Below are 72,089 nucleotides of genomic sequence, written 5' to 3'. Positions count from 1 at the left end.
AATAAATAAAATATTATATAAAAAAGAAAATAGAAATTTTGTTTTGAATAAAGCCTTTTGCCACTAATCTTTCTTTTCAGCAGTCAGTCATTACCTCTCTTTCACTGAGCTCTTTGTCATAAAAATTAAACATGTGTATGCATGTACACATAAGCACACTTGAACATACAGGCATTTGTGAAAATGTATTATCACGCATATTCTCTGACACCATGAAAGCTACCTTTCCAGTGTGTTCTGGTTGCTTGGTTTGTTTCCTGTTCGGTGGAAACAGAGACATCAAACCCTCCAGATGTCATCCGGATCCACTAAAGGCCAGGAAAGCTCTGTTTTTCTCTAGGGAGCGGCACAGGCATGTCAATTCAATATTTCTTGTGTCTTCTTTAATTATCAGGCTAAATCAAAAGCATCACATTGTCATAGTAGGTTTGCGAGTTCGGAGGGAAAGCTGAGCATTGATTTTCATATTTGTGTCTCTAGTCCAACGTGTTAAGCTATTCTGCATCACATGCTGCTATGCCCAAGTGGCAAGAGGTCAGGACAGAAGTCGCTTTGTGACACTCATTTGGGGCTCATTAGATAGTGAGAGAAGTAGCAGACACTCTGAAGCTTGTTCTGCACTTTGGTCCTCAGGCCGGATTCACTCACTATGTATCCCAGCATGGACAGTGCCAGCAAGTGGAGCTAATACTATGGGTTTCCTAGTTGAGTTTTTAAGAACTGGACGGTCTGGGTGCTACCTGGTACTATCTCACCATAAGCAGCAGGTAAAGCCAGAGTGGATGTTATTTGTTATTCATATCTGTAAGGACTTTTCAGTTTTCAGAGGCAGCTCAGCCACCCTAATGAGACTTCAGTTTCTTCAGTAGCCAATGAGACTTCATTTTATTCAGTAGTCTACACATGAGACCAGTGGAGGAAGGCAGGTGCCTTTTTGTACAAAGCTCACTGTGACCATATGTCTACCCTTTTTATGTTTTCATCAGCACAGGCACAATATTTATGTTGTTTGCAGAGTTTAACTGCAAGTATAACACTTTATACACAGTAGCTGAAGACAGCACGCTTATTCCTTAGAGGAATGCGCAAACTGTGTATTAACCTAAACTTATGTAATGCATGAAATTGATAAGAGGAACAAGTTACTTGTTGCACAAGTTTTAAGCTCCTGCAAGATATCTTTAACCACTGGACACAGGTATCTTGATATTGGAAAACCTATGCAAACACTTCCACTGGATGCATTCTTGCTATAGTAATGTTCATAACAGCAATAATTACTTTAGTATGTATCATCTGCTGGTACCTTCATCATGTTCCTACTTGTTACATGCTTGGTATCATTTTACCTAAACATTATTATTTCTGATTATCTGAAGAAGCCACTAAGGATTGTTGAGATTAGGAATTTTCACTAAGTGCATATGGATGGTTAGGTAAATTGCTAAACTGAGATTATAGTCAACTCCCTCTTTTCTAGATTTTGAGGCAAGGTATACTGTTGATATTTCTATAAGCCAAGGTAACTGGTTTGCCTACATCATTGTTTCTGTTTGTATCCACAAATCCTTGAAGAGTAGCTTGAAAGCTATAACAGAAGTAATAAGAAATTTCAGAAGGGCTTATTCAGTCAGGACAGAACCTTTACTTGAAAGGGAAAAAGCCAAGACGTGATGGATGAAGTTTTGTGGGTAAAGCTGTCATCAAGAACATTAATTCTCTGGGAATGTCTCTGTAATGTAGGTAGTTCTGGAGTCTCTTGTTTTTCTGGGGCAGAGAGGATAAGGAGAGAACTTCCTGATGTTGTATCAGCTTTCTCAATTAATAGGCTAATGTCTTGAAAATTCTTTAGGTTTCTTATTTGTGCCTTGATGATATTCTGTTTAAGATATGGTTGGGAGCAGATCTTTAGAGAAGCTCATAAGGAAGCACATACTTCAGTTTGAGTAACTTAAACCTGGGTTGTGGGAGGTCAAGTTTCTGTCAGAGTGACTAGATAACCACCTGCCTACTTCTTCTACTCATCCCCACCAAATTGGATAGCTGGGAAATATGGTTAAAGTCAAAGAATAGGGCCAATTCTCAAATCTTGGAAACAGAAGTGACTTCTGTTAGGACCCCTGAAGCATCCAAGAGACCCTCTGTGATAGGTTGAATCAACTTGGCTGCCCAACTGGACAAACTCGGGCTTTGCAGTTCTTGCATTCCTTGACTCCTTTATTTACTCATTCACTTATCTATTTTATATGGTAAATATGTGGTGGGGAAAGGAAAATCAAACAGTCCATGAGTAGGGCAAGAGGTTGTGGAGAGAGCAGAGAACTAGTTTGTGTGGGGACATAAGATATCGGGGAAGGTTATGTTCATTTGTTTGTAAGTAGTCTGAGGACCAGGAGTGAGTAATGATACTGCCCAGGGATGTGCTTGGATTCACAGATAGCCATGTTGGATGAGACAAACCAGGCTTTTTTTCTTTGAAAGAGAATGAAAGAGACACTCCTAGTTGTTTAACTCTGGAGGTGGCATGCATATTACTGTAAATATATTTCAAGACAAATGTCAACAACACAAAAAGTTATGTGGTAAGACAGCAAATTATTCATCATTTATGTAACTCAGGAAATAAGAAGAGCCAGGATAATTGAGAATAGACTCTACTCAAGAGAAAGAAAAAGTAGAAGAATATAAGAAACAGAGAGGGGGTAAAATAAAAAGTAGTTAAAAAGTAAGGTAGTAGAAGAATAATCCAGTAAAAGGAGCAAGCAGTTCATGGCTTCTATGATGTAGCTTTCTGTACTAAGAGAAGAAGCAGATGTCTCTTAAAAAGGATACTCCATGTGGCTTTGATTGAAAGAGCCTGACAGTCCAGCCCATAGATTAAGCCACAAATTCAGTTAGGGGTTCTGTGGCAACAGTGACATCTCCAGCCTTGGTCAGCAGTGTAGAGAAGTTCATGTTGCCCAAACCATTTCTCAAAGCTCTGTGGCCAGGTACTTTTCTCAGAGGGAAATGATTAAGACAGAGTTACTTGGGGAGCCTGATCACAGTTATTGGCTCCTGGAATCAGTCTACCACAGCTCCTCATGGGAGTATAAGGCAGTTGTGGACCAGGGAGGCCTAGGCACAGACACTGAAAAGCTCAGGTGGCAGGAAGCTCAGGCCGAGAAGGGCTCAGGGGTTAACGGCCTTGCCCTCTTTGGCAAGGAGCTGGATAACTTCAGTGGACACTGATAGCTAAGGGACAGAGGTCATCTGGTTGCTTCAACCCTGTGGCAAACCATACCTCTCAAGAAATGAGTACTGCAAAGTTCAGATCCAGTCAATGGTTCCCTCAGCCTTCCATGACAGCACAGCAAAGAATCAACAGAGTTCAGAGGAAGTCCACAGAACAGGAGAAAGACTTTTGCCAACTGTGAGTCTGACAGAATACTGGCATCTAGAGTCTGGCATCTAGAATTAAATAGTTAAAGATTTTAGAATGCAAATTTAAAAACTATAATCTCCCAAATATCCAATTCATAAATGGACAAATGAATTGAATAGGCAGTTCTAAAGAGGAGAAATAAAATAGCCAATCAGTAGAAGCAAGCCCAGGTAGCATCTATGATGGTCTGAAGGAGAATGGCATCCATTGACTCATATATGTGAATCTTTAGTCACAGGGGAGTGGAAGTATGTGGAAAGAATTAGGAGATGTGGCCTTGTTCGAGGAGGTATGTTACGGGGAGTAGGCTTCGAAGCTTCAAAGGCCCATGCCAGACTCAGCCTCCTTTCCTCTCTGCCAACTGACTGTGGATCAGGATGTAAGCTCTGAGCTCCACGCCTTCATATCTCCTGCCGTGCAACCACAAATAGGACTATCCTATGACTCAACTGTACTATGTTTAGGTCTATACGCCAAGGTATTTAAGCCAGCATACAACATGGACACCTCATGGACACTTCTCGCATCAGTGTTTATTGCTACATTATTCACAACAGTGAATAGCATAGAGCCAGCCTAGGTGCTTATAAATTAACAAAAAGAAAAATTAGTACATTTACTCAATTTTAGCTTATAATCCATAGAGAAGAATTAAACCATGTCATCTTCAGGAAAATGGGTAGATTGGAGAACAAAGCCAAGTTTAGAAGGACAAATCATCACGTTATCTCTTATGTGAAATTTAGGTTTAATTATGTGTGTTGGGAGAAGAAAGAGTATAGAGCTGAGGAGGGAGGGGGAGGAAGAGTAGGCAGTGATGGTTCCCTTGAAGGAAATAATTCTGACGCTGGAGATGTTGGAAATATGTTAACTGTAAATAAACTAATATGTGCACATGCTGAATTCCTTTAGATCAATATGGTAGCATTTGTCTAGTTCTATGCCAAAGTGACAGACATATTCTTCATTTACCTTAATCAGCTAGTTCATGGATTTCTTTGGAAAAAACAAGTAATTTACAAGAAAGAGCTTCAATCATCATAGTTTTTTTTCAAGACATGCTGTCCATTTTTTGGACTGTATTTTCCTTAAAATTCATTCATACAATGAAAAAAAATAGGCCTTTAAAGGATAGAATGCATCATGCGTTTTGTCTCATATGTGAGGACACATACCATAAAAGTAGAAAGGTGATCTATTTAGGAGAAGGAAGGAAGCCAGCAGAAGTGGGCAGAAACTGGGCATGTAGCAGGTTGGCCAAATATGAGCTAAGCATGATGAGATACATATACAAAAATGTCATAATGAAGCCCATTATTTTGTATAACACCTGAAAACAATTGATTTTTTAAATGAAAAAAGCAATGAAAGACATACTGCATGAGGTAAAATAGTAAAATACTTTAAATAGTGTTTAAAATTTACCATGAGTATAATACATATTTACTGTAGAATGTAGTAAAAGGAGACATGTTTTCGAGATGAGCCTCCTTTTAGAGAATGTGGCCTTGCCTGAGGAGAGAGAGGGTCTCGGGCTCAGAGCTGAGCTTCACTTTTGGCCTGTATGAAAGTCTGACTCTGGGCTGATTTTATCACAGCTCTGAGTGTCAGTTTCATCCTGTGAAAACTCAAGAGGTTGGCCTCCAAGGCTGCACCTACCCAGGACAGTCTCTGAGTCATTGAATCTAAGTATAAATTAATGCCGCGCTGAGAGCATAAGCGATTTCTAATTGCTGATGTGTGACAATTTAAAATAAGAAGCCAAAATGGTCTCTGCCATTAGCTCTGACACCAGTCTCCCTCTAAGACAAAGGTCAGCCGCTTCAATTTCCTCCATCCTGCTTGCTCCATCCCCCAACAGGGAGAGCATTCCTGAAGCCTGCCCTTTCTTCATGAATCTCTTGTCCAGATTAATAAGTGTCTGATTTCTCTGAAGGAAATGGCTCTTATATTGAAGGTACATTAATTCTCCCAGGTCATTGTGGTACCACTTGCTTAATTCTATTACAAAGTGACAGACATAGATTCTATTGTCCCTGCCGACTTTATAGCTTCAGCCCAAACAGCAAGAAAGTCATTTAAAAGAACATACACTCTTCAGGTGATGGCTCCTTCAAATGGTATCATGCCATTATTTACACAGAAATTTTATTTTCCTTTTCCACATCATCTAGCAAAATGAAACATGTCCCAAACTGAGAGACATTGTGGGCTCTTCCAAAGCCATTCTCCTAGGGAATTATCCACTCCCTGAGGATTCAGGAAGCTACTCTCCACCTAGCTTATGGACACAGGAGATTATATTCTTTCATATTCTTCAGTGTTGAAAGAGAAATTCACAAGTTCACAAGCTGTGGTTCAGCTTTGACACTTAAAAACAAAAACAAAAACAAAACAAAACAAAACAAAAACATGTTGTAACCATAACCAGGAACATAGCAACAAGGAACTGTCCATGCTCCTCTATGACAATGCTCTGTTAAAGAGTTAGAGGGGGATGGATGAGAAGTCACTGGGTTTGGTTATCTTAGGTTGTCACTAATGGCCACAACAAATAATAACCAAAGAAACCAAACACATCTAGAAAAAAGGTCTGCATTTCCACTTTTTTTGGATGAGGAGATAAGAGGATATAAAAATTATTTTTCTCTCATGTGTATTTGTAATAGCTGGTACTAACAGATTCTTTTCTTTTTTTCTTTCTTTCTTTCTTTCTTTCTTTCTTTCTTTCTTTCTTTCTTTCTTTCTTTCTTTCTTAATCTTGAACTAGAAATCAAATTACGTATACTTTAGCATTCAGTTGGTTAAAGAAGCAACGACAAGGTAAATAAAAAATGTCCTGAGACAAGGGAAAATGAAAAATGCACACACTAAGACCAGAAGGACTATCGACAACAGAATAAAGAATGAAGCTTATTGTGGCAAGTGTGTATGTGAAGAAGTTGAGGAATTTCAAACTGACCTCCTATCTTTACTTCTCAAAGGAACTAAAAAAACATCATTTGATTAAATATAAAATTTACAGTAGAAAGGAAACAATAATATCAGAGCAGAAACAGATAAAAATAAAGAAGAACAACAACAGAAAAGAAAGTCAAGAAAATCTTTATTTTTGTTTTTAAAGATCAATCAAGTTGACAAACCTTTGCCAGGTTAAGAAAGAAAAAGTGACACAGATTTAGGCAACACAATTTTAAAATGTAAGAGATGTTAAAACCATTTTAACTATAGATGATCAATAGAGACTGAAAAGAAAAATACACTAATACATCAGATGACCTATTTTATAGAAACAACCAAAGCTCTGAAACATGAGTAAGAAAAAAAAGGGGGGGGGAATGATTCATTATAAAAAACAAAACAAAACAAAACAACAACAACAAAAAAAAACACAAAACTCTCAAGAAACTCCACTTTCAGTGTAAAATTTTGTGAAACACTTAAAAATTACCACCAATCCTTCTCAAATACTTTCCCAAATAGAATAACTCCAAAGCCATTTTACAAAGGCAGTATTACACACATACTAAAATCAAATTGATGCAACAACTCTCAACAAAATACAGAAAAATCAAATTCAACACCACAGAAAAAGCCTGTCCCTCCATGCCTAGTGGGATTGATCCTGGAATGCTTGGTTGGTTTTACACATAAGTAAATGAGAGCGGTGAATGACTAAAACTTTCAGGAAACCTACAGTCTTCTAATGACAGGAAAAAAACTGAATTCAAGACTTAGAAAAACACAGGTGACTTGAAAAGAGTGGGGCTGACTCTTAGGATCACAAGTTAAAGTGAGGCTAGGCAGAGAATTCGCATACACATGTCTCTAGAGAAGATACATAAATGACAATAGCATTGAAAGATGACCGATGTTACTAGTGAAGGGAATACAAATCAAAGGAACTATGACATGCCAGTGCCTACCTGTTAGAATGTTTTAAAGAAAACACACACACACACACACACACACACACACCCCACGCCCCCCCCCCCCCACTGAAAATAGAAGTGTTGGTAAGGCTGTGGGGAAATCTTATACACAGTTGGCAGGAAGGTTGTACTGGTTACTGTTATTTTTTTGCTTTGATAAACCACCTTGACTAAAAGTAACTCATGGAAGAGCTTATTTGCTTACAGCTGGGGAGGGAGAGTCATTGACAGGGGAGGCACTGACGAAGGCGGCCAGAGGAGGAAGCTGAGGGATAACATCTCAGCCATATGAAGGAATTAGAAACAGTGAACTAAATGTGGGCTGAGACTGTAAACACCCCCCCCCCCCCCACAGCTCTCCTGCAATACCTTACTTCCTCAGCAAGGCCACAGTTCCTATTGGTCCCCTAGCCTTCTGGAACTGTACCACCAACTAGGGACCAAGGGCTCAAATATCTGACCCTATGTGGGGTATTTCTTATTCAAAACACCACAAAGGTGAAGTGATATGGTCATTGTTGATAATAGCCTGAAATCCCTCAAACAGCTGAAATTAGAAGTACTCTATGATCCAGTGAATTCACTTCCGACCTCTTAACCAAAGGAATTGGAAATGGGAACTTTGAAGAGATGTTTTCATCCTCGTATTCACAATCAGAAGGTGGAAGCACCTTAAATATCTACGCTATGATAGACTGATGGAGAAAATGTCATATATACTTCCAGTGGAGAATTAATCAACCTTGGCCAAGTCAGTTGTCCCTAGAGGACATTCTGCTAAGGGAAATGAGCCAGTCACAAAAAGATCAATCCTGTATGATCCCAAGCACATGAAGTTCATAGAGTGGTCCAGTTCAGAGAAGAAAATGTGGAATGACGGTGGCCAGACACTGTGGGAGGAAGTGGGGGTCATTTAAGAATTACAAGGTTTCAGTTTTGCCAGAGAAAAGAACAAAATACATGAGCACGGACTTAAGTCAGCAATCGTAAGCTCCTTGATGAAGGCAATTTCCCAGAGCACCCAACCCAGAGCCCTGCTCATGTGTCTTTAATTAGCATTTGTTGAAGTAGACTGTACTGAGGCCAGTGTGGAAAAAGAAAGTTACAAGTTACATATGAAACAACAAACAGTGGGGCTATTGCCATTGTTAACCAAGTATCAAAGCTTTCACCGTCTCTTCTTGTTATTTTTTATTTCAAAATAAATTATATGATAGGAATTTAAAAGTTTATACAAGAGGTAACTTTTGAGCAGGTTCTTTCACATGCCACATGTGCCTCTACCTTGCTGATTTTATTCTAAGACTCTCCCAACGTTCATACTTGTCCAAACTTGGCATTGTTGCTAGGATCCACAAGAAAAAGGGCACATATGTTTTTTTGTCTCTCCCTCCCCCATTCTCCTTTTATTCCTGGCAGACATGTTTCTGGTCACCCTTCCCCTGAGCTTAGCCATTGCAACCTTTCACAACACATCCTCCCATGTAGCCACATAGGTGAGATGCTCTTGGCATACAAAATGAGCCTGCTTCCCATTCTTGAGATACAGTATAACTGTTAGATTTCTGAATTGATGCTTAAGAATCTGACAACCAAATTGACAGACATGCCAGTGCAGGACATAGTACACTGAGACAGAACTTGAATGAGAGAGCTGCCCATCCAGTAGCATCTGGTCTATGTACTCGGCACTCTGCCAATGGAAATATGTCATGAAGTTCTTTATTTTCCCAGCATCTTCACAGAATAATAGTTATATTGGACATACGCCTACAATGTGTATTCATCATTTGTGATAACCTATTTATATAATTATATAAGTCTATTTATTTAAAAATATAAAGACTATCTATGATCAGCTCTGTCTTGGCTTGTGCTGTCTTCCAGTATCATGCTGTACTTAGTCTAAAGCCATGGCTGTGGAGTCAGAGCTTCTCAGTGGCTCTCTGTACCCTGGGCCCCTTCTCTCAGAATATTTGTGCAACAGTTCTCTGTTTATATGCTACAGGTCAATTATATCGCACTTCTGACCTGAGGGTTTAGGAATTGTCTGTTTCTTTCACTACAAGGAGGGGCTCTCATATTTTTGCATCTTGGTATTGTTTCTGTTGTGTCTATAACAATAGCACTTTTCTGAGCTGTTTTAGTATCAAGATCTTAAGCATTCATTGAGCTGGGTATATGGGTATACACCTGTCTGTGTTAAAGGAATCACAAACATGTCATTCCAAACTATGCTCCTTAGGTCAACTGACTAGCAAGAGAACCAGGTATGAGTAGACAGCATGTACCTTCCCTCTGTTTCTTAAATGCAGAGGGTGAAATGCCAAGGGGAGGTTTGCTGATGATCCATTAATAGTGGGAGTGTGAGGAAAATCATCACGTATGCACTGTTTATCTGAGCCTCATCTCCCTCGTCATTCCTTAGCCTTGTGCTGTCTTAGTAAGAGTGTCCCACATTTTCACACACTACAACTTCATTTTCCGGTTCTAATTCCATATGAAAATGTCCAACTCTAACTGCGCAACTGTAGCTGTTCATTTCCTTATAAAGGCCACAGTGACACAGAAAACCTAAACAAATGTAGGTTCTTTCCTTCTTTTGTCCTTGTTCTCTGACCAGGCCAAAATCCTGTAAAGAATAGAAGTAAGAGTTGGCTTCATCTAAATGGTGGATGGGATTTCCCCTCTCTCTGGGTTTTAACCCAAACCAGTGTTTAACAGTTAGCGTCTTTGTTCATACTGGGGCCAATCCTCAGTGACTATATGCTTTATTATTGAGGTGGGTAAATCGTTTCCAGGACTGAATTTCTCTTCATTTGTATGTATAAGTGTTTGATTGTGACTCAAGTGAAGAATCTTATAGGGAAATGAAATGTGATATATTTTAAGAGGTAAGAGTCTCCAGGACTCTAAACACGTCAAACATTTCCCTACTCTAACATAAGGACGTCACACAGCTGGAGGCAGTGAAGAATGCCTGAAGGAGTGTCCGAAACTTTTACATGGCCCTAGAGGCACAGGAAGGGAAAATATATATATACAGAAAACCAACTCAATTTATAGCCTATTAAATTGTATTTCTTTTTTCTTTATGATTATTATTACTACAATTTATTCACTTTGTATGCCGGCTGTAGCCCCCACCCAAATTGTCTTTCTAAATTGTAATCCATGTACATGTTCTTTTCTGGAGAAAGAAACAAAAATGACTTGCTGTTTTTTTTTTTTTTCAAGGCTCAAGGTCAGAAAAAGATACACGAATCTCTCTCAGGAAGTACACACCATCCCTATTATAGCTTCCCAAGACTATTCCTATGCCCCTACCCTGACAAGAGTGTCTTTAATTTATTACCCCAATCATAGCTTTTCATCTTCTGTGCAATCTAAAATGAAATAACCACCTTAGCTGAAGTATAGAAGAAAAATGTTTCAGAATGCATAAGCACTGTGTGCTGTCTCTGAACATGGTCCCTCTTGCCTGCTAGGCTGAGTGCAGGACTCTGCTCTCTCTCTCTGGAGCCCTGTCTCATACTAAGGCATTCCCAGCAAGTACTTCTGTGATTTTGACACAGCAAAGCCTCATTTAGTAGTATGCTGTGTGAGCTTTCTTAAACCTTATAAGCTGCAATGAAGCCTTCTGTCTTTCCTCTCTTGCTGGGCTGAAATGGTGCTCTTGAACCATTAGTTCTGTGTTCTTCCAATGAAGAATATATATTCCGTCTGACTCAGTCATTTTAAAAATTTATTCTTCTCTCATACATTACATCCTGACTGCAGTTCTTTTTCCCTCTTTCCCTCCCAGTCCAAAACCCATTCCCTTATCTACCCCTCCTCCATTTCTCTTCAGAAAAGGAAAAAGGACAGGCTTCCCATGGATATCAACCAAACATGGCATATCAAGTTGAAATAAGACCAGACACCTCTCCTTGGATGAGGCAACCGGACAGGAGGAAAAGGTCCCAAAAGCAGGAGAAGGAGTCAGAGCCAGCCACTGCTCTCACTGTTAGGAGTCTCACAAAGAGACGAAGCTACACAACCATAACATCTGCAGAGGATCCAGGTCAGACCCATGCAGGCTTCCTGATGAATGAATCTCCTCAGGAAGCAGAAATAGAACGCATATCAAGGATATACTGTCGGTGGGTGAAGATTGGAAGTGCAGGGAGGATGGAGAGAGAGAGAGAGTGTGTGTGTACTGGGAAAGACAACTGAAATGGGGGGTGGACATCTGGGGGATGAGCTCCAAACCTAGCACAATGGAAACTCTCAGGAGTCTGTGAAGTGACCTTAATCATTTTTGAAGGAAGTTGTGTAATTTGGGGGTGTGCCATACTAGGCTGAGAATGGAGGAAATAATTCAGCCTTGACTACACCATGCCAACACAAGCCGTCATGAGGTTAGAGCTGTGCATTTTGAGTCTGAATATTCTGGATCAGTGTCTTTTGTACCAATTTCTGACCACAGAATTCATGTGGATTTATGGGGGGTGATGTGTGACAGAGCTCAGCTTGCCATATGAATTTGATTTTATTAAGCTCAAAAGCCTAATCAGCTCCAGGGTCTGATGTCATGCTGCTTTGACAGTTTGAACATTCTCCAAAACTGGATTCTGAAGCTCACGTTTCTCAGTGGTCAAATCTCTGCCCTTTGGGTGGTATTCAGAAGAATGGTGTAGATGATACTCATTCCGTATTCTACTGTACTGAAGGCCTGTGGTGCTTTGGTCTCAACTTCAACTTTCAGTGAAAAAATGACTTTTACTTAAAGGCAAGCCTTTTCCAGGCTATCTTACTATGTTAGCCTGGACCTCTCAGAGTAACTCTAACTTTCCCAATAGAATTCATTCACCCCAGGTAGGGCACCAATGATGTAACAAAGAAACAGTTCCTTTCAAGTTCAGCTTGGTGAACAACTGTGAGCTTGTTGGGGTTACTCACAGCAGCATGATGAAGGATTACTCACAGGTGCATGGGTGATTCAAAGTCAATTGCATCACCAAAAATACCCACTATGGTATGGCTGATGACCCAGGAAAGCTATGTAATTAGAGTTTTCTGTTCAACCTGTAGACAGTATGTATGGCCAGTGTTTCTTTTTCCCACCAATTATCAACTGTTTTCATAATCATGGGGAGGGATCTTGTGGATCTTCTGGTGCCTTGTAAGTTTCATTTACTAACTTAAATGTATGGCCCTTGCAGTTCCTTCCTTATCATAGTAAATATTTATTGTCATCTTGACAGCTTCTAGAACCACCGAGGAGACAAACCTCTGGGCACATTTCTGAGGGGGTTTCTACACTGGTTTCACTGAAGTGAAAATATCTACCCTAAATTTGGGCAGCACCATTTATTTCATGAGTTGGGACTTTGGTGCTCTCTTTTCTACCTGTCTGTGGATGCAGTGTGCCAAGCTGCATCAGACTCCTCCTGCCATGGCATCACTGCATGTCGGACTGCACCCCTTGAGCTGTGAACCAAAATAAATCCTCCTTCTTTAAGCTGCTGCTGTCAGGTACTTTGTCCCAACAAAGAAGAAATTAAACAACACACATTGGGAGAAAATGTTTTGCTTCAGGAGTTATAGTTCACAGAACAGTGATCCCATCAGAATCTGGGAAACAAAGAACTTTTGACCCCCTACAGGTCCCAGCAAAACCATATTAGATGCTGACTACTCCATCCTGTCCAGGAAAGGCCTGTCTTTTTAGGAACTCAAAGAAGAATAGAGTCTCTAGGTTTTATTTTAAGCTCCTTCTTGACGTTAGCATTATCGACAACAATTAATCCTTTGTAAAGCAAATTAGTTCTTCTTTTTGTACTTTTTATCACTTTTCCTGTATTCACACACTTAGAGATATGAAATCACCCTTTCAAACCTGGTTTGTCACAATCTCACCACAAGCTGTCAACCTGCACATGAATCTCTTGAAAGCCTGTAGCTGTTTTTGTGGATGTGTACAGCATTGTATCCAAGAATTATTGGGGTGTTGGGTGATGTATGAAGGTAATCAGCAATTCAGAATGATCACCTTACTTACTGTAAGTATACATTTGTAGACATATCTTAGGTGTTCAAGAAACGTTGATGTTCTTTATTTTCTTCAAGCAAACTGAAATCAGTTTCCATAAACAACAGCCATAGCCACTTTCTACCAGATCATAAATGTCAGACAGTAGGAAGTCTGTCAGTTACTACTGGGACTCCAACCTAGTCCTGTGAGTTAATGCAGTCTGCTCTGACTTGATGCATTAGATTAGTCTGCAGCACTTTCTCGGCCTTGCTACTCTGGGCACGGCAGTGGTGCAGCTGCTCTGTGGGTTATGGAAAGTGTTATATCTGGCCTCTACCCATTAAGTGTCAAGAGCATTTCTCCACCAACTGTTATAAGCAAAACATCTCAGATCCCATAGTTAGCTACATAATTTGTGAAGTCTAGCAAAATAAAATGATCGAGCCCTCTAAAATGAACTTCTTACTCACAGAACGTAATGGAATACTCGACAGGTCTGTAACAAAATAGCTAACCTCAAATAACAAAACTAAGAAAACTGGAATCAAATCTTAGAACAAATACAGATACCTTACTCACGTGATATCTTGTTTATAGCGCTTTTCTGGTCTGTGTTTCTGTGAATTTGTCGGTACGATCAGCAACTTTAGGTTGATATCCATTGCCTTCAAGTGACACAATTTTTAGAAAAAATCCTATTAGAGAAAGTAAGCTAGTAACTCAGTTATAACTCTAAGAAATGCCTTATGGTTCAAAAGTAGCTAACGCCTTGCAGGGCATTTTATAGGCTATGGTACCTTGGGATATGCTGCTGGCAAAGTATTTTAAATATACAACTTGATATGTCTAAAACTGCTCATTCATTTTTGTGATCAATTTTCTAAAGAGAATTTATTTAACCCATCTTACAAACTGGCTTCCTGTCTGAATTCAAATGTCATTTTAAGCGTTGCCTTTGGCACTTCCTGTGAGTTAAGGTGGTCATGTTAGCAAGTGAATACCGTTTCAGGATTTGTGTATCTGTGATTCAAAAAGTGTAGTTACGTGTTCTGTCACGTTGTCTTCAGGAAGCAAGAAAGTTAACTTTAAAATTGCTTCCTCCCATCATCCAACACAAGAAATGGTGCAGTATTTTCTCAGGTATGTCTACCCATACACATTTCGCTCTAGTTCTAACTGTACGACTGTTTTGAATTTTTATTTTTTTATTTTTTGTAGTATCCAGAATGTGTGTATGCGTGTGTTTGGAAGGTGTGTGTATGTGTGTGTGTGTGTTTGGGAGGGGGGAGAGTGATGAAGACTGACAATAAACCGAGGAAGGCCATGTTACCTTAAAACTCATTTTTAAAAGTTCCACATGTACTACTGAGTACCCACCGTGTGCTAGAAATTGTCTATTTTTCAGGAATAAAACAACAACAAACAAACAAAAAAGTCCTCGCGTCGTTGAATAAATTAAGTAAAACATGCTCTTGTTCCGGGGGTGGAAACCTGAAGCATTGCTAGGTTGTGTCCGGGCGGGGGTTGCTGTCTGTTACAGCGAGTTCCAGGTGCAGAAGTGGTTCTAGTGAGGCTTTGCGGAGGGAGGGAAGAATGCAGTCCCCAAGCTGTGGGATGGAGCATGCGCAGTCTGTGTGAGGAAAGAGAAGACCTCCTTGGGACTGAGTTGCTGGAGGAGGCTATGGGCATAGGAGAGGAAGGGGTTAAGCCGCTGGCCCTGGGTGGCTTCTTGAGAGCAGGCTCTGCAACATGGCTTGAGTTCTGTGCTGTAAAGATCTCCTCTCTGGTTGCTGTCTCCATAAATCATCCCACCACACAAGGCCTTTAAGTGCCATTTAACTCCACGGTGCTGGCACAAGTTGCCCTTCGGAGACCTTTCTGGGCTTATTCGGGGGCAAGCCGAGATAATGGGAATGAGATCCAGCTGGTAGAGAGTGGTGGCTATGCTCTTGCTCTTCTGTTGGAGGAGGTAATTCTAAGATCTTGAGAAATCTCCCTGGATACCGTGGATCTCACAGGGTAGCCGAGAGCAACAGCTGGAGGCTGTCCCTGAAACATTCCATCACCTCCGTGAGTCAGAAAATTCAGAGGGCTCTCTTTTCATTTATAAAAATAAAAGGCTTCCTTTTCTGCAGTGGCCTAGCTGCAAGGGTCACACCTGGATGGAAGTCGGTGTTGATGGGCACTTTCAGGGCTGAACGACCACTGCCATATAAACCATGACAAGGCCTGCTGGCTTGCCATGGGTTACAGAGTCTCGGAAGGGTCTGCCCTGCTCGGCCCTCAGAATCAAGAAGCCTGTGACGTCAGTTTAGAGTGGATATTCCTCGGCTCCAGTCGGACTCAAGATGGACACGAGCAGTCCAGACCACTTTTAAAATAGGGATCTGTGGAAAAAAAAAATAGATCTGTGCTTTTAAATTTTCCCCCTTAAAATGATGTCAGTAAGCCAAGCAGTCATGCTTGGCAAGACTCCCTAACCTTGTGTGCTGTATTAAAATGCCAGGGATTGTCTCTTTCATGCTAAATCATACACACGAGCTTCAGAAAAATGGACTGATCTCCCTTCTACTAAAGAGCTACCCTGATGTTCCCTTTCTCTATGCTCTGCTACCCACTGGTACAATCTTACCGATGAAGATGTGTGGCTTTGAGCCTATCCTTTAGCCATAGGTCTTCACACTACCTCTGCAGTTTAACTCAAGGAAGGAGGGTGAGACAGATCTTAGAAGGGTCAGATCTTTAAAGCCGGAAGCACCCTGGTTTCAAATAAGTAAACAAACAAACCCAACTCATTACTGCTGTAAATTCACCGAGAACAAAGGACTTTTTCTTTTGTCCGGTTGGTTGTTTTGCAAGCTTGGGGCATCACAGAAGCAGCGTGGAAACGGGACGTCAATAAACCAGACTTTGAACATCTATTCAGTGAGTTATTTCCTAGTAGGAGGGGGAAAAAATTGAGCCAGAGCTGGCAGTCTAGAGGGAAACTATATAAATGACTTGTAACTAAGAGGATATGACCCACTGTATAATTCATAATTATTGGTCTAAGTGACACTTCTGCAGTCACTTTGCCAGGGCACTCTAATAGTCAGAGCCGAGACCCAACCAGGCCACTCAGCTGCAGCCTCTTACTATGTTGTGATCAGGTTTCCCTGAAAGGCTATATTTGGACCTGAGGATTTTTCTTCCTTTCATTCTTTGCATTTTTTTTTAACAGAAGATGCTGCCTCAGCTTCATCATGCACACAATTTAAAGGTTGCTGGAGTGATTCCTTAAAACTGCATAAAAGCAATTCTGCTGTGCCTGGGAGACAGTTTGGCTATAATGTTCCATGCATACATCTGCATGATTTCTCAGAGCTAATTCAAATTTAATGCATTGGTAATTCCTTTCCCGCCGAAGCCACCCAGCGGTAATCTGAAGGTTACAGAATGATCTTCCGGCTCAAATAACACTTTTAGACCAGCATAAATGGAGAGGCAGGGATATAATGGCAGAATTAAGCTGCAATGATAAATCCCACCCCCATTACCACTCGGAGCGAGGCTGACCAGAGCTTACAGTGTTTTCAGAAGGATGACTGCAATATGATTTCAACAGAACAGAGAGTCAAGCTGTTGTGGTCTTTCAACAGAATCGGTATATTAACCCAACATGACAACGCATGAACAGCCTAGGAGATACTTCTCCAGCAATTGAAAAGACCATTCTTGGGGCAAAATTAGGCTCTGAGTAAAGTGCTCATAAGAAACTCACAAATGTGTAAAGCACCAGAGAGGAATAATTTAGCTTGGATACCATAAAAAATATTGAAATCCAATTGAAGTCCAGATAAATAATGAAAAGGGTAATTTGAAGGTTATGTTGAAAAAAAAAAAAAAAAAAAAACACCCTTCTGCAAACTTTAACATCTTGGAATAAAATTGCATCTTACAGTAGTGTGAGGTCCCCATAAGCTTTACACACTAGCCACATGCAGTAGCATTTGTGTGGATGGGGTGCCTTTGCCACGATGGCAAGGCAATGCTCAAGCATCATTGTACATTAAAATCCCTATGTCACCATCAGCGGTCCCCAGTTGTTCACCCCTTGTTTTTGTTGTTCCAAGGTCTCATGTACACGTAATGTTACATCTCCTAAGACTCCTCGTGACCGTATCTCAGGCTTTCTTTAGGATGACCTTGGCTTTGGACAGTACTGTTGAAGTATTTTCCAGGGTGCCCCTAGACTTAAGGCTTTTTTTTTTCTTTCTGATGTTTTCCTTACGGTTGCACTGGTTTTATAATACCATGGAGTACGCATGTCACCCTGATCCATCATATCAAGTGTTTCTGCTCCCAGAAACACTTTAACTGGCTGTTAACCTAGAACACCTGGCTTGGAGGAGGCTCCTTAGGTTACAGATCTCCACTTCATATTGCAGAGGACACTGTGAAGCTCACACGTAGGGATGCAAAGGGGATTACATGTCTACCTGAATTGGAATCGTTTTATATGGCAGAGTTAGGTGTTTTCTTCCAGTTCTTTTTAGGTATATCACTGTAGATTCACAAATGGTGGACTATATAACCCAGTACTCCTCATCATTGTCGTTGGGACACGGTCAGGTAGCCTCTGTGTCCCTTTAGTATGTCCTAATCACTCTGAGGTTTCGCTGATGTTGCTTGAACACTCAAGTTTTGTGGCATTGCAAGATACTCATTTTGTTCATTTACTACTCCAGCCATAGGATTAGCTATTTTCCCACAGATCCTGGTTGTTTTCACTGGAGACTGGATTTCAAAGCCAATCCGTCTTATTCTTTTTATGTCTCTTCAGCTGATGAAGCACAGAAATACATGAGTGGAGAATAGTCCATGTGCATTCACGTGTCCCTAAATGTTTGCATATGTAACCATCTCTGTCTATGTCAAGCTGTCTCTCAGCTCACTCTAAGGTCTCTGAATGTCGATGGCTTCACCTTGCTTATCTGTCACCTCTCGCTCTTATCAGTGAGAACATGGCTAGGAAACCTTTTCACCATTTCTTTTCCGATCCAGAGAAACATGGTGACTCAGTGTTTCTTATTTCACTCTGGCCATGCACCATCTTTCTACTTTGTACTCAGCGGATTGGCGTCACCCAGAAATATGAAAGCAGTTAGCTCTTGGTGATTTCTGTAGTGACAGGCTGCCAAATACTGCATAGGAGTCGTCTCATCGTTAAATATGATTCCCTCAAGGCTTAAAAACTTGTGAAACAGATTGCATGGCCATTTCTTGCTCTATGGTGGTTAAACAAAAGCATTTGGCTTTGAGTGTTAGCAACCTAGTAAACGTCAGAGAAATAAAAATCACTAAAAGCTGTTCTTTCCCGAAATCAAGTTTTACTCCTTGGCAGATGTTATCTGTTAGCCAAAGGATTGCAACCAGTAAATGCAAGGATCAAGCCCCTGTTTCATAAATTAAAAACAAAAAAAAAAAGAAAACCACACAAAAAACCTGACATCGTGGGTGTCACTTACAAATCTGGTCTTCATTATTTGATAGGCTTTGGGGCTGATTTTGTAATACAGGCATTTTGTTGTGTGAAGGGTGAATGTCAAGGGTAACTTATCACCCTGGGCACAGTTAGGGGAAGGCTAATATAATTTCTTCTAGGAAAGGCCCAATTGCTGCTACATCAGAGAATCCATTACAGTGTCATAAGTGCTACACTCGCTTAGTTTTCGTAACCACAATAAAGGAGGAAATAGGTCCAAGTATATCTCCACTATGAGGTTTTGGCTAATCTCAGGTTTGGATTTTAATCTAGGGGAAGCAAAGATAAAGGGAGAAATTTTCACTTAACCATCTGAAGTGGCGAGTTTTCATCTCTCTCTCTCTCTCTCTTTTCGGTCTCTCAAATGAATTAATGAGGGGAATTGGAAGTTTGTGAAATAATCCTTCAATGGAATATTAAGCACTGAGGTCCTGTGAAGATGCAAATACTTTATTATTATTGGGCTGTGTTTCCCAGCCGAACAACTTTTAAAGTAACAATCTGTAAATTCAAGACTTGTTGACTGCTGTTTATTATGAAAAACAAACACAAAAGCAAAAATGAAAGCCATTGTCGATGAGGTTGATGACAAAATGAGGTATAAAAACAATCCCTGAAATTCCAGACTTGCTGTGAGTGTTTGTTCCTCTCCAGGGAGGAATAATCTTTGAAACAAACACCAGACAAGCTGAAGGCAAACACAGGGTCCTAGTAAAGGAAATGGAGTCTTGGACATTGATAAGCCTTCTCTGTGTCTGACTGATCTGTTCCCTGAAGAGTCAAACTGTTCCTTTCCCTATGCTGGCAGTTAGCTGATGATATTGCTGCTGACAATGCAGTTTTGCTTCCGGTACTAGTTACTCATTGTACTGACAGGCTGGACACCAGGTTCTTGAATACATATACGTGCTTCCACATGTGGGGTAGAGATCAGCAAGGCACCAACTTAACAGAATATGTCAAACCCCTCATAAAACAGGAAGTTCCTTTTGCCTTTGAGTCTCGGAGTTAGACATGCTGATGAAATCACACGGGTGATTATAGCACAGCCTCTGAGGGTCAGAGCCTGCTGTGTTGCTCATCATACTGGGAGCATCAATACGGGTGTTCTCAGATACTTTCTATGGGCGACACTGGTGTGCTCGTGCAAACAGTGTTTATCATCACTCCCATCACTACCTAGTGAAGTCCCAAAGAAGCCACAATACAGCTATGACATCAGAAGGTGATAATACTTGGATTCACGAGTGACATAAAAGTTAACATTCTTCTTCGCCTCACCATCCCCCATCACTTCAAGCAATGAGTTGATTTAATGGGTAGAATTTTTCCCCTTGTGTAAAATTGATAGTTATCTTGACTTCAGCAAGCTCATGCAGTTCAATAGATATTCTCACATCTTCCCACCGCGGAAACGCAGGCCCAGAAGCCTCCAGTCTTTCTTCTCTTTATGTTTTCAGAAATGTCATCACTAAAGCTTGAAAAAAAATTCCATATTCTAAATAAGTTTTGCCCCATAGGCCTCAAAAATGCATGGCATTTCCTTGTATTTTTAATATAGTTATTGAGAATGTAGATCGAAGACTTAAAACAATGACAAGCACACTGAAATTTTGTTCTTTCCTTTCCAACCATATAATCCAGATTTTATCAAAAGTTAAGTTAATCATTTTTTTTTGAGCCAGGGTCACACTGTGTAGTCTAGGCTAGCCCTGAACTCACTATCATTCCTTTCTCACCCTCCTGAGTGCTGTGTTATAGATGAGTATCAAGCCAGCCGAGGGCTGAGGCAGGATAATAGCCCCAAGACAGCACTATGAGTAATATAAAAATTTCTTCCAGATATTTATCTAGAAATGACAGGTCAGCTAAATCATGGAAAAGAGTCTCAAATACTTTAAAAGAAACCAGAGGAAATAGAAGAATGACAGTCAAAATCTTTTTTTTTGTTTGTTTGTTTGTTTGTTTGTTTGGCTTTGGTAACTGGAAAGGGTTCAATGACTCCCAGCATTGGGTCGGGAAGCATGCTGGGTGAGTCTTACCGAGGTCCATACATGTTACCAGGGAGAATCTTACCGGGCTCCTAAGTCAAGAAAATTTAAAGCATCTACAGAACTTCTACCTTAATAAACAACAACAAACAACAGAAAAACCAAAGGTGTCAACAACAATTCAGCTGGGGAAAATGGTATCAGAGAAAGAAGGTTTCTGTGCCTTGTATTTTTATATAGTTTCATTATCCCATTGAGAAAATTGTAGCAATTGTGTATATATTAACTCGATTTTTGCTTATTACTTTTCTTCTATATTTAAAAATTAACCAGCTGGATCTAGACTACTATTTCAGGACTATTTTTGGCGCCCCCTCCCCCATCCTCCTCTCCTTGAGCAGTGACTTTGAGAATGGTTCTTATGTGTGCCTCCATTCTCTTCATATTTCCATCTTGGAAATATCGGAAATATTTTACCCTGTCCCTAGTGTAAATCCGTTAAATCCCGCCCTTTCCACTTTACTTGCAGTCAAATATCCCAAGTCTGTTTTATTCTTTTCTCCCTCCCTCTTTCTTTCTTTCTTTCTTTCTTTCTTTCTTTCTTTCTTTCTTTCTTTCTTTCTTTCTTTCTTTTTTGTCTTTCAGTAATTTCTATGCAATAACTTCTGTTCTTTTACTTTCTTTGAGAATGATTGCTTTTATGGGTAATGGTTAAATACTGCCATTTAGGTTTAAAGAATGAACCTGTTATTTTCTGAGTCACATATAACCACTATAGTATAATAATTCCAGTGTCCAGTCTTTAAGCAACTTTACATAAAGCTTTCGTGTCTGTCTTCTCCTATGTGAAATATCTATTCCCTGCTTTTAATGTACATTGAATATGCTGCTGAGTTCAGGACTTTTTTTTTTTTTAACCTGCTGCCTGGAAAGCATGAGAGTATAGCTCAGCAAGAAGTAATGAAAGGCCCTGCATGAGAAATTCACTTTGCTGTCCCTGAGTAGATTGCCCTGTCCTTCCCAGCCCTGTCCCTTGACAATCACCTTCATGCTCAGCTGGGCTTCACAGCTTGTTTACCGCATTGCAGTGAGGTTGCCTCACTGAGTGCATTTGATGCCGGCCATTTGAAAACATTATCACTGAAACTGGTTCCTGTAACTAATGAGCATATGTTTCCTGTGTGTTTCGAAAGAATGTAGCAGGGAAGCTTCACTGCTTGAGGACTGGTAGGGGAAAGGTGGGCTTTTTAGCCACAGTGTAATGCCAGACTTTAAAACAGGTGCCAAGGATGAGGTTTCCTCTAGCATGAGATGATGGGTGGAAGTCTCTGAGAATGATAAGAAACTAAAATTAGAGGTGAGGGGTTTTTCTTTTTATTGATTATTTATTTTTTTAATTTATTCACTTTTTATCCCAGCTGCAGCCCCTCTCTCTCATCTCCTCCCAATCCCACCTTCCCCCCCTCTTCTCCTCCCATACCCTTCCCCTAGTCCACTGATAGGGGAGGTCCTCCTCCCCTACTATCTGACTCTAGCCTATCATATCTTATCAGGGCTGTCTGCATTGTCTTCCTCTGTAGCCTGGTAAGGTTGCATTCCCCAGGGAGAGGTGATCAGAGAGCCTGTCACTAAGTTCATGTCAGAGATAGACCCTGTTCCTCTTACTAGGGTATCCACTTGGAGACTGAGCTGCCATGGGCTACATCTGAGCAGGGTGTCTAGGTGATCTCCATGCATGGTCCTTGGTTGGAGTATCGGTCTCTGCAAAGAACCCTAGGCCCAAATTTTTTGGTTCTGTTTGTCTCTTTGTGGAGCTCCTGTTCTTTCCAAGTCTTTTATCTCCTGCTTCTTTCATAAGATTCCCTGCACTCAGCCCAAAGTTTGGCTATGAGCCTCAGCATCTGCTTCAATGTCCTGATGGGTAGAGTCTTCCAGAGGCCTCCTGTGGTATGTTCCTGTCCTGTTCCCTGTTTCCTCCCGCTTCCGATGTCTACCCCATTTGCCTTGATGAATAAGGCTCGAGCATCTTCCCTAGGGTCCACCTTCTTGCATAGCTTCTTTAGGTGTACAGATTTTAATATTATCCTATATTATATGTCTAATATCCACTTAGGAGTGAGTACATACCATGTGTGTTTTTCTGCTTCTGGGATACCTCACTCAGGATGTAAAGGTGAGGTTTTGATAAGCTCTGGCAGGAGATAATTTGAGTATAACACATAATATGCTGTGGGACATTTTAGATATGCTAACTGAAACAAGATTCCTTTTGGATGTGCCGGAGGGAAGTTCCAGGCATGTAAGATGCCTGTCTGTGACCAGAGACAGCTACCCTGGGTCACGCTAAATGGAGGTGTGCAGAAGGCCCTTACCGATGATGATGCCATGGATAGTAACATGTGCTACCCAAACCTGATTTGCATATCCACCTAATTTTGAGTACATCAAGCCACTCCATTGAAATCAAAGCAGAGAGATAATTAGGAATAAGATGGAGAATCTGAAATGAGATCTTGTAGAAACGGAGAAAACTCAAGTAAAAACTGGCCTTTTCTCATCTTTTATGTGCTTTTCTGTGAGGGGGCCCCTGACATTCTGAACGGAGCATGTCCTCCAGGCTTTGCTCAATGTTTTGGATAAAGATGGCATGGTATGAGATCAAAGGTGAGTTGGTAAGAAGGGACTGGCCAATCAGACCCTGGCTTTTCCTTGGCCATAGTCACTGTTTCTGGACTGGTTGTTTGACTCAGTTGGAGCCCAGTACATGTGTGACATGTGATAAGGACTGCCGGAAGGAATCCAGTCTCATTTTCTCAAGCCCCAGTTGACAGACTGCACAATGCTTGCAGTCAATAGGGACATGAATTGTGCCAAGAACACAGAGGCCAGGTCCTGTGCAATTCTATTTGAAACCTCTAGTCAAATCCAGATGAAGCTAGATCTGTCCCAAACGTCTTAGCAACATGATCTAATAACTTGTTGATTTGCTTAAGGGTTTGGCTATGTTTTCTCTCCCTTGCTCTAGAAAGCAATGAGGTATATGCTATGCTCATCAGATCATTCATTTCAAAATATACACAACTGAACTTTTATGGTCTCAAAAGCATTAGGCCAGATACTCACTACATGTCCTTTCTCATCTAATGATAACCAAATCTAGAAGCCAATCCTTCTTCCAAATGCTCAATGAGCTATGACAGAAGAGGCTAGCTACTGCTCTGCACACACTATGTCTGGTATCATCCTAGTTTCCTGCCACCTTCCCCAGCTTTGGAGAGTTCCATCACCTGCTTCTCTGTACATTTCAATGTCATGTAAACTTGTTTTGCAACAGATCATTTTTCACTGCATTAAAAAAAAATAGGCATGTATTTTCTCCATTGACACTTTTCCAAGTCAGCTTGGAGACTGCATTTCTAGAAATAGCCACTGTTGTAAGCAATCTGAGTTGTTAATTTGATTGGAACTGGGATCAGCTAAGAGGTATGTCTCTAGAGAGGACTGTTGAGCATTTCCTGGAAGGATGAACTGGCTATCGAGAGGTGGGGACATTTTTTATAGTGTGCAGCACCTTCCAGAAGCAACCCAGATGCAAAGAGGTTAGAGACAGAGTGAGGAAAAGGGTTAGGGATAGGGTTAGGGTTAGGGATAGGGATAGGGATAGGGATAGGGATAGGGATAGGGATAGGGATAGGGATAGGGATAGGGATAGGGATAGGGATAGGGTTAGGATTAGGGTTAGGGTTAGGGTTAGAATTAGAATAATTATTAGAATTAGAGTTAGAGTTAGAATTGGAATTAGAATTAGAATTAGAATTAGAATTAGAATTAGAATTAGAATTAGAATTAGAATTAGAATTATTAGGGTTAGGGTTAGGGCTAGGGTTAGTAACAGCATGGTCTGGTGCTCTGTATTTGATTGTTAATTTGTTCCTCAAGGTCTGCTTGCTGTCTTTTACTATCACACACTCACATATCCCAAAATGATGCTTGTAACCTTACCTAAAAACTTATTCCTGTTTGACCAATAAAAAGCCTACACACCTGAGCAAAGCAAATGCAGTAGATGTGGCTAAGGTTCAAGGAGCAGATCTTGGGTTGGAGAGAGTACAGGAAGAGGAAGAAGGAAGAAGAAGGTTTAGCATGGGAGAAGCACATGGTTGGCATGGATGGAGGAATTGGCCCAGATGTAGAATAAGCAAATATTTGTGGAATTATTGATGGGAGGGAGCCTGGGATGAGGCTAGGATGTAAGATAGTTTAGAGGGTTAATATCTGCCCTGCTCCAGGTGAAATAAGGCGTTTCTAAAATCTAGCAGTTATCTCTGTCTTTTATTGATTGTGATAGCAGGCTAGATATACCACCATAATAACTATAGGGCAAATAAATAATAAATGTTATTAGTCCGCTACCTCTTGTTGTCAGATTCACAAAGACATCCAAGGGAAAAGCACATTTGATTTTGCCTGTCTATTTTTGCCCCTTGTTGGCGAGTGCATCTTACGTATAGCTGACTGCGTTGCTGACATCTTTACAGCCGTTGAAACATAGACTGAAGAAAAAAATTAAGATTCTTGCCTAACAGTGTGCAATGGTCCAGTGATTTAGTGGTTTCCCCAGAGGTTCATGTGTTGGAATTTTGGTCCCCAGTATGGTGATGGGATTGATGTAAAACCTGAAAGAACTGGGGCCTAGTACATTTTCCTTAAGTTATTTCTTGTTGTGATAAAATACCGTAACAACAACAACAACAACAACAACAAAACAACTTAAGAGAGAAAGGATTTAGTGTAGTTCACAATTCTAGGTTATCATTTTGGTTATCATTTTCTTTCACGTTCTGGTCCCAGTTAAAAATTATGCCACTCAAATCCAGATGCTTCCTTACCTCAACTCAATCAAGAAAAGAAAAATCTTTCGGCCAGGTGTGATGGTGAACACGTTAGTTTCAGCAATCAAAGGTAGAGGCTCATAGATACCTATGAGTTTGAGGTCAGTCTGGTTTACATACTGAGTTCCAGGCAAGCCAAGGCTATACAGTGAGGCCCTCTCTCAAAAACCCAACCAAATAAACAAACAAAAACAAAACAACAACAAAACCAAAAAACCCCAAATAACAACAGATATGTCCAAAGACCCAACTGATCTGGGCATACCCTAACTGAAACTTCTTCCTGGGTGGTTCTGATAGTGTTAACATATTCAAAGTAACCATCAGAGTCACAGTGGGCACTGCACTTAGAAGGATTTCAAGAACCCCACAGGACTCCTGAGCTTGTACAAGAACAGGCTGACACCCCAATCCTGGCTTCGGTTCATTATAATGTGAACTTGCTGAATTTTTATTAGCAGCTGAATCAGGCAGGCTTCTGGACCTTGGAACTTCAGCCTCCTGAACTCTGAGCAAAATAAACCCATTTTCTCTATAAAGTTAGCTTTCATCACGTTTTGCAGCAAAAATGAAAAACAGACATACATGATGTATAGCTGTAAACAGGGTTTGAGTATACAAATCCAATAAAGTCTTAACTTGTTCGCATGCATGCAACTATGCATTTTGAACTTGACACAGACAAAATCCATTACTCCGTTTAAAATATATCAAAATCTAAGATTTGATTTGGGTAGACATGGATAGTTTTTCAGTTGCAGGAAAGTCTTTAACACCCTCAATGTCATCCATTTCTTTTTATAATAATGGGGATCAGACAATGGCCTAAAGCTTCAACCCTACCTAATCAATTTTTTTTAAACACATCAGCTTGATGATGCATAATAGAATATTGGACAAGTGTATGAGAAAACACCATAAACCCCTTTACTTCTAGATTTTGCTTACATTTACAGAAATTTAAATGAACTTGTTTGTCAAGTTTAGTCTTCCCGCATCTTTTTCTTGGAAATGTTTTCTTCTGGAAGATATTGAGGTGAGCATGGATAAAAGATTAAAGACAGCCCGCCCAAGATTCCATCCAGTAAATCCTGGGTTTCCTGTCCTGCGCAGTTTTGTAATAAGTTTCATAACCTCTTCAAGTGTAGGATGAGCTTTGTAGTAGATCAGTCTTTCCAAATTGAGAACATTAAATGAAATAAACACCTCTAATAGAAAATGTGCATGTTTTTGCTAAACTCAGTAAGTATCTGGTAAACATTGATGACTTTAAGCCAGCAAGTACTAGGATGAAAGTTTATTTAAAAAAAAAATCTTCCTTACTTAATCAATGTAGTTTATAGCTTTAGATATCTAGGCCACTCATGAAAAAGAGACAAACATTGGCGCTGCAGGGTGTCCTCTTGAAGTTCATGGGTGCTCCGGACAAGAAAGAAAGATGCCTAACAAATCGAATAATCCAACAGATACAAATTCTGCATCATTCAGGACACTTGATTGCTGAGACAGAGAAATGGCAGCAACAGGGCTTCCGCAATGGCTCAGCTGCTTGGGTGTGTTCACTCCTAAGCTTAGCAATCTGAGGTTGATGCAGAGACTCACACAATGGGAGGAGAAAATCAACAACAACAAATTGTCCTCTGCTCTACATACATGGGTACATATTCACACATGTGTATGCATGCATGCTCTATTGTACATGCACCCCCTGACACACACAAGTTTTAAAAGGAAGTGGGAATACGAGTTCACTACGATACTTAGACATTCTAGGAATGCTGTTAGATTCTACTATTGAAAGTACTTGTCAAGAGAGGAGTGTTTAATATATCATGTACTTACATATGCATTCATATCTATGAATATGTTTTTCCTGCAACATTGCAGGTTTTCCACTTTCTATTTCAGCAAGTGGCTCATGAAGTACATTAAAAATAATTCAGTAGTGAGACACAAATGATGCAGGAATGTTATAACAGCCTTGGTCGAGAAAAGCTAAGTCTCAACAATTCGACAATTTATCCGAATTGAAGAGAAAAATCTTTCTAATTGGAGCCCAACACTAAATGGAAAGATTGGAAAATGCCACTCGGTCACTTTCTTTCAACCAATGTTGCAAACATTCACATATAAATTCAATTCATTAATATTTGTAAAAATTTGCCACTTTCATTATCAAATATAGATGTTTTCTCTGCACTGTAAACACATTGTGATTTTCAATGAGTAGCTGTGAGTTATTTCAAATTTGCCTCAGGGAAAGTGTCGGCATTGAATACAGAAATAATTCATTGTAGTTTTAGCTAAATAGTTTCTTCTCTGATATCTGTATATGACTTCTATTAGAAAATTTTGAAAGCTTTATAAAAAAAAAACTGATGTATTTTTTTTATTTTGACATTTGTTTAGTGTGTGTGTGTGTGTGTGTGTGTGTGTGTGTGTGTGTCTGTATGCCACAGCTCACAGGTAAAAGTCAAGAGACAAGCTGTGGAAGTCAGTCCACTCCGACCATCTGGGTCCCAGGAATTGAACTCAGGTCTTCAGCCTTGGTGGCAAGCACCTTTACCTGCTAAGCCATCTCCTCTTCCCATACAGTGTTTTGTTGTTGTTGTTGTTTGTTTGTGAGATATCATATGTACATTTCTTACATTTACCATTTGTACTGAGGACTTTACTATGTGATTATAACTTGGCTCATGAAAACTGTCTACTAAAAAGCTGTTTTCCACAGTCAGTCCTGAAAATATATGTACAGGTAGCATTATATGGACTAAGGAGATTATATTTAGGAATACATATGTGCAAATATATATGCAATAACAATTATTTAACAAGGCCATGAATTTGGAGATTGGGAGGGGTATTTGGGAGGATTTGGAGGGAAAAAGGGAAGGAAGGGATGTTGCAATACAATTGTAATCTCAAAAATAAAAAAGGAAAGCAAAGGAAGGAAGGGATGGAGGAAGGGGGAGAAAGAGAGGGGGAGAAAGGGAAGGATGGAAGAAGGGAGACACACATACACACATGAGAGAGAGAGAACTAAAAAGAATAATTTTTACCCTGAGGGGTCCTTGCAGTCGGTTCCCTGAATAGAGGGACGTTTATGGCAGGTGTCCTGCCAGAGCTTTCCAAGCATTGGCTTCCCTTCTAAATTGCTCTTAAAGGTGTGTGTGAGTGTGAGTGTGTGTGTGTGTGTGTGTGTGTGTGTGTGTGTGTGTTGTTATGTCTATGAGGATGTATGCCACATGTGGGTGGGTGCCCTCGGAGGCAAGAAGAAAGGAATCATATCCCATGGAGCTGGAAACCTAATTCTGGTCCTCCGGAATAGCAGCAAGAGCTCTTCACCACTAACCTACCTCTCTAGTCCTGAATTGCCTTCTGACTCAGCACTTGAGGAGGAGCCTTGCAGTTTCTGCTGACAGAAGTTCATGTTCTAACCAAAGAGACTAATCTCAGGGATCTGTAACTCCACCCCACCACCCCAGCCAGAGAACAATTCCTCTTTGCTAAGACAGAACAGGGCACCCCCCCCAAACAAAACAAACAAAAGAACAAAACAAAGCAAAACAAACAAACAAACAAACAAACAAAAAAAAGCAACAAGAACACAGCCCTGTTGGGGTCGCCATGGTAACTATCCTGAAAGGAGCTCTGTGCACATGCCCGCAAACAGAAACTGGGTAACGCCCTGGTCCTGTGTCTGCAGTACACTAGGTGTGGAACTATGATCAGACACAGGAACACTGGGGCCAAATGATACAAAGGTGGAATTCAATTTCTGCTGTGAAGATCTATTTGTAATGTTGATAGAACTGCAATGCCAAAATTTAGCAATTATAAATAAGACAGAAGCGCCTGCAGTTCAGTATCAGTCCCTTGATTTTTTTCACTTTTGTTTGTTTGTTTGTTTGTTTTTTGAACTTCCTAGTTCCTCCTGTGCTCCTGACTTCATAAAGGTTTCGATCCAAGAAGATTCACTGAGGTAAAAAGAGAACTTTATTTTAATTTTGACGTGGGTAATCAGAGAGCATGATGTGGTTTGGAAGAGCAGGTTTTGGTTTGGTTTGCAGCGTGAAATTTTTCTCAGAGGCTGTCAAGGAAGCGGTAATCAGAGAATCCATCTGGTTAAGTTGAGGTTGCACCTTTTAACACTTGGCCTTCTGAGAAGAAATCAATTAGCCCTTCTCATTTTCATGAATGCTTGACACTTCTAGTCTTTGTGGCCTCCTGACTCACAGAGTAGCAACAGAAGCCAGGTCCCTGTACTTGGTTCAATTTCTCTCTGATATTTCCAGCTTTGTGTATTGGTTAATGATTAGTAGTCATCTCAACAATCTCTCACGTCGTATTTGTGTCCGTGCAAAGTAATGGACAGTCTGAGGGAATCAGCCTATTTGGTTGTGGTAGTTTGAATGGGAATGGCTCATTGATTTGAATAGTGGATCCCCAGGGGGTGGCCCTATTTGAAAGAGTTAGTAAATGTGGCCTCGGTGTAAGGGTGTCACTGGGGATAGGCTTGGAGGTTTCAAAAAGCCCGTTCTTAGCCTGGATTTTCTCTTTGCCTGCAGATCTGGATATAAAATTCTCAGCCATGTCATCCGCACCTTGTCTGTTTTCATATCATCGCCCTCCCTGCCGTGATGACAATGGACTAAACCTCTGAGATTGTAAGCAAGCCCCCAATCAATTGTTTTCCTTTATAAGAGTTGCTGTGGTCATGGTGTCGCTTCACAGCCATAGAACATCGGTGTTGTGTTTTCACTGTCTGAATCCCATTCAAGACAACAGAGAAACCTGACTAATTTGGAAAACATAGATCCACCACTGTCTGGACCACTTTGGGGTGTCTTAATTAAATAACAGCAAAGCATCTATCTGGCTAGGGAATCAGAGCTGGTTGGAACCTGAACCACCCTGATGAGCCCCACATTGACTTAATGAGGTTTTACTATTTGTTTCCCTAAAAGATAGAATCAAGTGGAAAAAGATTGTTTGCGCCAAGCACAGCTTATTTAATCCCCATTCCAATATCTAGATCCCCCTCCTAAAATATGATCTAAAATTATCTCATGTGCTGGGCCTGTCCTGACCACATTTTTTTCCATTAGGGTGACAAGCCCTTTTTGTGAACAGTATCTTCATTCTGATGTCGAAAGTGGAATCTCAATAAGCTCCATAAAATTAAGCCTAAGTAAAATGACAGAATTGAAAATTGGTTATTTATTTTCATAAGCCAAACCATCACTGACTTATGCTAAAAAATGTGTATTTGTATATGCAGGTGTTCTGGGGATATAACTCTTCCTTCCCTTCTAAACTGTGTATGGATCACACAGCAGCCTCGCTTGAAGTCTTAGTGGACTCTCTACTTCTCTGAAAGTTCAGGCTTACCCTGTGATCTCTCGGGTCTCCCCCAGGTGCTTCAACAATGGGATCCACTCAGCATTCCTCTGGGGAAATAGCTGTGGCATTCTCGAGCTACCAGTGTGGATTTGGATTCCGTAAGATTTTAGCTGATGAGTAGAAACGATGTATCCTTTCACAAACACACACACACACACACACACACACACACACACACAGTGTTCCTTTTGCCTTTGAAGTGATTTGTGCTAAATTTAGTAGCAAGCATTTTTCAGTGTGGGTTCTAAATTTTCTACGCATGCTGAGAAATCGGTTTTTAAATTATGGCTACAGCTATAAAATTTTACATAAAATGTACTGGAACCAGGCATGGTGGCTCACACCTTTAATGCCAGCTCTTGGAAGGCAGAGGCAGGCAGATCTCTGAGTTACAGGACACCCTGATCTACAGAGTGAGTTACAGGATATGCAGGGCTACACAGAGAGACCCTTTCTTGATAAACCCCAAACCACCACCACCAACCAAAAACTGTCAATGGGATATTTATAAGGGATGTTTAGTTGGCATACAGTCTTTCTTCTGATCCCAATGTAACACATTCCTATGGATAAACAACTATGAAAAAATTATCCCACCTCTCTGAGGAAATATCAGTGAGACAGTGGTATAATTTAAGTTTTTATCATATTATTGATAGGTAAGACAGAAAGAAATAATTCAAGAATTCATGTGTAATTTCTGCAGAATTTTGTCACTTGCTTGTTTATTTCCTTGTTTTTAGCATCAGTGAAGACAAATATGTGTGTGTGTGTGTGTGTGTGTGTGTGTGTGGTATGTGTATACAACTTTTCTCATCCTTTGAGTCTACATCCAGAGTATGAGCCCAGCCTACTTCAATGTTATATTTTTTGTATAAGTAGTTTTATTATAGAGCTCAAATATCAAAATTATAATAAAAACAATTCCATTCATAAATACTATTCTTATCCTCATCAGAATTTCTGTTAGGGGGTTATATGGGAAATCTTAATTTTTATTATGGTATTATGTCATGCTTTCTGTTAATAAACAAAAATGTCTTTAAATATTAGATAGTGACTTTTATATGTATACATGTAATAGACTTTATTATATGTTATTGAAAAAATCTGTAAATTTATTTTATGTGACTATACAAAACTTCGAGGAAGGCATTTTAATAAAAATGCCAAATTAGATCCATTTACCCAAAATAGGGTTATATATGAGTATATATGATTTTTTTCTGAAACTATTTCTATGAAAATAATTTACTCATAGTACTTTCATATCTGCATTGAGAGGAATAGACCTTATTTTAATCAGTCTCCTATTGGTGGATACTTTGGGTTTTGCTTCAATATTCTTTTATTTTATGGACAAAGTATATACCTATTTCAAAGTGAGAAAGAAGACTCGTGATCCTAAGATGAGATGTCATCTCGGATCATGCAACCCAGGCTTAGGCACAGGGATGCTTGACCATGAGAGAAGGCAGAATCTCATGGGAGAATACTTTGCTGTATGAAACACTTGGTCCTCTGTTGCTGTCTTTAACCTTGTAAAAACTGAGTATAAAACAAAGACTACATCATCCTCTAGGAATGGAGAAAGACCCACAGCTGAAGATTACAACAGCAATAACAAAAGAGCCCCTAAAGCAAACCCCCAAAAAGCTTGAATTCTGCCAGCAACCTGGATGAGTGAGAAAATAGACCTTCAGCCTCTAACTCTAAACCTGTGAGCTCTGTCCTGGCACCACCAGAGAGGAAGACTGTTCTGTAAAATATTATGACTTTTGCATGGTGGGACCTTGGCTGGACTTTGGTCTATGATAGTAAGTATATTTTATTGTTACGACTGTTTCATACAGCGGCGGAAAAGCAGCAATAGACCTTGCATAGATCAAGACTGTCACGAGTCTACTCACCAACGGATGAGACTGCTTCTCCACGCTTTTGCAGTGGAGAGTGTGTGGCATGGTTCTGAGCTTTGCCCATTTGATGAGGAGAAAGACTATATGGTGTGATTTCAAATACCAGTTTTCTTGTACTGGAGGTTAAACTCTCCATCTACCTTCCTGGATAGCAAATGACACGTCTGCCTGTGTTTGTTTCCTCTTATTTCTTTTGAGCATTGCTGTTTCCTAAACAAATGTAACGGGTTCTTTTTGCATCACATGAGGACTTGACAGGAGAGACAGGAACGGGAACTATTTTTCTCATTGGATCATTTTGTGTTTCCAGGTGAATTTCAACTCCATTGTTTAAGTTAAATTACTTTCCCTAGTTTGAATTGTTCATCTCATGGCTCCTAAAAAACCCTTCATATCCTGGGGCAGCTCCCAGGTTTAGGGGTGGTTTTATCACAGGAAAGGGGATGCATTCTAGTGTCACTTGTGTAGCAAGGAGGACTATTTATGGCATATCCTTCAGTTGGAACCTGTATACTTAGACCAGATTCTCAATCTGTGGGCCCCTACCCCTTTTGGGGGGGTCAAACAACCCTTTCACAAGGGTCACATATCAGATATTTACGTTATGATTCATAACAGTAACAAAATTACAATTACAAAGCAGCAACAGAAATAATTTTATGCTTGGAGATCAAGACAACATGAGCTGTATTAAAGGGTCACAGCATTAGGAACGTTGAGAACCACTGACTTAGACTAAAAGCCACCTGAGAACGTAGCCAGGACCAGGAGGCATTTTCTGTCAGCAGAGGTGTGGGCACCATCATTTGCACTGAAATGCTGACGGCTTTTCTCTTTGGCGACATCCACTAGCCCAGGTTATAATTACCGTGTTAAATCACGGCTCTTCCCTGCTCTAGGCACAAAAGAGGCTCTCTGGCTTGGGAGACAGATTTGTGTTCACAGCCAGACTCTGCTCCTTTTTAATTCAGACCAGGTTTGCTGATAGCTAGGCGTGGGGGCGGGAAAGAAAAACTGTTATAATTAGAACATCATGAGAAGGAACGATAAACACCGAAATGATGAGGAGGTGATCAGCATCCGGGCTGAAACAGAAGAGCAGGGTTTAGAGGCTGGCATTTCTGACAAGGATATCAGTACTGGGTTCATTAACTGCCCTTACTGCCTTCAGAATATTTTAAATGTGGCAATTTACATTAAAATGGATTTAGTGACACCGTCTTCTCATTACTGTCAGTTTACATTTGGGTTCATAAACTATAATTGTAAATAAAATATGCTTTTCATTACATTGTCTATTTAGTAGAAGATGGTAGGAAATTAGAGGCATAATCATGATTTAAATTATTAATTCAGTGATATTTTTCAGGTGCCATATGTATGCACTTCACTGCGCATAATGAGTCTGCACAGTGGTTAAATGAGGGCTAGATTTCTGTGCTCGGTCTTTGGCTCATCCACCTCATAGGGCTTTGTGTTTGCTTCCTGACCTCTTCATAGCGGGCTAGGCTAACGGGGTTTTTGTGCTATCATCTGGGCTATCACTTTCATAGTATCCCTCCTTTTGCGTTTCAGAGCGTCCCCGTTTAATGATATCCCTTATCTACCTCCATGTTCTGGATTTACTGAGAAATATAATGAGCAACAAAGGGTAGGGGCTCATCTTAGCTGATCTTTGCACAGATTACAGGGACAGGGAAAGGCAGCAGAATTTTGGCAGGAATGTAGCAATCGGAAGAGGGCTCGCCCAGCAGGCATGAGGTCATGGGTTTGATCCACAGCATCACTTAAAACTGAGTGTGGAGTGGTGTTGCTTCTCTGTAATCCCAGTACTCGGGAGGTCAGGATAGGCGGAAAGAGTTCAAGGTCATCCTCAGCTACATAATGAGTTCAAGCAATCCTCCTGAGCTACAGAGCTTGTACCAAAAAAAGAAAAGAAAAATGAGGAGAATTGTTAGTAAAATGTATGAGATTTTTGGTCTCATAAAGACAGTTGACTTTCTTCCCCTAGTGGGCAAAATAATGAATATCTGTATCTATTATGTCCTGAGAGGTAGAATATGGCAGTATTTTTTAAAATTATCTGATAAATTGTTTGGGAATGTGAAAGTATTTCTTATAAGAAAGAGAGAGAGTAAGCAGTCATTTGGGTACTAGGAACCAAACCCAGGACCTCTGCATGAACAGTGAATGTTCTTAATGCCTGAGCCATCTCTCCAGCCCCTCTTTAACCATAGTGTTAGCACACACACACACACACACTCTCTCTCTCTCTCTCTCTGTGTGTCTTGCATAAGAATGTTTCTTATGATATGCTTTTCTTCTATCATAATTTCATTTGCAAATATACAAGAAAATGGATTGGGGGGATTATTCATAATTTGTGAGTGCTACTGAGGAACAAGTAACTCCCTGAAGTCATCAGAATTTGTCCTGTGACTAGAAGTTTAAAAAAAAAAAAAGCTGAACTAGAAAAAAGTATTCTGTTTCCCTCCTTAGTGCAAGTATCATTACTTGTGTAGACCCTGAAAGCCATATGACTCTTTTATATAATTTATCTTTTTCTTGCTAATGTACATTTGATCTCATTTAAGTGGGTGCTGTTAGTTCATTCTTTCAAGGTTTGTTTATTTGTAAATAAAGAAGTAAAACTGAATCCAGGGGATTAGCAGGAAATCATGGAAGTGAGTCTACAGCTGGCCAGCAGATTAAATAAATGAAAATAATTATGTCATTTGATATGATTAGCAGTCATTTCTTCCTAGGATTTAGTTCTTTCTTATGTTGAATGTCTTTTCTCCATGGTTTCACTCAAAGAATTGTTTAGTTTTTGTTCATATGAAGAAATAAGTAATTTAAATGAGTCCTTTTCAACATTTTTTTTTTTTTTTTGTAAAAAGATACTTGGGAAGTTACAGAAGAGATAAGAAACATTTTTGAAGAAAATCATATAATGCTTAGTGAATGGGCTGTTACAGCATATTCATAGAGGATATTTAATTTTTAAAAAATAATATCTCTTCTCCATAATTATATTTATAGTCTCTTATTTTAGTTCATGTTTTCTTCCGTGAAATGGGGAAATAACTCCCTGATTTCCTGGCATCTTATGGAAGCTCAACTTTCCCTAAACAGTAGTCACTTCTGAAGGAGGCCATTACAGAGAGCCTGGCTTATCAAATATGATGATTTAGTATAAGCAGTGGTAGGGAAGACATTGTGGCATTTGTTCACTGCTTGACAAATAGACCAATGGAAGTAAGAGTCTAGAAAAGGCCAATTCATGTGGGTGTTTACTGCACAGTGGAAGATGGATTGGGAGCCAGTGAAGAATAAAAAGGCTTTGAAGCAAAGAGTTCTTGAATAGATGGCTGACTGTGAAAATAGGGCAGTAAGGACACTCCCCACTAACGCGTTAGTTATGGGAACTGGTTCTTTTCTTCTGAAAACTTTGGAACAAGCAGGTCCTATTTCAATTTATTTTATTAATAATTAATATTTGTTGTGCTATGAAGCCTCATTCATATTTCTTGTGCCTCTTTTATCAGACCCTTTCTCTTTCATTCATTGTGTTATATGACTTCCTGGGAGGTTAAAGTGGTTTTATTTATTTATTGTCATTAACTTGCAATAATTGTTTTATAAATGGCATTTTAGATTTTCATGTTGTTAAACATCCTTTGTGGCTTCTAGGATTTGTATTCCACTAGGAAAAAAAGTAGTTTTACTTCTAGGATTATAACAATAATTTTGTATTTTTTAAATTTTATATGGCTCCATTGTTTGCCTTCATATTAACAGTCCATCTGAAATCTATTTAGTAAAAGAACAAAATACTTTTTCATGTTCTTTTTGAGATGTCCTTATATTTGTCACATTTTTTTTCCAGGCTTATTTCCAATGTAGTAATATCTTCTTGAATGTAGCATGTAATCCAAAAGTATTTAGAACTTTGGTTGATCTCTATTAGAATTCTGATAAACATGAATAATGTTTACTGTGTGCTTGAAAGGAATCAACTACTTTTATTTGAAAAAAAAAAAAAAAAACATGCTCACTAAAATCATCCCCAAAGGCTTAGAAGCTACCTGAGTTGTAGAATTCTTGTCCTGTATATGTGAGATTCACTCTATCAGCAGCATAAGAACAGAAAAGAACTCCTAATTACACTAGTAAGAGATGTGGGAAATGATGTCATGCCGTTTATATCTCCCAAGTTCAGAATAAAGCATTTCTCGATGGAAGTGATGGAGTAAGGTATATGGGAGAAAATGAGAGAGAGAGAGAGAGAGAGAGAGAGAGAGAGAGAGAGAGAGAGAGAGAAAGAGAGAGAGGGATAAAGCATGTGGAAGAAACTATGAGAAGGGGCAATCAATAGATCTTATAGTTAAAAAAATAACTTATATTGTTTAAACGTTGCTAAGATTTATTTTAAAAAGCTTTCATGTGTATGTGTGTTTGCCTAACTGTATGCATTTGAACCAGCATGCCTGGTACCCACTGAGGCCAGAACAGTGGATCAGATCCCCAGCCACAGAAATGGTAGAAAGATTAGGTTGATCACATCAGGTCAAAGAGTAAAGGAAAAAGAAAAAGACAATAAATCATGCTCATATCTAATGTTTAACTGACGTTGAGGGATCTAACACTCTCTTCTGGCCTTCACATGTCTGTAGGAATATATAGTACACACAACCACACAGATAGAAACACACACACACACACACACAGAGAAATAACTGCTTTTTAAAGTAAGCAACTTTAAAGAAGTTTCAAAACAGAAGGGCATTTATTTCAACTGAGGAATGATTATCAGGTCTGTGTGTTAGTTACTTTTCTTTTTCTGTGACAAAACATTCTAACCAATGGAACTTGAAAAACAAAGCATTTAACTGCTGGCTCATGGTTGAAGAGGGTCCATGATTGTCATGGCGGGAGCAAGGCAACAGGCAGGCAGGCAGGCAAGCAGGATACTGGAACAACTGTAGAGAGTTTATATCTTGAGATAATAACCACAAGGCAGAGAGGAGAGAGCTAACTGGGTTGGCTAAGTAAGCCTTAGAGACCACAAAGCCCCTCCCCCAGTGACACATTTCCTCCCACAATGCCACACCTCCTAATCCTTCTCAAATAATTCCACCAGCTGGAGCCAAGTATTCAAATGCCTGAACCTGTGGGGGCTGTTCAAAGTCCCACAGTCTGAAACCTATACATCCAGGCCTTATTATCACATGCGAGAAACTGTAAATGTTTCCATATCAAAGGTGACAATTCAGTAGGTACTTGCTCCATGCCACCAATGCATAAGGCACCATTTCTGTGAGCCATGTATTTGTTTATTAGTATTATGTATTAAAATATTAACTGTTAAAATAAACTAGTATGATAATTGGTGTAGAACCAACTTTTATAGGAATGGTTTAATAAGGAAAATGTAGCGAATAATAGAGATGAACACTTAGTTGATGATAGCTTGAAAATAATTTGAGGAAGAAAAGTATCTATCGTGCCACTCTTACGGATGGGTAGCTATAAAGTCCGTATAAAACCCAGGTATCGCTGAGTGTGGCACAGATCAGTCAATGGAGTGGAAATTCTGCATGACTGTGCAAGTGCTTACAGATCCCTGGACTGCATCTTTCTGGAAGTGCCTGACTGTGATTTCACTGTAGGGAGAGAAGCTGCAACACATTTGTAGATTAGAAACATATGGCTCTCATTTTCCAGCTAGTGAGACTAAAGAGTTAATTACATATACATGTCAGTCATCATCACTCAGTCAATCAGGCAACTAATACCTTTAGGGGTCATGAATCTTAAAGGACTGAAGCTGATGGGAAGCTGACGGTCCAAGTACTGGTACCCACATAACAGGTTGTGAGAAGTTAAGTGTCGCTTGTTTGTACAGATGCTACAGGGAACGCTTAGCTCCTGGGTGTTCCTGGGTCCACAGCTGCAGTCCACTGGAAAGCAGTAGGGATGATACGCACATCCTTGCTATTCTGCTAGTGACTGTCAGAGGTTCAGAAGGAACATCAGCATTCACCTAAGCCACCCTTATGTCTAACCAAATTAGATCATGAGACTTTGGGTTAGTATTAGTATCAAAGCTGTTTTCAGGACTCGAACTGCTGACCCATAAACTACCCTTTTGCTTGTGCCATAGTATATATTTATATTTATATCAGGAACGTGTATATCTGAGAGACTGAGTACTGCTTTTGCCTACAAAAATAAATGTAGCAAAAAGGAAGTGTAAAAAAAATTCCATGGAGTGGATCTTTAACGTATGTCAAATGCATTGACAGACTCTAGAAAGTTCTTTTTAAAATCGATAGGCAATGGTTAAAAATGTAAAGAATCCCATGCAGCACCCTCTTCTAAAATGCTTAAAAATGCCTTTGTTGGTTTTTAATCAAGGGTCAAGGTCAGCATCATCTGGAAAGATTTAAGAGAAATTAGGTTGCATTGAGTGCTCGCAAAGGCTCTCCATATGATTGTGATACGCAATTTGTATCAACAATATGCAAAAACCCCTCTTCTTCTTCTTCTTCTTCTTCTTCTTCTTCTTCTTCTTCTTCTTCTTCTTCTTCTTCTTCTTCTTCTTCTTCTTCCCCTTCCTCTTCTTTCTCTTCCTCCTCTTCTTCTTCATAAACACTGGGTAGAAAATTAGAACTGACATCCATAGTTTAGCCAGGCTCACACTGCTGTCTTCTGCCAGATGCTCTGTAATTCCAAACATCTTCACAACCACGTTGAACACCACAGGCTGAGTTGTGTCCAGATGCTGACACACAACACAGGCGTATTTTAGTCTGAAGTTTGGATGGGAGGTGGCAAAAGTAGACAAAGGAAAAAACATTCCATGGAAAATTCTAAAGCCAGAAATTCCCTGTACTTTCCTCACTCACCATCAAATCTGTTGCCAAAACCTCTTTCTGAGAAACCAAGTTAGCTGTAAGTCCCTTATCCTTGACCTTCGTTTGATATAGAGAGAGGGGTGGGGTCAAGGCAACTGTAGGAGAGGAAAGACAGGACAAGAAGGTCCAAAACTTTTACAAGATGAAGTATCTACCCGTGAAGATGTCAGAGCTGTCAAAAATGATGGGGAAAAGAATTTGATCAGTCAAAAATTAAAATTGCAGTTGAAACGTGGTGACTGTGACTTGAGCCAGAGTTCAAAATTTCTTTCATGTTATCCTGAGATTATTATTTCAACTAAGCATGTTTAAAGAGAGGAACTGCTTTCATTTTGGTCTGCACCAGTGAGCCAATCACCAGCATTGCTAAGAGAGGTATGCTACCACGGGCACTGTGGACAGCTACCAGAGTCTCCATAATCATCTTCACACTGATTTGTTCTCTCCTGTGGAGCTTTATTTACAGGGCTATAGTTCTCTTGCTTAGTGGAACAAAACAGGAAGAGAAGAAATGCAGCCATTCCATGGTGTCCATGTTTTCATATCACAGATTGGATTTCTGGAAGCCATCAATACCTTTTATTCCAGCAAGAAAACATAACCCAACATAGCCCTGATGTTTGTTCTGGGTGGTGTGCCTTCTTATTTGGAGAGAATGCAGAAGGAGTCCATCAGTTTGTGTTGGGTTTCTCATTTAATAGCCTAGCCTTTCATTGACATCACTCACAGCCCTGAGCAGGGACCTTACTTCCCTGGCTGCCTGGCCACCTTCAGTTCTGCAGGCATTATTGTCATCAATGATCCCAATTTAGTACACAGGATAGTGCGATAGTTAAGTATTTTTTAAAGCTACCTTTATGTTGGAGAAACCAAAACATCGGCAGAAATCAGCCAGACACCTTAATTGATTCAGTTGCCTCTTCGATCATGCCACCCTTCAGCACCACACTGAGTGCTTTGCATTCAATTGCGTTTAGTTCTTGGAGACTCAAAACAGTGGAAAAGGACAGTACTCCCTGAGGCAGATTATAGAAATCCACTAGCGATTCAAGAATGCTTTCTATCTTCACAGTGACTTGGATTTCATGAAGACAGTATCTTAGTTTGTTTCTTTGCTGTTACAGTAGAGTACCAAAGCCTGGCTAGTTTACAATGAAGTCTATCTGTCACCATTGCAGATCCTGGGAAATCAACTATCAAGGGACTGACATCTGGCAAAGATCTTCTTGCTACGACTCAACAATGTGGTGGAGGATGTCAGATGGGGAGAAGACAAAATGTGAGTGAGGGGGTTTTCATAACAAAGCTGTCGTCTTCCCACTCCAAAGATCAGGTTTCCAGTTCATAGTGGAGCCTCCATGACCCAATCCCATGTAAATATCTCACCTTGCAGCATGCCTGGACACCCCTAATTAGAAACCAGAGATGCTTCCAAATCTAAAACTTTACTGGTGCCAACATGACACCACGAAAGAAAATCTCCACACCTGACTCTATGGGTCAGGTCTCAATCAAAACACAGAAGAAGAGCTCCACATTACTTACAGGATATATATATTCATTATGATCACTTTCCGAGGGTATTTCATTATGCATATGTAAATATTAAAAGAAAAACAAAGTAATAAGTAAGCTAAAATACTTCTGGCCCCAAGCATTTTGGAAAAGGGACACTCAACCTCTACCATTAGAATCCAGTTTTGACATGGGCATTTGATAAAAATCTCAGAGATAGTTATTCCAACAGTTTTAAAAATAGAAAAGAAATAGGTTGGAAAACACTTATAGACCTTCACGAGAATAGTCCTTCTGAGTTTGGCAAGAACTTACTGATTGGAGTAAAGAATTTAAATTATATTTTCAGTTGCCAAGTAGGAGCCATCATGTTCCTCAAGGGAGGACAGTGATTTCCCAAGGAGAAGTGGCATCGTCTATGAAATCATTGTTTAGCTAGCAGCTTAAGTGGCTCAAAACAAATAAGCTGAGAATTCCACAGTCGGGCAGAAATTATTTCTTTTTTCAGGGTCCATCCCACAGATGTTTTTCTTCATGGGAAAAGAACATCTGTACTGCTCAGTACTCTCAAAATCGTCTTTCACATGGAAAAAATAAATAAATAATCAAGACAATCCAAAGCCCTTTTGTCTTATATTGCCACAGAGAACACGTTCCTGAATGAAATAATGATACAGGAAGGCAGGAGGTTTTACTGAAAATGACAGTTTGAGATGGACTTTCAAGTGACGAGGCAGACAGGAAGACGTATCTACTTCCCAAGAGCTCTTGTTGCTATCAGTGCCCTGTGAATATTTCCTAGCCCGACTTTCCCTTCCCCATCCTTTATGTGGTCCACCCTCTTTCCCACACCATCAGGCGATGCTGGTTGCTCCCTGTAGGCATCATTAGTCTGGATTCTCTCCGTGTTCCCTGTCAAATTCTTCCCTGGGATTCTTGATGATAGATAGAAAATCTCTGTTCTAGAATGGAAAAGGGGGAAAAAGTGTTTCTTTTGGAATTTGCTTCTTCTTAACTGGAATTTGCTTCTCCATAACATCTTAATCTTCCCCTCTCTATCTTACCCTGCCTGGGGAAGAAATATCAGGGAGAATGGGCTATTGAGTTTTCATTCTATTTCTCTCTCTCTCTCTTTCTCCCTCCCTCCCTTTCTCCTCCCCCCCCCCCATTTCTCTGTCTCTCTTTCTCTTTCTCTTTTTCTGTTTGCAAGTCTCCGGGAGAGACAGGCACTTTATACTGAAATGAGTGGTTGCTAATGTCTGAGCTGCCTGGTGTTGGCTATTTCAGTGGTCAGGAGATCATTTAGGACACTCTCCAAGTATCAGAAGAGCAAGGCTTGCCACTCCACCTCTCTTTCTTGATTCTTCCTACTCTGTGCTTTGTGGATATTTATAAATTAATTTTAAATTGTTATTTTTTTTGTGGCTGGGAGAAAATTAATAGTATTGTAACCACGTTGCTAGAAATGGAAAAGCACTTTTGCCCAATTTCATGTAGAAGCTTCCTCTTAATATCTGGCACCCCTAAAGGGCAGTTGGCATTTAAGCAACAGGGAAGGACTCTCACCTTACTTTTTTTTAATAAAGTAATAAGGTAATAAGGTGAGCTGTATTAAATAACCCTAGATAACCTGGTACTTGATATGACCTTGGAGTGTTTTCCTGAGATGTGGTCTCAGCTGAGGCTCTAACTTTCTAAAATACTTGTTTTGTGTTCTCTATTCAGCCAAATTAGGGAGCCACCTGTACCCTTTCTGAGGGAAAATACAGTGTTCTGTTTCATCACTGCAGACTCAAAGGAGAGGAGGCCTTATTTCCATGTCTCCATGTAGAGTCTTTTAACAATTTTCTTTCCATCTTTGCTAAGGGTCCATGCTTCTAGAAGTATGCGTTCCAACCACCATCCTCAGCTAGAACTACCTGGATAGATTATAAGACACGCCAATATCATGGTTCTTCCACAAAACAGTAAATCAGAAAATCCTCGGGTAGAACCCAGGATACGTTTTTGTTTTTATTTAAGTCATTCAGGTGATATCAACATGCCTCCAGGAGAGAACCACTGAATTGGAAACATGGTTTCTCAGGTAGTCATCTTCAAAGGCATACAGTGTGAGATCTGATCTCATCATTGAAGAGGTTCTGAAGGTGTGTGAGTATCTATGTGTCTCTGAGTGTATAGGTGTGTGTGTGTGTGTGTGTGTGTCTGTGTCTGTGAGTGTATAGGGGTGTGTGTGCGTCTGTGAGTGTATAGGGGTGTGTGTGTGTAGGTGTGTCTGTCGGACTGTGTGTATGTAGCTGTGTGTGTAGGTGTGTGTGTATGTACATGTGTGTTTAGGAACATGTGTGTGTAGGGTGTGTGTATAGCTATGTGTGTGGGTAGATAGATGTGTGTGTGTGTGTGTGTGTGTGTGTGTGTAGGGGTGTGTGTATAGGGGTGTGTGTGTAGATCTGTTTGTGTAGGTGTGTGTGCATACATATGATTTTAGGGTGTGTGTGTGTGTGTGTGTGTGCCTGTCTGTGCATGTAGAGGTGTATGTTTTTTAGTCGTGGTACTCTCTTTTTGCTTTCCTGCTCTCCTTGGACTGTCTTCTGACTTACTTTCATATGCACTTGCTGACATATTGTCACCAAATAGTGATGAGAACCAGTTCAAGGACAATCAGACACTGCAACTCTCAGAAGGGAGTTGTGTTTTGGTCTATTGTATACTGAGTCAGCTAGAAGGCCTGGGCTGGAGTTTAAATATAGAAAAACTAAAACGTGACAAAAAGGCCAAAAAGCGCAAACTAAGGAACGGGAAGGCCGCCCTGAGCTATAACTGGTCTATGCGCCCCCGCCCCCTCCCCCATTTGCTTACCATCTCATTTCCATCCAGCAGCCTGAAATGAAAGCCCAAGTATGGGCCTTTATTCCCAGAGCTTGAAGAAGCAGAGGCAGGCGGATCTCTGTGAGTTCAAGGCCATCCTGGTCTACAAAGCGAGTCCAGGACACCAGGGCTACACAGAGAAACACTGTCTCGAAAAACAAAACAAAACAACAAACAGACAAACAAAACCTTTCCCCCACTGACAATACTTCAGCAGCTGCTTGCTTCCCACAGAACAGAATGCAGATTCAGTCTCTAAACAGTAAGGGCTTGCTATATCTCTACCTCCTACCCTTCTCCCCATTTCCTTCTCCACTCACATTGCACTCAGTGCCTCTGTTCTTAACTCTGGTTTTTACTTTTTTGTGTGGAAGGTGTCCTTTACCCAGACCAAAGGGACCCATCCTTAATTTCTAGCCAAAAGCGACTCTTTTCTACCACCTTCATCTCTCTTTCCCATCTCCTTGGAGGTGTCACGTTCTCAAATGATGACGTACATTTTGTTCCCTCTTAGCACACAGGGTCCACCATGCACCTCTAGTGTCCTTTTAAGAAAAGTGAATCCAAGTGTTCCTTATGGAAGAAGGAGGGACAGACCTCAGTCCATGGACCCATGGTTCTGTGAATCACTTTGAGGGATTAAGGTCTCCACGAAGGCCTTGCATGGTTTGCATGGTGCTGGAAATGAATTTAATAGGCTTGCTTGTGATAATGTGCATGAAGAAAATTCATTCTCCTAGGTCTGTGGAGACTCCAGCCCAAATTATAGGTGTGTTGTTTAAGTAATAGGCAGCTTGCCAAAAACCAAAATCGAAAGCAAAATCAATCAAGCAAACAAAAAAACCAACAAATACTCCAATTTGTAATTTTTGCCATTTTGTAGTGTCTGTGGTTTATTAATCTGTGACAAACTAATTTGCATGTTGTCAGTGTAGCTTGCAGATCTCCTTCAAGGTATCAGGAGTTGACTCTTTGGAGCTGCTATAGCTCACTGTGAAGTCTGGTGCTTCAGAGGAAATGACCTAACTTCCGAACAATGGTAGCACATCGCCCTGAGCTGGCTTCTTCATGAATATGAGGAACAGGACATGGCAATTTGTCCAATAAGAATGATTAATATCTTGGTATATTTGAAGAATGCACAGGAGGAAGAAAAAGTAAGGCTTATGCCAGTTAACTGCAACACAGAGACTCATTTTTATCATCTGTGAGAAAAGAGATTCAGACGACTCTCCATCTCAACTAAACAAAACATTTTTTTCTTGACAGCACTTGGGGATTGATGTAAAAGAATGGAGAATTTTGTTGTTTCTATGTTTGAGTGAGTTTGTGTGTAATTATTACTAATGTATCAATCTTTCTAGGCTAATGACTTATTTAATGCATCTTTTTCTTTTCTAGTTGAAATAAAATGATTTAGGCTAAATCTGCCCTGAAACTAAATTGAGGCATAAGGTCTTCCTCAAATGCCAAGAACACTGTTCAAGTTAATAAGAACCCAATTCTTGTCATATTTTTTTTTCTATCAGAGTTTGTATATTGATTTTTTTTGCTGTACTTCTCCACATGCTCCATTTTCCATTCTTTGTTTGACTCTGGATTACGGAAAAGCTAAACACACACCCAGCAACTTAGCCAGAGCGGAAATCCAGGCCATCAAATTGGAGGAGGATAAACCCCTGTCATCAGAGGCTTGGTCACTGTTTTCAGAGTTATAATTTCTAGAGTTAGGCTACCACTTTTCTTGGCAAATACTAGTGTTGAAATCTATTATTACTACCCCTCTCCTGACTCCATCCACCAGAACCCATGTCCAGCTTTCTAGAAAAATTCATGTGTGTGACGGTAAGACAGGGGCCACTGAGCTTTAATAGAATCTGCCATCCCTACATGCACCATTGAATCATGTTTATCTGTAACTCGCCTATTAAAAAAGCAACAGCCGATGTCAATGGTGCCGATATAAAAATATCTTAATAGCCAGTAACCGACTAATGAATACTACTGTAATAACAGTTTAATTTGAAGAATTCTGACAGCTGGTTGCTTTGATGAGAGTGGTTTCCAAGGAGTCCTTGTCTCATGCTGAGAGCATCCCCAGCCTGCTGATTTATAGCAGTAGTGCAGAACTGTTTAATGTCACCACCTCTCAGCTGAAGTAATAATAAACAGGGATGTTATGGTTTATTTTTCTGTATGAATTGTTCAGACTCTGTATGGTAAGTACCAACTCAATAGGGGATAATAGCTGCCAGTCCCCTGGGTGCTGTAACTGGTATTGAGCCCCACCCCACCCCCCTTCCCTCAGCAAGGTTTATCTGTCTGAATGAATACAGAAGTTCTTGATTTCAGGATAGATTTTATTCTTTTCCACAGCTCTTGCCGATCCCATCCCGCTTAGCCAATATAATTGCTCTGGTTAAGATGTAGCTTCCCCATTATTTCTGAACTTCCCAAGACAGTTGAAAGCAGACAGCTCAGGCCTGAAATATATGGTTCTGCAACTATCTTAATTATACTGTGTGACTTTGTGTTTGATAGGGAATAGCAATGTCTGGGTAGTGAATCTAATCTCTGCAGATTCAGGACGATTGCCAAAAAGATTCATTGATTTCCTCCCCCCACCCTCCGATTGCAGGAGTGCAATCTTTTATTGTATAAATGTCAGAAGCTTCAAATTATTAGGAAATGTGTCAAGAAGCTTAAGGTATAATAACATTCTTTAGAAAGCTTGGTTCTGAAGACAGTGCAATGAAATGTTCTAAAAGCAAACATGTCGTATGTTCTTAGGGAATAAAGCTCTGGGATTCATTTTAATTTGTCATTTTGAACAGGATGAGGCCTCCGCTGGGTCTTTTGATGTGAAAGCCCCGGGGATGATACATAGCTATTCCTCTGCCATCCTCCAGCCTTTATAAGCACCAGATTGCAAAGACATCTGCAGTCCTGGGAAAGAAGGAGCTGGTTTGGGATTTGAGGCTTCAGAGCTGGACTGTGAAAAATCATTGGGTTTTGTCCTGATGACAAGGTCCTGAAGAAAGAGTCAGGGATAAAATGAGACCATGGTTTGAACTGTGACTCCTAGCTGAGATGAAACTTTTTGTCCTGTAATTAAGGAGAACTCCTTAGCATTGGGCATTATATAACTTAAGATGACTTTAATTACAAGTATATTGGTTACTTTTGTAACAGTGTGACAAAATAGGCTAGGAAATGATTTAAGGGGGGAAGAATGTGTTTCAGTCAAGGTTTCAGCCTGCTGGGGCAGGAAGGGTGGTCATCCTGAGGACTTGGTCGAGAAAGGAAGAAGAGGGGGAGGAAGAGAGAGAACATGCCTGGGCTTAAGAACACTTTGCTTTTCCCACTTTTATTCTGTTGGCACCCAGCCCATGGGTGGTGCCTTCCCCGAATTCAGGATGGGTCTATATCGCCTCAGTTACTCTTCCCTAGAAATTGCTTCCCAGACACACCCAGAGCTGTGCTTGTCCATTGTCTCCTCTATACTTCCGATGAAGTTGATGGGATTGATTGATTGAGTACAGACTAGAAAATCTACTCACCATTGATTAAATAATAATGAGAACATAATTGTTTACCTCTCTGGCAAGTCTCGAAGCTGGGAGGCTCCAGAATGTTAGACTCAGAGGTATCACCACGGCTGAGCACCACTCATGAGTCTCAGCACTGTACTCTTCATTCTAGCTGCTGGGTTTTAGCAGCAGTCCCTTGGGGCTCACATCCATTTCCTTGCCCTTTCATTGTCTAGAGATCAGCAGGGAAAATCCTGAAGTCATCACAGATTTGACTGTCTTTCTTAGTCATATGCTTTAGTCACAGATCCTGATGGGTGCCCCAAAGGAAGTCAGGGCTATTAGAAGGACAGTGAATGATGGGGGAGGGGGGTAGTGAACAGAGTTTTCAGAGATGGACAGCTCTTCTTTCTGGGGGAAAGAAAATTTAAGATTTCCATTGAGGCCAATACATAGGTTCTTATAGAAACATTTGCACACTGTGGGACTGATGTTCAAACTCAGCTGAAAACCATAGCCTTCACTATCCAAGCAGCATGCTGGTTATTTAGCTTTGCATTCAGCTCTCACAGGACTGTCTCCATCAGACTTCTGCTATTCATCAACAGTCACCCTACTTCCTGCCTGGGCTAGTCTTACCCTGTACCCCTGCCTCTACTCTTTCATGGTCCTCCCCATCCTTCACGAGTACTTTTTTCTTTGACCAATCACATCTGCTCTAATCCTCAAATGTTCATTTGGAGGACGCTTCAGGTCATATTAAGGAAGGTAGGTGTTGATGTATGACTGTACGTATGCCTTCTTGCAAACGTTTACATCAAACCTGTATTTGTTTGCAAGCCAGTTAACGATACTGAACTAAAATCTCTTTCTAAGTGAGTACAAAACTGACATGTAATTTAAGTGTTGTTGTAAGCTCAAAGTGAATTTGTGTGTTAAAATAAAAATAAGCAGAGGGCAGTGCCTGGTAGTGTCAGCCATGATTTCCACGCTCCAGAAAGACATCTCTTTGACTTCTCCAAGTATTTTTTTCTCTTTTGCCATTGCATGTTTATGAATTTGCTAACCCATATGTGCCCATATGATGGGATGAGTTGACCTCTTCAGCTGAACACCACCTTTCATACACTAAGCATGTCTATGAAGCTGGTAGTGATCACTAGTTGCTTCATGCAGGACTAAGGTTCACACTCTGTTCATTCAGAAAACATTTACTAAGAGTCCCCGGTTGATCTACCAAAGACAGAAAATGCTGGGGTAAGTGACACAAGCTCAGGTCTAACAGAGGAAGTGAACGTTACTGCAAGTGTGAAGAACTCAGAGAGAAAAGTACAGGGCCTGTGTTGTGAGATATTAGTATTTACTATTGATTATCTTTTAGTGAAGCAGCGGTTACTCCTAAATAAGCTGTATACCTAAATCACCACACAGAGACTAGGATTTATTTCATTAACCTAGAGCACTGTGCCGGGCAATCGTTACTCCATCCTAAACCTCCAAGCCCACATAGTTTCCAGCCATTCAGATTTCACCCATTATACTTGCTTTTAGTCCTATCTTAGGTCTGGTCCATCTCTCCACCTGGTTCCAAGACCTCTCCTGCCGATTCTCCTCCTCTCCCTCCCGGTTCCTTCCTCCTCCTCCCACTCTAAACCAGGATGTCCCACCCTATCCTTTCCATTGTTCAGCATTGTGGCTGGTTGTTTTGACAATACAGAGGAAAAAAAAATGGTGGCATGTTTACACAAACTTGAGACCGATGATGTTTAGAATAAGCATCACAATGCAAAATCCGGATTGAAACCAGATAGTGGAGGAGAGAAATCAGCATTTGAATGAACGAGGGTAAATTGTATACATTCCAAAAGAACATTATACCAACAGGCTTGTGTACTGAAGAGCCATGAGTTTACAAGTTTAGGATAAAGCACATACTTCCTTCATTCCCTAGAGGTACAAGTGGTGTTCTTGTCCTGTGCGTGTAGATAACAAATAGCTTATACCCACATAATGCTATTATATACGCCCTGTGTGTTGACAACAAACACTTTATGTGTAATACTACTTTTTCTTTGTAGTATTTTCCTATTTCACCTTTGTTGTTCACAATTATGTTGTACAACAAATTGCTGCAACTAAAGGTTGAACATTATAAATTCTTACATGTCGATGTTATATTTAAGGTTTGGGACCTCGAGAACAGACATTAAGTTCTCTCCCCATTGCTTTCAAGCTTGTATTTCTACCCCATTATACCCTTGTTTTCTGACTGAACAAAAGTGAGCACAGTGAACGTATTTAGAATAACAGGCATGACAGGTAATACCTGTTGGCATTATCCAACTGGGCGCAAAAAGACAGCAGGTGGGAACTTTAGCTGGAAACTCCCTCCAATGCAGAAAGCACCACTGCTGCTTCCTAGCCTTGTCTGGAAAGTTAAATAATCAGGCTTACAAATTATGAAATTTTGCTCAGCACAGTTCTATGGACAGAAAGAAAACTTCCTGGCTTGATTGAGGGATGTTGCTAATGGTGTTATCTACCTCAGTCTCTCTCTTCCATCCCTTATCTGCTAAACTCAGTTCATCCTTGCAGATGAAGCTTAAGCATCATCTTAAGGTAAGGAGCCGGGATCAACTTTACAAAATCCCCACCGTCCTTTGCTGGGTGAAGCTCTCCTGCTAAACTCACACATGGCTTAGGAAGACTCCTCCGTCTTCCTCAGGAGCCATGAACTCCTCCAAGCAGGTGGACGCCTCGTTCATTTTTGCATGTCAATTGTCTAGTCTGGTCCTTGACACAAATGGATTTCTTAAACACTGCTGAAAATGGACGGTGCCCTGTCTGTGTAACTCTGGGAGGTATAGTGCAGCATGCCACTCAACACCGATCCACAGTCCTCTGCTTCAGCTCTTCAGGACTGCTTAATAAGGTCTCATTGAAAGGCAGAAGTGTATTAGCCATCAAAAACTGAGTACTTGTATGCCAGGGTAGTACGCCCAGCACTTATGATTCATCACATCTTCCATAAAGATAGAAGATGATTCACTTGCTGTGACTAGAAAATGACACACTTAGGTGAGTTCCATGCAAATGAGAAATCCTGCTGATTCCAGAGTAGAAAGTCTAGTAGATCACCTCAATCAGTAATCACTTAAGATGGACAAATCCCATGACACCAATTTCTGAGGTCAAATGACAGATGCTTTCTCATAGAGAGGTGGGAGGACAGGAAAACAGAGAATGGAAAGCAGTTAGAGAAAGGGAGGAAGGAGGGGGGAAATGATGATGTCTTAAGGCATAAGGTCCAGGTTGTTTATAGACTCCCTGAGAGATTCTTGACCATTAGAATGTCAAGAATCTCAACTCTCTCATCTATAGAAAAGTAGTGATTTTCCTCCTTTCATATGAAAGCCACCAGTTGAAGAATAAGAACAGTCTGAGATTATATGCAGTCAGGCAAAAGTGAACTCCGGTTCAAAGCCAGGAGATCTAAGGTGTAGTCAGAGAACAAGAACTTTATATAGGAATCTCGATGGCTCCTTTCGTTCTCAACTTTTATGTTTTGAAAACAAATTTTAGAGGAGTATGAAAGGAAACAAAAAAGGTAACACTTAGCTATGAGCAAAGAAAAAGTAAGATGATCATAAGACAGTTAGACAAAAGTAAGCCCCCACTGTATGAAATAGTATAGCGGAGAAAGGCTGTTTACTCCAGATGGCTAATTGGATTGAAGATTTGTATGAATATACATGAAAATACCGTTCAAGGGCTTAGAGTTGATGAGAACTAAGCCACAGCATTCGTGCGAAAAATTTTAAATAGGAATTCCTCAGGCGTAGGTATAGCTCAATGATAGAGTGTTTGTGTTGCATGCATGGACCCCTGGATTTGATCCCCAGTGCCACATATGCCAGGTATTGTGACCCATACTTTACCAGAATCCGGAGAGTCAGAAGTTCAAGGACATCCTCTGCTACATAGCCTATGGTATAAAACTACCTCTCAAGGAAAATTGGCAGGGGGTGGGTTGGGAGATGGGCCTGTTTAATTCATAAACACTGAAAAGAAGTGTGTAGGACAGAGTAACACCTGTGACTCGTTCATATTCTTCAGTTCACAGTGGCAACTAAAAACAACTTTCCCCCTGTCTTGGATATATTACAGGTTGTTTGTAGAGATGAAATTCTGTTTCATTTAATTTGTATGGAAGCTCTTGATCTTCATACAAAAAAAAAAAAAAAAAAAAGACATTTGAAGAGAATCTGACTTTTAACAGTGAAGGCGACTAAATGGAGTATGTGCTGAAGCTCTTAGTCTTTGACAGCCTCACTGCTTTCAGAACCCCACCAAAAGCATTCAACCAAAATCACCATTTCACACAAACACCATTCCTGCTTGCCAAGACTATCTTTGGTCCAAGGCGCTCTACGTATCTCTGAGGCAAAAAAAATTTCTAGGGGAAGAGAATGAGAGACCAGAAGGTATAAACCACAGTAAGTAAGGGAAGGAACCATGCATGATATTCATGAAGCTCAGTGTGCCTGCATCGTCATGAACACAAAACGAAGCAATGGCAGATTCTGCTACATTTTTTCAGTTCACATCTGACCAATTTCTTAGTTCTTTGTAGGTGTGTAGCTCGATGTTAGGATCAGTCTCTGAAAAGTCACAGTGAAACAATCAGACAGTCAGTACCCCTACCAAGAAGAAACTACAACAAACTGAGGGCCTCCTTACACCCCACTCTGAAAGACCAAGTTAAAACTGAAAGGGAGCATTGCACTAATGTTATATTGTGGAAGACAATATGGAAAGACCACTCATTCTCCAGTAGGGAAGCCCAAGTGAAAAGAAACATTTTGAAGGGGCAGCAATACGTGCTGAATTCGGTTGACAAGTCCCAGCATCTTGATAGCTGTTACCTCTGTTGTAAGATTTGCAAAAACCATTTCGCTAAGCCAGCTTCCCCAGGCATAAAGCCCTTCACTTCCTGAGATCTGTAACTGTTACAGATGTGGCCATCTATTGTCAGACTCTAGGAGTCTAAACAGCAAGTTAGCAATAGATGTTTGAAGGAATCATGTGTAAACAAATCAGGCTTCAGATAGGTCAACAAAAGCATTTTTACTATAGCTGAAAAGCCTCCTCATCATATTGTCTTGGCATGGAGAATCTGTAATATTTCTGAATGGAAGAAGGAGTGAATAAAAGACTCTCTCCCCTGCAGGCCAAACACAATTTTCAGTTAAAATTCAAACAGTAAGTCTATGATAACACCTAGTTGGCTTCTGGACCAGAAATTTTGGCATTTCTTTTTGGTTTCTAATTATAAATGAAGAATGAATGAATGAATGAGTGAGTGAATAAATGAATAACATGATTTGTTAATGTTGCTTGCTGCCAAGCATGTGGGCATGAGTTTGACCTGCAGATCTCCCATGGTGGAGGGAAAAAGCCACCAATTTCCCCAGGTTGTACTGTGCAATGGTAAGCATATCCACAAAATGTATGCACAGACAAATAATTGTAATTTAAAATAGTAATAATCAAAATTATAAATTATAAGAATATTTTTGTATTACATTGAGAGAGACCTTCTGGCCATTTTGGCTCAATAAACATTCTGAGGATATGGAATCCAGCTCGATTATTCTCAGGCAACTATTAACACTTACATATTATTTTGTGAATTTGCTCTTATAGTTCAATTATGAAAGAAGACACCAGGAGGCTAAGGTTTCTTAGAAAATCACTTATGCATTATACAGCTATTTCTCGTGAGAGCAACCCTTCTTTTCCATTTTTTCCAGTTTCTTATTATGAAAAACTTCAAACATGCATCAAAGCTCAAAGACTACTACAGTGAACATCTGTGTACCCATCACCCTTCTATGGTAACATTTCACTCTTCTTGTTTTATCCTCTCTCCATCTGTCTAACCATCCCTCTAGACATCCATCAAGCCATCTTATTTTTCTGATGCATTTGAAACTACATTGCAGATGTCAGTACATTTCCCCCTAAGCACTTCATCATGCATGTTATTAGCCGGAGATCAGTGTTCATTTATAATATTATTCCTAGGATGTAGAATGGATACAACCTGAAAGTCACAGATCTTAAAGGCCCCGTCTGCGTGTTAGAAAGCATGCTTCTGGGTTATGAGAACTCTAATGCTGGGTTTAGATATTCAGTCTTTCCCAAAGTCCTCCCTGCTAAAGACCTGGAGGCCAGCAATCGTGAGAAACCGTGGAACTTATAAGTTAAGGTTAAGTGAGAGAGGTCTCCAGGTTGCTGGAGACATGTCTTTGAATAAGATAGCACTCTCAGCCCCTTCCTTTGCTTTCCTACTCTGGCTTGAAAAGAGTGGCTCTGTTCTGTACACATTCCACCATAATGTTCTGCCTTACAAAAGGCCAAAAAAGTAGCAGGACCAACCAATCGTGGACTGAAACCTTTGAAATTGAGTCAAAATAAATCTCTTCTCTGTACTTGTTGGTTGTATCAGGTATTCATAAAGGATGAGAAAGCTTGCAAACCTAGCGATATATCAAAGAAAACATTGTTCTAGAATTTTCCTAGACTCTACTTGTTCTCAGTCCTCCAGAAGTAAAAAGTGTTCTGATTTTTTTCCCCCAGTACAGAATAAATTTCTCTGGAACATTCTATATCAGAATGGTATAGTATATATTCTTAGATCTTTTAATTGTCCTATTTCTGGGTGCATTGGTTGTTGGTCCTTTTTTACTTTGCAACAATACTCTGGTGCTGTCTAATGTTTATACTACAGTTTGCTTATTAGTCTTCCTATTCTTGAACACCGATATTATCTCTCTTTTTTAGACTGCTGTATATAATGTTGTTTTGAACATATCTATAGAAGATACAAGGCTTCACATTTTGATATGATTTTGTTTCATTTGTTTGTTTATTTGGGATAGGATCTCATGTTGTTTGGGCTGGCCTTGAACTTTCTGTGTGGCTAAGGATGACTTTGAACTCCAGATCCGCCTTATCATCCCAGATCTGACATCAGCACTGGGATGTCATAGGATGCAGCAAGCAGTCTGTATTTTATAGTAGATCTGGGAACCTCTGAAACTTACTAAGGAAGTTTCTATTTCCAGACATTTGGGGGCATAATTAATTCTATGGAAAATTATTTTTGTTGCTATTGAAGAGCTTAGGCACAGGTAGAGAGAATTTTACAAAGGAAGTGATGACCTTGGATATATTCTGAAAGTGTAAATACATGGTTTTCTTCAACTAAATTACATGTAAAATATCAGTTTGAAATTCTAGAAAAAAAAATCAAAACACTACTGAGCTCTTGCCACTTGTCCCATAAAGTCTGACTGTGGCTTAAAATAGCCTGGAGTGGTCAGTGCTGTAAACTGTTCTGAAGGAGATTCCAGAGCTGTTCTTCCTGCTCTGCAAAAGAAAAGTTATCACAGATCTCACAAAAGCTACAGCATTTCAAACTCTATCAGGATTAGACTATTATTAATACCCAGGGATAAAATGAATTGTGGATTTTTGAAATATTTTTCTAAATAGCTGGATATAGTGAAATAAAACTTGCTGGTACAGATAAGGAATTCTGAATGTCTCTCTGAATAGTTAAAAGATTGATGTCTAGGAAACTCTGAAGGGGGAAAACTGTGCAAAGACAGTGAGTATTCTTTCAAAATAATTGGAAAGAAGCAATAACGTATGGTTTCCTGTTGTAGAACAGGCAGTTCTGTTTCAGGCAACTTTATGTTACAGTAATAGAAAACTGATCACTATAGCTAGCAAGGTATCAAATAATGATACTTTGATGGTACATGTGGTGGTTAACATGAGAATGTCCCCCAGGAGCTCATGTGTTTCAACACTTGGTCTTCTGTTTGGGAAGTTATGGAAACTTTAAGAGGTGGAGCTTTGCTGAAGGAAGTGACTGGGGGAAGGCTTTGAGTTATCATCATCATCATCATCATCACCATCATCATTATCATTATTATTACTTTTAGCAGGGTCTCACTACATAGCTCTAACTGTCTCGGAACTCACTATGTAGACCAGGCTGGCCTTAATCTCACAGAGATCTACCTGCCTCAGCCTCCCAAGCACTAGGGTTAAAGGCATGTGTCACAACTCCTGGCCTTAGGGCCTTGAAGTATTATGTCCTGGCTCTACTCCCTGTTTTCTGCTTCCTGTTTGGGGATGAAATATCAGCACCCAGCTTATGGCCCTGCCACTGTGCCTTTCCTGCTGACTGCCATGTCTTCCCTTGCCTGATAGACTTGGCTCTCTGGAACTTTAAGACAAATAACCTTTTCTGAATTGCTTTAAGGGTATTTTATTATAGAAACAGAAAAGAAGCTAAGACACTGTCATGATTTGAATGAGTATTTTAACACTTTCAGTTAGTATGGTCAGGGGTTGGGGCTTGGAGCTTATAGCCTCAACCTACTTTCTCCTTGTGTGCTTTACTTCCTGTGTGGGGATAAAATGTACCAGCCACTTCCTGCTCCTGTTACCTGTGCCTAGCTGTCCTTGCCATTATCAACTATAGCCCTCTGGAACTATTATCCGAAAATTGAACTTTTTTTTCTCTAAAGTAGCTTTGGTCATGGTAATTTATCAAAGCAACAGAAAAATAACAAATGCAGCAAGTAACAATTCTTTTCCTGGAAAGATATCACTCTAAGAACCAATAGATTGAAGTCCTTTGTACGTGATAATAGAAAGATTCTCCTTATATATGGAAGAACTTTTGACAATAAAACACATATCCAAAGAACAATTATTGAGCCCATCTCATTGTCTTTCTCTATCATCTTTAGTAATTTAACCCAGTACACTGATTCTAGGACCCATTGTTTCTCAGACAAATCCTACAAGGCACTTCAAACAGAAGGAGATAAAATGTTTTATTAAACTGATAACAAAAACACTAAGATGTAGAGCCTGTAGAATGATAAATTTCACTAATTCAACTGAGGTATCACAAAAGCATTGGAATGATAGTAGCAGGAAATCTTTCAAATTCTTCTTTTTAGCCTGTTCCATGTTCATGGCCGGGATGTGAAAAATGAGGAAGAGGCCAATGTTTCCTTAGCCGTCTGGGTCAGGAGAGCCATCTGGTATTTGTTGTAAGCACCATGCGGGAACCCATAAACCCTGCACTAATGTTCCAATCTAGTCACTGATGGCAATAATCAGAACATCTGGTTAGAATTTCCCTTTGCTGGGGTGTCCCAAAAGATTTTTATTAGGCATCAATTTCCCTTTAGATCTATCTTGACTATCAACATTCGTTCCCTTTACCTCACACCCGTCTGCCTCGAGCCAGGCATGCCATCTTGTCTCCGCTTACGCCCGAGACAATCCATATTTTAAAACTCTTGAAAATGTAGGAAGCATACCACGAATTCCAGGAAGAGATGTCAGCTTCTACTGTTAATACTGTAATCTTCGTGACTATTCTCAACCTCACCTCTGACCTCTTTTTGTCCAGACTGTTACCAGAGAACTGGAAATTTTACCTTCCAGTGAGGTGACCCCTAGAGCAAAAAGCAAAATGTCAACCAGAGGGTGAACGGCATTTTTAAAGGTATAAGCCCCGTAAGAAGGAGCCAAGAGGGTGATTGGGAAATGATGAGTGAATTGTCATTTGTAAATGGCAATTAGTCATTGTCCGCTGTGAACTTAAGTTTCCCGAGGAAAAGTTACACTGGTGGTGTGCATGCTACAAAGCGGAATGACTGGTGAGAGCTTGGTGATTGTGGAAATCTAAATGTAACAGATCTGGGTTATCTTGGACTGTTTGTAGTCCCATTAGTAGTCAGTCACCATCCACCCCTGTGTTTGATCTAACCTCCTTTTGACTACTAAATAAAGTCTTTAGAATGCATTAGCAGACTGCTAAATACAGTTAATCTATGTTCCCAATTATTAGAGAGTATCTGAGAGCCACAGGGACGTTTTCCCTGCACTGCTGTATTGCATTCACCTCTGATTCCCAGCAATACATTTGGCAATTGCCATGATTTCTTACTTCTGTAACTAATGAAATCTCACATAACCATTTTCATGATGGAACATGTTTCTTGGCCAGCCTGAATCTGTCTAGACCATGGTCACTCACAGTTGGCTGAGAACTGTGATTTGAGTCGACATTGCTGAGGTTTTTTAATTGAAGTAGGTGTGAAATCTGTGCTCTGTACAGGATGATGTGAGCCGTGGACTAAAAACTGTGTGTCTAGCCAACCAAGGGAGAAATAATAACAGCTAACTGTCTCCCATTGTAGTTAGTTTTCATTTTGAGTTCACTTAAAGCCTGATCAGTGTGGGCCCAAAACATCTATGAGGGTTTGAGGGAGAAAGATATCTAACCAAATGTTCTACGAAGTCTTTACCCATCAGCATTTATTAACTTTGGGCTCAGGAAGGGCAACAAACTGTATGTTTTGTCATCACTACATTTATTTTCTGATCCTATAGTCAGTTTAGGGGCCCAAGCTGCTTTCTGAGTTCACTTGGAGCTAAGACAAGCAATGACAGGCAGGGTGAGCGTTGCTTGCTAAAAGTTTAGTTGGAGAGGTTTAAGCTGTCCTTTTCTTTTCTAAAAGTTCTGGTGGTTCAATCATTGCTACACCCACTTGTCTCTTCAGTGCAGTTCAGAGGATCAATAGCGAATGCAGCTGTAATTTCTCTGGCAGGCTGTTGTTGAAAGAGAACCAGTGTGAGGATGAGAGCTGGGCCTGGGACCTAGCCTAATTGGAGCTCTATGAAGAGCTGTTACATCACTCCTTCCTTTCCCCACTCCTTAGCGCCTTCCCTACCCCAATAATTCTCCCTTGCATTTTGAATTAGTCAGAAGTCTCCAGAGGAATGGAACCAATAGGACAAATATAAAAGAATTTATTAAGCCAGCACTCAAATAGAAACATCAGAACCACATGTGAATCCTGAGAACCAGGTAGTTACTCTGTCATTGAGGCTGGGTAACTCAGCATTTGGAGTAGACCCACAATAGCTGTCTCTCACTGGGGGTAGAGGGCGGACAGCTGGTAGTTGTTTGGTCCACAGGGCTGTGTGCCGCAACAGACCCAGCCTGGTTATTTTCTGCAAAGCCACCAGTCTACAATGAAAGCTTGCAAACCCTGGTTCCTCTCTCTAGGAAGGAGTCAGCAGTAGCAGCCACAGGACCAGTTATGTCAGGGGGCAAGAGGGAAGGCCAATCAGCAAAAGGTGAGGTAATCTTTCTTCTGCTTTTTATCTCGGATGCTACCAGAAAGCGATGCCCACAATCAGGGTGGAGCTTCCAATTGTAATCAAGACGTTTCTTCAGTTGAGGCTCCCTCCTCAGGTGATTCTAATTGGTGGCAAGTTGACATTGAAACCAACCATTACAGCTGCATAGTGTTGTTCAGAATCTACTTGTATAGCCAACGTTACATGTTTTCAGCCTCCTGGAGGCTGCTTCTCTCTGTTCTCTCACATCTAATCTTAGGCCCTTGTTGCTCAGAGCCCTGGATTGATTTCTCTCTCTATGCTGACCTCTTTGCATTAGACTTAGAGCAAACAGCATGTGCATGAGTGAGTGGTGTGTGTGTGGTATGTGTGTGTGTGTGTGTGTGTGTGTGTGTGTGTGTATACTCCAACTTCAGTCAAGCCTAGTATAATAGAATGAAAACCAGGCCAGAATTCTGTGGAATAATGGATTCCAAATGAAAGCTTATTGCTAATACCTGAATTATTCGGGGATTTCTCTCTATATATATCAAGTCATATATCAAAATTTGTTTCCTGTTCTAGCTTTCCATAATTTTATAGGTATCTTTATATACTCAAAGTTTTCCAGTTATAAATATTCTTTAAAAAAGTGAAAGTTTCTCCTCAATGGGAAGTTCAATAGTCTCAGTGTGGCTGCACACAGAAGTTTTATGGGCAATTCTCACAGAATAAATTATCTGGGACCCATTTGGGCATTTACACTAAAACCCTGAAAACACGAGACACATACCTTTTTAAATCCCCAACATGTGACTCTAATACATAGCTAAGGCTATGAACCACTATATTAGTCTATTTGAATCAGTATATTGACTTCATGTTTTAGTGCATTTTATAGGGTGCATTGACTACCATACTTCTTGGAACAATATGAGACACAAATAAATAAATAAATAAATAAATAATTCATGAGGCAAAATTTTCTATTATCACAGACAAATTTTGCCTTTAGAAAATGTCAACAGTAAGTTTTGGCTTTAAATTTTAGTTGACTCCTACCATATACAGTGTTTGAAAGGCAATAACTTAATTATCTTTTGAATACAGAAGAAATTCTTATCTTTGAAACATTGTTACATTTCCTTAAATAATCTAGTGACACAGATTCTTGTAAATTAAAGAGTCATCAGGAAGTTGGCACAATTGTCCAGCCCAACCTGAAACAACATGAGTTCTATCCCTACAACCGACATGGAGAAAGAAAAGAGCTCACTACTGCAAGTTGGCCTCTGACCTCCATACAAGTTCATGACCAGTTCAACCAGACACATACAGACTTTCACGAACATACACAGTAATAATTAATAATAGTAATAATTATTATTTTTTAAAACTCATCATGGTTCTGACTGTGTCTCTAACATAATAGACCTGGAGGAAAATCACCCAGATCTGCTTCATTGGTTGTGAATTGATGTTATTACTTTTCCACACTATTAATATTAACAGTGAAATTTCACACACGTTCATGTAAGTATAAAACAGTAAGAGCAGAGGACAAAGCCCACGAGAGAGATAAAATGGGTAACAGAAGTAATCGTGGCATATTACTGCTGCAAAAATCAATAAAGCAAATCTGTTATTCTTTTTAAGTGTCATATTACAATAATGTTTTCCTGAAGACTGTTGTCTGCATCCAATTTAGAAAGGCATCTGCTTGTGTTTGCTTAAAACAAAAGGGTGGTTGACTTAATGAATTATTTACAGGCATGCAATATGGCAACAGTGTCATTATGAACTCTCTTCTAAGATCTCCTCTGGCTACTCCTGGCAGGGTGTCAATTTGCTTGTTTTTATGGTAGGTGCATGAAATTGTGGAGCTATTCAAAGAAACGAGAATCTACCATTGGACTTCCTAATGTGCACGCGGACCCGGTAAGAGAGCCATGGCAACAAGAACAGCGAAAACATTCATTTGGCATTAACAATGTGTAATGTGGAGTTCAAGCGGATGAGCCATGGGAATTACAGAAGCCTTGAAAATAGGCTAAAGTTGTAAGGAAATCAAGACAGGCCTGGAGGAGAAGCCGAGAAGAGAATAAAAGCAAGGTATGTGACCCTTTCCTCCTGCCTGGCACGTATGCCACCTGCCAGTGTCTGCTGGAGAAAAAAGTTCCAGAGCTTAGAGTTCTGCACCAAAGTAATGAAGTAGAAAAATTAAATTGACCTTGAAGTTTATAAGAAATAAGCAGAAAAGGCGTGAGGGGAAAAAGCATGGGTATAAGTAGCAGGGTTATTAAAAGCCAATGATTTTCTTTAGCATCATCAATCCCACATTTCCTCGCACAAAGTCAGTGCATTTTGGATGGACTCTGTGGAGGCAGCCAGCTGGTAGCCAGCAGTAAGGCAGGAGCCAAGTCAGGGCAGAAAGAACAAAACCCTGTAGAGACAGCGATTTTTCCTCAGGTCAGAACCACGTGTAACCTGGCATAACACCTGACTTGAATCACAGATCAGTAGTGTTGGCTGCTGTTGAAATTTGATCGGATAAATTTTCAATTTATGAAAATGGCCCTGTGAGAAGATTTTGTAAACAAAAGCCAATTACAATTGACAATTTCTCCTACCAGCATCAACAAGGCAAATCTCAGAAAGAAGGTGCCTGTGGATAGAGCAATTAGGTCTGTCTGTAGCCCTGTGTTTATTCTGCCCTCACCGTGTGGTGACTGTCTGCTCCCTACAGGGGCCTATGTGAGGCCTGGGTGTGGCAGAGGCGGTAAGAGCAACACTGTCCCCGCCTCCAGCAGTATCATGGGGAATTTTCATTTGAAACTTTGACAAAGCCACAGACTCTTGTTAACTGGCATTGTCTTATAATTGTTTATTAGACTCCAAGGGTTTCAACAGCTTAATGCTGTCCTTTTATATTGCAGTCAAGATCCAGAGATGAGAGCAGTAGATTGTCTGTTAATTCTGTGAAAGGGGAACCATCAGATGGTAAGAATGGAAACAGAGTGCAAATAAGTGTAATTTATGTTTAGTGCTTGAGCTACACATTGCCTTGTGATGGCGTGGATGGATGCTATAGTGAGAACAGTAGCTGGGAGAACAGAAGCCGGAGCAGTGGATTTGCAGGGTTGCATCCACAGTCAAATCACCTCCTGAAGAAGGAAGAAGAATTAGAAGCATCAACCTCCTCTCCACCATGCAGTATTTTCACTGACTTCAAAGCAAGCCAGCAACCAACAAGCACCAAGGCTGTGGGTAAAGGACAGGCTAATTTCCTCTAGCTCTGCCCATGGGTCGAGTTCACCAGAAAACTGTCTAAGTGTTTATGTATCTCTTCTTTGATAACCCTGGATGCAACTGAGAGATGATATTGCCCAATCTCATGATTTGAAAAGTTGTTTAATGTCTTCTTGTAGTATAAGAAGGACTCCTGCACCCAGCTCCTGTCCCTCCCTTATCAGGCATAAACTGTAGAGCTTTAGACAAGGCTGTTAGCCTTGCTGAGATTCTATTTTTCCTAGAAAATTTGGGTAATAATGATTATAGTAGATAACACTTAAATCAACAGAGTGATAAGAGACCCAAGATATTCAATTCTATAGCACTCAACCCAATAAGTTTTATCAATGCTAATTTTTTAAAAAATTAGATATTTTTACTGATGTCCTCATTTTAGTTTCTTTTCCCCTTTCCAGTCTTTAATACCACATCAATTTCATATGAATCACATGCTACCTCAGGTCTACCAAGTGCATGAAGCAAGTCATTAAACAAGGGGAAGGCAGGAAAAGAAGGGCATTGTAAAATTAAACCTGAAATTTAAATAAGATGACCGTGCACCAATTTCTACAAAGAACCAACGGTTTCTGCCTCTTCTATTTGTGACCAAGTTGTCCTCAGCCATGGGAAATCTGAGGCATCCATTAAGTGCAAAGACCCGTTGGCCCCCCACATTGTAGAACTTTAGAAAACGGGGCCTCAGCAAGCATGGGGATTTTTAGATGTTGGAACACTGTCAAAAGAATGACAGCATGGTGAGCAGTGCCTTGGGGGAACTATAAAAAAGGCTCCAGGAAATAAAGGCAAAGGGCCTTTTACCTCAGGTGAATTTTTTCCCTGGATGCTTCTTAGACATGATTCTCCTATCCTCCTGTGACAAACACTTACATTCCATTTATAAGACACATTTATTTGTGCTGAACATCAGAACATAGCCATGGAACCCAATCTGGCCAGTGTGCCTTTAAATTTGGATATGGCCTTCTGCCTTGCTTTTGGGCTTTCCCAGATACAATCTACAGTATGTGGTAGGCAATTGTGTTGAAATCGGTCTCTCCTGAGAAAGTTCTGGGCAAAGACTGCTCTGTTAATATTTCATACATGCTTACTGAAGTTTATTTTCATGTTTTTCTGAACTCAGGCAACCTTCTTTGGATCACTGCTTTCTTTGGTACATTTGTTTATAAATGTGCACTGAAACTGAAGTAAGGCTGTTTCCAGCATTCCACTGTAGTCTCCCCCCACCCCCCACCCTCCATTCCTTCAGGTCCTCAGATCCCAGGGCTCACAGACACCGGCCTGCACAGGTCCACTGAAAAGTTGACAATAGGTTGGCGTCCCATAGGATTCAGTTCTTTGGAAGACTTTTTCTCCTCCTCAAATTTCTCAGATTCATTTTTCCATCTCTTCTCTTCCAAAATACAAGGAAGGGATTTGATGCTGCTGCATGGTTTGGGAAAAGCTTGGGAATATGGGAAAGACTGGACTAAACCAGACAGGACCCATGAAGACAAAACCAGGGGTTCTGTGCTCTAGGAAGGGGGTTATTTTCTCTGTATGGGACTTCTATTTTTGCTGTTGTGGCTTAAGAATCAACACCAAGGGCAACAGACCAATGGAACCTACCTACCCTCCTTTTAAAAGTTGAGAAAGGATCCGGGTTCCTGAAATTAATTGAGAGTTCAGTTGCTGAGAGGCCACAGGTACCCTGCAGAGGTATCTATACCCAGGAATGCAGCCTTTCTTTCACTCTGAGTACTGGGAAACTGATGTTTCTCACCATTTGATGTACTGCCTGCCATTTAATTAACATTCTGGAAAACCACATTTGACTGGTATCTTGCTCATTTAATTTTAATATTTCTACTGAATTGACAACACCATGTTATTAATAATGCCTGCCACATAAGGCCTATAATCAGCAAATAGCCCAGAAGGATGGAATAAAATATGCAGTATTGTTTCTCTGCTCACACCCATACACTTGATCTCAAATTCATGCACATTTACATTTTAAAAGAAGTATATTTAAGACAAAGAAAGTTGTTTAAGATAGATTTGTAAACTCATATGCTGCCCCCACTTTATATAAAGGAGTTGAAAAGGATTTTCAGGTATTATTTAATACAATTAAAATAAATGTCTGATTATCTCAATATGACAGATCAATGAGCTGATGCTTCAAGAAGTTCCATTTGTGTCCGGTCTCGCAGTTAATAACAGTCTTCCCCTTCATCACATTGCAGCCAGCGTTTCATTGCAGTATCAAGGTGGTAGAGAATTGACTTTCAACGTTTCAGCATCTGATGAAAAGAGGTGGGTGGCTGAGAATCTACTTAATTCCCTGTTTTCATCTTGCGGAGACCTTGGAGGGACTGGGTCTGAAAGCCTTTTCTTGGTAGATTTTAAAGGCACGTCTCAGGCTGATTTATCTCATCATCTGTGTGTATGATCAGATGGCCAGGACAGGCTGCGGTTTGTGGAGCTCAGTACAAAATGAAATGTGGAGTCCTATGTTTAGAATTACTAAGGCCTTCAAGAGGGAGGGCCCTTCTGAACACATGGCTCTATGCCATTGCACAGGTCTCATGTCCTTCAAACCATCGCTGTGTCAACATGTAGACCAGGCTTACCTTCAAAGCCCTCAGTTGTGTTTCTAGACCAGGGTATTCATCTTTCCTCAATGATGCTTGCCTATACGCTCACTCATTTTCATATTCATATTTGTGTTGGGTAAGGCTTTCTAAAGGCATTATATTGTAACTAGGTAAGAATTTTAATTTTTTAGTGCATATATATGCACATGTTAGTGTGTGTTTGAGTATGTGTGTGTGTGAAGGGGGTTTGTATGAAGTCAATTGGCCAGAAGTCAATTTTAGGTGTGTTCCTCAGTCATTTTCTACATTATTTTTATTTATTTGTTTGTTTGTTTCTTTCTTTCTTTGTTTAGACACAGGGTCTTTCACTGAACCTGGAACTCAATGACTGGCTAGACGGGTTGGCCATTAGGCCCCCTGAGATCATTCTGCTTGCTTCATTAAGATTCCGGAGCTTACTGCATCTGTCTTTTTATAGGGTGCTGGGGTCTGAACTTAAGTACTCATGCATGAGCAGAAAGCACTGTGCCAATGGAGCTATCTCTCTAGCCCCCATTCTTTAATTATCTTCAGAAAGCTCCCCTGACTTCAACCCAGGACCCTCCCACAGCTTCCATGAACTTTGAAGGTAAGTGATAAAAGTAGAGAAGATCGTATCAAGTGAGGTGACCCAGGCTCAGAAAGACAAACACCACATGTTCCCTCTCATTGGAGGTTCCTAGTTCCATGTCTTAGGATGTAAGTACATATCCTAGGGTACCTGAAAACACCAGGAAAGAAAAAGGGGACATTTCTGGGTATGGGGGGTGGAGGATCAATAGAGAGGAGAATACAGGCTACAAGTGACCTGATCAGGAAAATGTGACAAAGAGGGAGGTTTTTACTTAGGGATGGTGAAGGAGATGAACACAGAGAGGCAAAATAACAATAACGGTGTTTAAAGTGTCATAAGGAATCATATTATTAACTATTAATGTAAAAAATACCTATAATATATGTAAACACACATACACACTTTACATAAACTTTTCTCATCTGGACCAACAATTCTTCTTCCAAGAGCCAAAGACAACTTAACAAAAAATTCTAAGACCAAGAACAAGAAGCTCACTTTTGAGTATTGGTCATGGTTTACTAAGAGACCCCGAGAACATATAGGTTATTGGCATTGCCTTCTCTTGTGAAATTTTCCCTGAGCCTTAGGTCCAGTCGTCGTTTTGTAGACAAAGGGTCAGGGAGTTTGCTGGGACACTGTCTTACTGTGACATCAGAAGAAGATGCCTACCTAAACACGGGCTGAACAAAGACAACAGCAATAGACATGCCAAAGTGGAGAGGGAAAACCCAGAAGGTCTCAACCCATACAAAGACCTATAGGCAACTAGGGAATGCTCAGAGTGAGAGAAATAGCTCTCTGCAAGAAAAAGCATACTGATTGGCTATCTGATACCAATGGTCAGCCCTGAAAACATACATACAAATAACATTATGTAGACTTAGCAGGTTATATTTAGGAATATATGGATATATGCATGTATGCACATATATATGCATGTAACATAATTAATAAAAAAGAACTCATGAATTTGAAAGAGAGCGTGGGGAGGCATTTGGGAGGATTTGGAGGGAGAAAAAAGGAGAAATAATGTAATTACAGTCTCAAAAAATGTCCCCTCTGACTTAAACCCAGGACCCTCCCTGCTGCCCCCATTCTTCCTTTGTTTTTTTGATAGGGTCAGTCTGATTTTAAACCCATGGATGTCCTGCATCAGCCTCCTGAGTACTGGGATTGAAGGTATACAACATAGTTTCTTATCTGATCATTGCTTTCTACCATAGTGGACACTCATATTCTTGGAAAATGATTAGCATTTTACATAAAAGGCAACTTGATCTTGGGGTATGGCTCAGTTGTTGAAGCACTTGCTTAGGCCCTAGGCTGGATCTCTTGTGCCCTAAAAGTAAAAACTGTAACAGTGAAAGAGCAATGTTGAATGCAAGATATTTAACTTCTGAAACAGAATCTCATTGCTTGTCTGCAGGATTTTTTTTTTCTCACTATTATGACACCCACTAGCAGTTATGTCAAACTCAGTTAATAGACTGTGACAAGATTGTGGCAAGAGGCGAAGTCTTAAATTCATAGGGCTTATTGCTATTTCATTCTACTTTTAGACATTTTGGGAATATGGCATCTTTTATACTTTTTGACAATTAAGAGGTTACTAGAACAATGTCTGAGCAAAGCCTTTCAGCTATGTGCTTTGCTACTGAACCTGTACAAACCTTCAGACATATTTTCTTTGCTCAACTCTAGGTAAATGCAGAAGATGTTGTGGGAAACCCTGCTACATTAGATCAAGGAGATGGAAGGATCCGAGACCCCATATTCCTCCATCAGAGCATGAGCCTGAACACACCCACTGGTCCACATTGAAACAATGTGAACGAGAGTGGATATGTACTGGATATGGGGATTGGAGTGATCAGTGAGGCAACAGGCACTATTCTGCCTGAATGACACCTGCATTTGAAAGATTCTATAGTACTGACATGTGGGGACCTTAGTAAGAGTTAATCGTAAAAACATAAATAAATGTTTGTAATAATGGTCCTTTTCAAGTCAGAGGATTTGTGTGAGGGAATATAGTAAAGGGTAGAAGGGACAATGTTCTTATTGTTTCTACATATCATTATGATCAACCTAATGGTACCAAGTCCAGACGAAGGGAACCTTGAGAGCCAGCTTTCCCCCTGGTTCCTAAGATGTGTAGATGGTTCAGGATCTAGATGGATGACCATGTGGACAATGGAGAGTATAACCAACATGAGGTTGTCATAGACATACTTCATAGAGTCAGCAGAAAAAAAAATGGCTTCCTGTTAGTGATTCTGCTTAAGTGATTGGAAGGCCAATCAGACCATCCCATGCGAGCTTTAAGCACCAGTAACAATCAATCAGGTTGGTGTGAGTATAAGGAAATATGGGAGATGTTGGGGGAGCAAGGTCACCTTAGGAGGCTTTCGTAAAGAAGGGGTAAGCAGTCACTGTCCTGGCCTCAAATCCATTTCAAGACTTCACCAATGTGGTAGGAGTCCCTAGTGGATCAACACTGTGTGAGTGGATCAGGATTTTTCAAGGAGTCACTTGCCTTGCTCTTCCCTATGGGCCTCCAAAAGGCTGACCTTGACACTCACCACTGGGCTGCTTTCAGTCTTTAGGATGGTTTATTCTGATCCCTCTTTGAGTACATACATTGCTTTTCTTGCTTAAATCATGGCTCTCTACTGGATTATGTACTTCAAGAACATAAGAATAAAGAGTTCCAGTCCCCACCCCCTATAACAAAATAAAAAACACAGATGACCTAGACCTGGACTCTCTCCATGTGGAAGCCCACTCGACACACAGTTCTTCATATTTCTCATGTAGATAGGTTCAAAGTCTACTCTGAGCCTTCTAACTTCCTCTCTGTGAGATTTCAAAGATAAAGGAAAAGGAAAACGAAACACTCTGAGAATCTGCATTTCCCCTTGAGAGCTGAGAACATTCTTTCTCTGTCTCTGCTTCTGTCTCTCTCTCTCACATACACACAAAGACACAGACACACCTGCCATCAGCATTCCCTGATGGCACTTCTCCCAGCCAGCTGACAAGAATGAATACTTGATGTAGCAAGTACTCTGGACACAGATGCCATTTGATACAATGAGAAATGCTCTGGTGTGTGGGGACATTCTGTTCTTATTCTCCAGCTCAGGTCTGAGATATTCATGGTTAGGCTATCTTCCAAGCAGCTTAAATATCTACTTGGCCACTCTGATACACTCACACAGTGGTCATAAAAATTAGCTAAAAAAAAAAAACAAAAAACAAAAAAACAACTCCAGTACAAACCCAAGACTACTATTCATAGTGGAAGCCAGCTGTTGTTCCTCCCAGCTACTTATATTTTCCCTTTTTCCACACAGGTACCTTCTGGTAGAATTGGTTCCAAACATTAACCAAAATCCAAAATGAAATTCAAAATTGATATAAGCAGGGAAGTGCTATATTGCTGCTGGTGTTGATGCAGTCAACATCCCATTGTTCTAGTGTGTGAGACTTTGATCTTCCCTGGAGTGACCCAGCTAAGCCAAAATGGCTCAGAAGCCTCCAGAAGCTCCCACGGTGTTGAATATTTGAGTTGCTCTGCTCAATGCTGCCGTTATTGTTGCTTATGGGCCACCTCAGTGAACTACTCAAAGTCTCCACAGGCAGCGCAATTTCTTTTTTGGCACCACTGTTGTCAGACAACATGCCTTCTGGGTATGTTGTTATCACTGTAGTTGAGTGATGTTTCTGACGTTGTTCTTGGCAGGCTTGGTTTTCCAAGACACTGCTCAGGGAGAAAACATGAAAAGCCTGATACTGTTTTACACACTTTTCTGTCCTTTGTATTATATTTTGAAATAGTACAGATAGGAAAAAGCTGTGCCTGGTTAAAAAATAAAAATGGGGTAGGTTGTGTGTGGTGGTCATATCTGTAACCCTCTGTAATCCAGGCACTGGGAAGATAGAGGCAAAAGGGGAGAAAGTCCTTAGCCAGCCTCAGCTACTCAGTTCCAGGCCAGCACAGTCCACATGAAACCCTGTGTCAAGAAGCCAAATTAATTAATTAACCAATAAATAAAACATAGTGCCACTAAAGAAAGATCAGTTGTCATATCAATCTGCACAGCTCTGTCATTGCCAAACTTCCCAGTGAGGAACTGTCTAAAACTGTGTGGAATGTTACAATTTGAAAAGATAATGAAGTTTTGTTTCATCTATTTTTTCTCCCGATAATATGCTTTAGACTTGCCAAATTTAACTCACAAATAGTCAGATCTGTGAGGGGAACTGAACAACTTCATTTTTACCTTAAGACATTTGAGATTTCAATACTTTATCTCACCCCTAACATTCAACAAGAATGAACGTAGAAGGGTCCAATCCTTTCTCATGCCATCCACCCCATCATTTTAACCACACACACACAGTGAAGTCTTTTCAGTATGTCTTCCTTTGAGGTTGATTCCATTCACTGTGGATTTCCTGCTGATGTCATTACATGCACTGGTTGAAAGGTGTGTATGAGATTTTTCTGTGAGGGCAGAGGGATTAGGGACATCCTGTCCCGATCTACTCTCTATTGCTCATCCTGGTGCTGCTAGTTCCAGGATTTTCCAGACAGATTCCAAAGCTGGGGTGACTTAGGAACCCACGTACGGTTCAATTCCATCAACACTCGCTAGTGGTTTGTGTCAATCTCTTAAAGGCTGTTAAACAAGACAAGAAAGTAAATCTGCCCCTTTGAGTCTGGTCTCCAGAGTCTGATTTCGGGTTTCTGCACAGTCTCTGTTGCCACTCACCTCCCTTACCCTTAGTTTATGATCTCCACAGCCTCGATCCATAGCACCTGTCTCATTATGCCTCAGTACGCAGCTAGTAGATGAAGAGAGCAGTCTGACCATAGCTCCAGCATAATAACCATAAACCTATCTGTTCCCTGTCCTCCCAGAAGAACAGGTTACATTGACTTGAGTTACCCGAAAAGAACCTGACCACAGAAATGACTTTAGAGCATAATTTAACCTGGAGCAATAATGGAACCCAAAACCCCTGGCCAAGGGTCCTCCATGAATCCACCTGTATAATTGCCGGTATGGCCAAATCTTCAATTTTATGAACCGACTCTAGCATCCCAGAGTTTATGTCCTTCCTTGACCAATCTTCAGGATAAAATTTACTTCTCTAATAACATGCTTCTCAACATCAGGCAGGTCCCAGAGTGACCATCAACTGGAGGCAATGTGAGCGGCTGGAGCACTTGGTGGCAGTCAAAAGAGGTGCCTGACAAGATGTTAAGTGCTTAGCACATTGATATAACTTACTTCCCTGAGTTCAGCAAGGCTTTTCGGTCCTTGAGATGTGTCTGCCTGCTTGGGTGTGATGCTTGAGGAGCTCCCCTCCCCATCCATGCTCTGGTGAAGGTGTCTCCACGCCAAACGATACAGTGCTTTGCTGGGTGTTAATCATGGCATTGGCTGTGATTTATAGGCCAGGCTCGGGAACCTTTTAGGTAATTCAGTTCCCGTAAATCTGTGTTGTTAGCCCCTGAATGCACTTGCTTAAGCTAATTACAAAATAAGCCAAAGGAATTTATTTCTTATGCAAAAATGATATCTGATGTGCACACTGAAAATTGCACCTTCTCGTTTTCATTTCTTGTTTGGTTCTGGTTTTTACTGCTCACTTTGCTGCTTGAGAAGTCTCCCTTACAGCAAACATTTAGATTTTTAGAGAGACAGGATTGGTTTAATATCCTGCCCTCCCCCAATTGCCTCAATTGCTGGGTAGGTATATAACAACAGTGAGAAAGTATTAAGCACAGAAGAATTTTTGTTACATCATCAATCGGCTGTCTGACAGTCTTACAGTGACATGGTCATCTTCCTTTGGGGACTCTAATCTACACCATTGGCATAAAGAAATAGCACTGCAAAATCTCCCAGGCACTGCAGGTAAGCATTGCTAACTTGGCTTTATTAAATCTGCGTTCCTCCTTCCCCAACCCATGTAATGCTCATATTCTGGGTATGTGTATAATATAGGCCGATGAGACTCAAAATTCAGGTTTTAGTAAGAACAAGAGATGTGTTGGTCTTACGACACAAGCAGATAGACAACTGTATTAAACAAACAAGAAAGCCACGCACTTGTGGACCAACGTGTTCCCTGCCTACTGACTTCCAGGCTTCCAAATTTTAGGGTGTGGCCACTCCTTATTACCTCCCCATCAACTATCTTGCAAAGGAGTTCTTCAGACATGGAGCAAATGGTCATTGAACACCATCATGTCTCTAAGTTTTTCTGAATAACCTGACATTTGATGGGGGATGAGTATAGCTGTTCTGCCATAGTATTTGACAAAACCCTCAAGAAACCTAAGTACACTTGTATTTGAAAACTTCTAGGGGTCTTACTCCCCCAAGATGCCCAGCTATAGGAGATATACAAACCTT

General features: G+C 40.4%; 2 long non-coding RNA genes across 2 annotated transcripts; both read left to right on the top strand.

Moving 5' to 3' along the window:
• The first annotated feature begins 41,192 nt into the window (after positions 1-41,192).
• On the top strand, positions 41,193-62,415 carry LOC132652115 (uncharacterized). The gene is made up of 3 exons (XR_009589601.1): positions 41,193-41,297; positions 61,020-61,266; positions 62,199-62,415. It is a non-coding gene; the product is annotated as an uncharacterized LOC132652115 (long non-coding RNA).
• A 2,231-nt stretch (positions 62,416-64,646) lies between these two features.
• LOC132652114 (uncharacterized) lies at positions 64,647-66,837 on the top strand. Its single transcript, XR_009589600.1, has 3 exons — positions 64,647-64,761; positions 65,521-65,670; positions 66,776-66,837. It is a non-coding gene; the product is annotated as an uncharacterized LOC132652114 (long non-coding RNA).
• Positions 66,838-72,089: the final 5,252 nt, after the last annotated feature.

The sequence above is a fragment of the Meriones unguiculatus genome, chromosome 2 (genome assembly GCF_030254825.1).
Source record: "Meriones unguiculatus strain TT.TT164.6M chromosome 2, Bangor_MerUng_6.1, whole genome shotgun sequence".
In the NCBI taxonomy this organism is placed as follows: Eukaryota; Metazoa; Chordata; class Mammalia; order Rodentia; family Muridae; genus Meriones; species Meriones unguiculatus.
Note: the sequence above shows the minus strand (reverse complement) of the source record. Positions and strands in the feature narration are given on the sequence as shown.